This window comes from Phaseolus vulgaris, chromosome 8, assembly GCF_051622355.1.
Source record: "Phaseolus vulgaris cultivar YP4 chromosome 8, ASM5162235v1, whole genome shotgun sequence".
NCBI lineage: Eukaryota > Viridiplantae > Streptophyta > Magnoliopsida > Fabales > Fabaceae > Phaseolus > Phaseolus vulgaris.
Window position 1 is genome coordinate 51,935,897 of NC_143505.1, and position 69,979 is coordinate 52,005,875.

General features: G+C 35.4%; 6 protein-coding genes across 17 annotated transcripts; 2 read left to right on the top strand and 4 right to left on the bottom strand.

Moving 5' to 3' along the window:
* Positions 1-1,322: 1,322 nt before the first annotated feature.
* LOC137825335 (uncharacterized) lies at positions 1,323-6,752 on the bottom strand. The gene has a single exon (XM_068631007.2). It carries the CDS (start codon positions 6,750-6,752, stop codon positions 1,323-1,325), a length of 5,430 nt encoding a protein of 1,809 aa, XP_068487108.2.
* A 1,091-nt stretch (positions 6,753-7,843) lies between these two features.
* LOC137825666 (serine/threonine-protein kinase AtPK2/AtPK19-like) lies at positions 7,844-11,796 on the top strand. 8 transcript variants are annotated; one of them, XR_016514677.1, is made up of 7 exons: positions 7,844-8,027; positions 8,465-9,429; positions 9,531-9,613; positions 9,685-9,805; positions 9,963-10,123; positions 10,946-11,053; positions 11,280-11,796. XR_016514677.1 is itself a non-coding variant. In XM_090293684.1 (7 exons), the coding sequence occupies exons 2-7, from the start codon at positions 8,749-8,751 to the stop codon at positions 11,553-11,555; spliced, it is 1,443 nt and encodes a 480-aa protein (XP_090149810.1). In that variant the 5' UTR covers positions 7,844-8,027; positions 8,465-8,748; the 3' UTR covers positions 11,556-11,796. The 8 variants fall into 8 exon arrangements, 3 of the variants coding, with proteins under 3 accessions (XP_090149810.1, XP_090149812.1, XP_090149811.1); XR_016514680.1 differs by having other exon boundaries at positions 9,690-9,805; XM_090293684.1 differs by having other exon boundaries at positions 9,950-10,123.
* A 638-nt stretch (positions 11,797-12,434) lies between these two features.
* On the bottom strand, positions 12,435-14,520 carry LOC137825667 (low affinity inorganic phosphate transporter 8). Its single transcript, XM_068631392.2, has one exon. It carries the CDS (start codon positions 14,487-14,489, stop codon positions 12,816-12,818), a length of 1,674 nt encoding a protein of 557 aa, XP_068487493.2. The 5' UTR covers positions 14,490-14,520; the 3' UTR covers positions 12,435-12,815.
* Positions 14,521-18,123: 3,603 nt separating this feature from the next.
* Positions 18,124-22,301, bottom strand: LOC137826258 (putative inactive receptor kinase At5g58300). Of its 5 annotated transcripts, none has more exons than XM_068632155.1 (5): positions 21,946-22,301; positions 21,543-21,567; positions 21,277-21,467; positions 19,448-20,841; positions 18,124-18,957 (listed from the first exon to the last, which is right to left on the bottom strand). In XM_068632155.1, the coding sequence occupies exons 4-5, from the start codon at positions 20,757-20,759 to the stop codon at positions 18,335-18,337; spliced, it is 1,935 nt and encodes a 644-aa protein (XP_068488256.1). In that variant the 5' UTR covers positions 20,760-20,841; positions 21,277-21,467; positions 21,543-21,567; positions 21,946-22,301; the 3' UTR covers positions 18,124-18,334. The 5 variants fall into 5 exon arrangements, with proteins under 5 accessions (XP_068488256.1, XP_068488254.1, XP_068488258.1 ...); XM_068632153.2 differs by having other exon boundaries at positions 21,543-21,604; positions 21,946-22,077; XM_068632157.1 differs by lacking the exon at positions 21,277-21,467 and having other exon boundaries at positions 21,946-22,076.
* A 7,955-nt stretch (positions 22,302-30,256) lies between these two features.
* LOC137824144 (large ribosomal subunit protein uL16) lies at positions 30,257-31,949 on the bottom strand. The gene is made up of 4 exons (XM_068629611.2): positions 31,890-31,949; positions 30,834-31,335; positions 30,619-30,700; positions 30,257-30,491 (listed from the first exon to the last, which is right to left on the bottom strand). The coding sequence occupies exons 1-4, from the start codon at positions 31,897-31,899 to the stop codon at positions 30,420-30,422; spliced, it is 666 nt and encodes a 221-aa protein (XP_068485712.1). The 5' UTR covers positions 31,900-31,949; the 3' UTR covers positions 30,257-30,419.
* Positions 31,950-36,629: 4,680 nt separating this feature from the next.
* LOC137824240 (hydroxyacylglutathione hydrolase cytoplasmic) lies at positions 36,630-40,356 on the top strand. Its single transcript, XM_068629780.2, has 7 exons — positions 36,630-36,952; positions 37,025-37,147; positions 37,230-37,391; positions 38,301-38,379; positions 38,590-38,703; positions 39,628-39,804; positions 40,066-40,356. The coding sequence occupies exons 1-7, from the start codon at positions 36,906-36,908 to the stop codon at positions 40,138-40,140; spliced, it is 777 nt and encodes a 258-aa protein (XP_068485881.1). The 5' UTR covers positions 36,630-36,905; the 3' UTR covers positions 40,141-40,356.
* The last annotated feature ends 29,623 nt before the right edge of the window (positions 40,357-69,979 follow it).

Genomic DNA, 69,979 nt, shown 5'->3' on the forward strand with positions numbered 1-69,979 from the left:
GGTGCACAAAATCTATTCTATAATGCCGCTGGAAGCACAAAATTTCCATTCTATTGGACGGAGAATCCCATCTCTCTTGACCATCGGCTTTGGGAATCTTTGTCTCCCATCGACCAAGAAATTTTGATGGCCGTGAATCAACTACCGTGTAGGCTCCCTACGCGGGAACTGATAGCTCTTTATGGGTCGTCCAAGCAGTAGGCGGAACTAAAAGGTGAGCACCTTCTTCTTGCGGTCGTTCGGCTAATAGCGTATCTGTTTCTTACTTTCGTGTTTATGTTGCAGAGATTGTTGAGCATAGATCCGGGTTTGAAGAAGTATATGATTCGGAGAGCCGTAGTTATATAATCTCGACCGAATGAACGGTTAATTAATAAATTGATTGAATTTCTGACCAAGGTTGGTGAATAATTGTAATGATATAATTCTGATGCCGGACGAGGCATAAATAATTCGGATTACCTTAAAGTAATAAGATAATTCTGATGCCGGACGAGGCATAAATAATTCGCATTACCTTAAAGTAATAAGATAATTCTGATGCCGGACGAGGCATAAATAATTCTGATTACATTAAAGTAATAAGATAATTCTGATGCCGGAGGGGCATAAATAATTCTGAATAATTCTGATGCCGAACGAGGCATAAATAATTTCGATTTCTGACCAAGGTTGGTGAATAACGTTCAAGTTATAATTCGTTATATATTCTGGCCGAACGAACGGTTAACGAGGCATAAATAATTTCGATTTCTGACCAAGGTTGGTGAATAACGTTGAAGTTATAATTCGTTATATATTCGGATTTCTGGCCGAACGAACGGTTAACGAGGCATAAATAATTTCGATTTCTGACCAAGGTTGGTGAATAACGTTGAAGTTATAATTCGTTATATATTCGGATTTCTGGCCGAACGCACGGTTAATGAATTAATAGATAATTCGGACGCCGGACGAGGCATAAATAATTCGGATTACCTGAAAGTAATAAGATAATTCTGATGCCGGACGAGGCATAAATAATTCTGATTACATTAAAGTAATAAGATAATTATGATGCCGGACGAGGCATAAATAATTCTGAATAATTCTGATGCCGAACGAGGCATAAATAATTTCGATTTCTGACCAAGGTTGGTGAATAACGTTAAAGTTATAGTTCGGATAACTTTCGTTATGTATTCCGACCGAATGAACGGTGAATTAACTGAATTTCTGACCAAGATTGGTGATTTAAAGTGCCTCGTTAAAACCTTCTCGGTAGAAAACCCTCCTTAGGGATAAAACTACCGAGCGAGGAAAGAGTGCACTAAGTTTATTCATCAACTGTAATAGAATTTGAGATGCGTGGCATTCCACGTTCTCGGTGCAGATTTTCCTGACAAATATTCTAAGTAATAAGCTCCTCCTGTTGCTGTGTCGGAGATGCGGAACGGACCTTCCCAATTGCTTGAAAACTTTCCTCCGTCCTTCCGGGCGTCGCTGCGCATGCGCCAAACTAGATCTCCTTTCTGATAGCTTCGTGGCTTCACTTTGGAGTTGTACCTTCGTGCTGCTCGTATCTTGCATGCTTCTTCCCTTATCTTGCATTTGTCCCTTAATTCATTGATGAGGTCGAGGCCGACTAGTAGACTTTCCTTGTTTAAGTCTAGGTCTAACGTCTGTCGGCGTAGTGAAGGCTCGCCGATTTCGACCGGAATCATGGCTTCTGTGCCGTACGTCAGGCTATAAGGTGTTTCTTGAGTTGTTGACTGGGGAGTACAACGATAAGCCCACAGAACCTCTAACAATTCTTCAGTCCAATTTCCCTTGGACGGGCCAAGTCTCTTCTTTAACTCATTGAGAATAACTTTGTTGGCGGCTTCCGCCTGACCGTTGGTTTGAGGGTGTTCGACCGAACTCGTTATATGTTTGATGTGAAGTTTCTCATAGAATTCAGCTAGCCCACGGTCGGTGAACTGTCGACCGTTGTCTGTGATAACGATCTGAGGTAGGCCGAACCTGCAGACAATGTTTTTCCACACAAAGCTTTGTACGTTCCGGGCGGTGATGGCTGTTAGTGGTTCAGCCTCAATCCATTTGGTAAAGTAATCTATACCCACCAGTAGGAACTTGCATTGCCCTTTTCCGGGTGTGAAAGGTCCGATAATATCCATTCCCCATTTCACGAACGGCCAAGGGGATAGGATGTAGTGCAAATGCTCTGGTTTTTGGTGCAATAGGGTGCCGAACTCTTGACATTTCACGCACTTTTGAACGTATTCAGTGCAGTCTCCTTGTAAGGTCGGCCAGTAGTATCCTGCTCTCAGAATTTTGGCGGACATAGTCCGCGCTCCTGAATGGGTTCCGCATATCCCTTCGTGTAACTCGGTCATTACATAAGTGACTTGTTCTGGACCAAGGCATTTTAGGAGGGGACGGGAATACCCTCTCCTGTAAAGATCTTCGCCAATCAGTATGTATCGGGCGGCTTGTAACTTCATCGTTTTCTCCAAATGTGGATCGCATACACCATCGGTAAGATATTGTTTTATGGGAGTCATCCAGTTAGGTTGGGTGTCAGTCGCCATGCATTCTTCGGTACCAACACTTGGTTTAGCCAGGGTCACGTGTATGGCCGACCGGTGGGCGCCTTTCTTTTTTAGGGTAGCCAATCTCGATAGAGCGTCCGCCCTAGTATTATTTTCCCTCCGTACGTGTTGGAAGGAGATTTCTTTGAACCTGTTTAGAAGATTTTTTACGAAATGAAAATACTGTTGGAGTAATGTTTCTCTTACCTCATACTCCCCTGTAAGCTGTCCGACGACTAGACGGGAGTCGCTTTTACAAGTTATATTTGTTACCTCCAATTCAATCGCCAGATGCAAACCTGCGATTATAGCTTCGTATTCGGCTTGATTATTGGAAGTTTTAAATTCAAATTTCATGGCTTGTTCGACAACAATCTCCCCTGGTCCTTCAAGTACAACTCCTGCTCCGGACGAACGACTGTTAGATGACCCATCTACGTATAGTGTCCATCGGGGAGTCCGTTCGGTCAGATAGGGAGTGAGTTCTGCTGTGAAGTCGGCGAGGGCTTGGGACTTGATGGCTCCCCTGGGTTGGTATTCGATGTGGAATTCTGACAGTTCGACTGCCCAACCTATCATTCGTCCGGCGAGGTCAGGTTTGGTGAGAATCTTCATAATGGGATAGTTAGTCCTAACAATGACCTTGTGATTTTGGAAATACATCCGCATCCGTCGTGCGGTGATGACCAAAGCGAAGGCAACTTTTTCGACCATTTGGTACCGGGTTTCTGCGTCATGTAAGACTCGACTTACAAAATATACCGGTCGTTCTTCCGCTTTAATTTCTTGTACCAGAGCGGAACTCACCGCTTCATTGGAGACGGCGAGGTAGACCACAATGGGTTCCCGTGCGTTCGGTTTCTGGATGACCGGTGGAGATGCCAGAAATGCTTTTAACTGTTGGAAATTTTGTTCACATTCATCTGTCCATTCAAATTTACTTGTCTTCTTCAGAAGTTTTATGATGGGTCTCGTTCGTTCGGCAAGCTTGGGTACGAATCGAGACAACGAAGTGAGACGGCCGACTAGTCTCTGGATCTCTTTGAGTCCGTTGGGACTTCGCATTTCGGTGATTGCCTTGCATTTTTCTGGATTAGCCTCTATACCCCGATGTGTGAGCATGAAGCCTAAGAACTTCCCCCCTTCTACGCCGAACGCGCACTTCTCCGGGTTTAAACGCATGCGGTATTGACGCAAGGCTTGAAAAACCTCTTTTAAGTCAGAAACATGTTGTTCGCAAGAGTCTGATTTGACGACGATGTCGTCAACGTATACTTCTACATTCCGACCGATCATGTCGTGGAATACGTGATCCATGAGTCGTTGGTATGTGGCTCCTGCATTCTTGAGGCCGAACGGCATGACTTCATAGAAGAAATTATCAGAATCTGTTCTAAACGCGGTTTTTTCTCGATCACGGTGGTACATTTGTATTTGATTGTAACCTGAATAAGCATCAAGGAAACTTAGGATTTGATGACCGGCTGCACCGTCGACCAGCCGGTCGATAGTAGGTAGAGGATACGAGTCCTTTGGGCACGCTTTGTTAAGGTCTGTGTAGTCTACGCACATTCTCCATTTTCCATTCGTCTTTTTTACCATCACTACATTGGCTAGCCATGTCGTATAGTGGGCCTTTTGAATAAAACCAGCTTGAATTAGCTTGTCGGTTTCTTCTCGTGCGGCTTTCCGCCGTTCTTCACCTAGTTTCCTTTTCTTTTGAGCGATCGGCCTGGCCTCCGTATAAACAGACAATCGATGGGTAATCACATCTGATTTTACCCCTGGCATGTCTGCAGCCGTCCAGGCGAAAAGATCAGCGTTCTTTGTTAATGTTTTACCGATCGTCTCTCGGTCGTCTGGTTTGAGGGATGTTCCCATGTATGTTTTCCGGTCTTTGTCCCGAAGGAATATGGGTTGAAGATCTTCTCCTGCTTCCATTCGGGGATCATCCAGTCGAGGATCTAGATCGACTAAAGCGACCAAGTGTCTTCTAGATTCTCTTCCTCTGGAGCGTCTTTCTGTTGACCGACCTCTTCGCTCTGTGGTCCGTTCGGCTGATGTGGTATAAAGCCTTCGGGTCGGCTCCACCTTCAGGCTAGCTACATAACACTCTCGTGCTGTCTTCTGGTCTATATGTACGGTTGCTATGTCTCCATTGACCGAGGGGAACTTCATAGCTAAATGAGGAGTTGAGACAATGGCTTTCAATCTGTTGATAGATGGTCGACCGAGCAAAATATTGTACGATGTATTGGCATTAACGAGTAGATATCGTATGTTGATGGTCTTGCTGAGGTAATCATCCCCGAACGTGGTGTATAGATCGATAAATCCTTTCGTATCCACTCTTTCCCCTGAGAAACCAACTATCTGCTCGTTGTAGGGTTGTATCTCTGCCTCTGGAATCTTCATCTTCTTAAACGTTTCCCAATATAGGATGTCGACCGAGCTACCCTGATCTACCAAAACTTTTGCAATTGCGAATTTATCTATCTCCACAGTTATTACCATGGGGTCATCTTGAGATGGATCGATTGCTGTGAAGTCTTCGTCAGTGAAAGTGATTGGTGGTATATGCGGTCGGCGTTGTGTGGGAGTCGAATGAACGGATTGAATTGCTCTCAAATGTTTTTTCCTTGCCGAATTAGAGCATCCTCCACCCGCAAAGCCGCCTGCAATGTAATTAATTTCTTGAGGGGGCTGACCGAGCGACACCGGTCCAGCGATTGTATTGATGACTGTGCGAACTTTTTGTTTAGTTCGACTTCTACGTTCAGGGCTTTCGCTTTTAGGCCTCGTTCGTCTGATCGGACTTTCGCTTCTTTTTCTTCTGCTTGAACGATAGTGGTTGTCACGGGTCCGGTCGTCTCTTCGTCCCGAACGTTCGCGGGGATCATGATCACGCTGGGGTGACCTGGGTGCAGTGATGGTGGTTTTCACGAACTTGCGCAGATGACCGGCCTGGACGAGCTCTTCAATTTTATCTTTCAGTGCTTGGCATCCTTCGGTCGTGTGGCCATAGTTACGATGGTATTGGCAACGTTTACTGGTGTCGGCATTGGGAGGGGTTTGTGATGGCCTCAATGTCGGAATCAATTCAATCTGCAGTGCTTCGTCGAGAACCTTACCCCTTGGTACAATCAAGGGAGTGTAGTTGTGGAAACGGGGTCCCCTATTGGGGCGATGTCGTTCTCGGTCGGTCGGTATTGTGGGGGGACGAATTCCTTTGCTATTGTCCGTGTTCTCAGCATAAGTTTTTCGATGGTAGTCAATATGTTCTTCTATCTGCATGAACTTTGTTGCTCTTGTTCTTAATTCATCCATATTGCACGGAGGTCGTTTGATAAGGCTTTCAGTGAACCTTCCTGGTAGTATGGCCGAGACCAAATGATGCATGGCTATTTCTGGATTAAGATTACGAATGTTCATACACACTTTGCTAAATCTGTTCATGAACGTTCTCAATGATTCTCCCCTTTCTTGTTTGACATTCAGAAGAGACATGGAGGATGTCCGATGAGGTCTACTTGTGGCGTATTGCGTGGTGAACTTCAATTCCAAAGCGTCGAAGCTTGCAATGGAATTGGGTGGAAGGTCCGAAAACCATCCAAGGGGGCCTTCCCTGAGAGAGGTGGGGAAGACTTTACACCATACCGTTCGGTCGGTTGTGTAAAGGGTCATTTGAGTTCTAAATATATTCAGATGTTCGTCTGGGTCTGTGGAACCGTCATAAAGGTTTATCGTTAGGCCCCTCCACTTGTCAGGGAGAGGAGTGGCTATGATGTCATCAGTGAACGGATGGCCTTTCGGGTTTGCTACCTCGTTTGGGGTTACTGGCTTTGCACTCTGACGGGTGTGTTGAACGAGTGACGTGTGAGGTATAGCCTGGGCTATTGTTCTTGTTCCTGATTGGAACGGTGATGGAGAAGGTGCACGTGAATGCCCTTCGCGTTCAGATTGCTCAAGTCTATCCAACAATCTCTTGTTCTGTTCTTTCAATTGTGCTATCTCCTCTGCGTGTTGTTGACGCTCTTCTTCTCGTCTTTTCCTTTCTTCATCCTGGCGAAGTTGATCGATGACTCCTTTTTGGAGTAACTCCTGCATCTGAATCTGGAGGGTTTGGAGTATGGTCCTATGCTCTTCGGAGATATCATTGTTGTTGTTTGCCGTTGAGTCCATCTTCAAGCGTTGGGATCCTTGGGTCTGGGAATAATGATTACTCGGGCCCCACGGTGGGCGCCAATTGTACCTGTATGGATATTGGGGACTGAGTAATGTTGATTCACGTCGATACAAGGTGTCTTCTTCACTCTTGGTTGTCCTATTCTTCAAGTCTTCTTTCTCTTCGCGTGCTTCGGTCGGCCGGCGGGGGTACCTGCGATTGCACTCCGACGCTCAAGTCAGCGATGGTGCTCAAGTGTGAATTCTCTGATCGTATGGAAAACGTACCTTTTCCCCCTTTTCAGAAGTCCCTTTAGTAGGTTGACCTGGGCCTTGGCCATGTGGGCCAATCAGTTGATGGTTAGAGACATGCTTAGTGGTCTTTGGGTCGTGCCTGGTGGTTTCCTGAAAACCAGGGGAGTGGTCTAGAGAACGTGTTTTTACTTCGTCAATGGTTGTCATAACTGCTCTTTTCTACACGTGTAACCACGTTCTGGATTAAATTAGATTTAATCGACATAAACCATTCGGCCGTCCGGCTAGAGGTCATGGAAGGACGAAGAGTCGTATAAGACGCAGGGTTTTGTGATGATTTTACCATGAGTACCCTGGGGTCGTCCGGTGCCGACCGGTACACTTGCCCCCCAGGCTCGAGGTCATGGAAGGACGAAGAGTCGTATGAGACGCAGGGGTTTTTGTGATAATTTTACCATGAGTACCCTGGGGTCGTCCAGTGCCGACCGGTACAAATAATAATGAATTTAGAGATTAAATTGTGAAGTAAAATAACATGGAAGTTGATTTGCATACGCCACGAAATACAAAGAATTGCTTACAAGTACATCCACTCTGTAATGTATTACGTTGCTTTACTTCAGGTTCATTTAATCGAATCCCAAACCCAAAGCCATAGAAATTCCAATTTTAATTCCTTTTTCAAATTTTTATATAATTTTAGCATAAAAGTTGCAATAATAATATAACTAACATCTTTTGTGGAAATAATTCAAATTATCTTATCTGAATTTGGCAAGTGTATATTTAAAAAAAAATATGTTATAAAACATCATTTCAATCTTTTTTAAAAAAGTAAATCTTATTTTAAACGTGTGTTTTTTTTTAAATCCATGTTGTCCTCTTCAGAGTCAACTCGTGTTTTTCTGTCGAAGCCGCGAAAAAGAATAACCGCCTCCAAAACTAATTTAACATTTTACAAAGAAAAAAATTATGAACAGAAAAAAAAAACCTTTATAGTTTCGTTTGTTAACAGCCCTTCCCTGCATTCTCTTCAATGTGAGTTAACTTTCAAACTCTCTGTCCAGAAATTGTTCTATGTTAGTCTTTGGGTTGTTTTTACTCTGTTTTGTTTCTGTGAAAAAACAAATCTTTCATATATCTTGTGTTTTATATACGATGATTTGAAATTACCCTTTTCAATTTCTTCATTTGGAAGTTGATTACTAACGAAATAATAGTGTATTTTGGAGTTTATGTTATCTTTAGACTTTTTTGAATTGTGGTTTTCTAATTTGAAACTGCCAAGAGACGATATTCATTGGGTTCCTCCTCCTCCCACTCGCCCTACTGCAATTTCAAATCTTTCTCTTGTTTTTATGAGTTTAAATGTTTGTTTCAATCTTCATGCTGTTGTATATTTGTATGTTATTCCCTCCGTTCTACACTTTAATGCAGAAAACTTGAATTAACTGTTTTATTGTGCTGAATTACAGAATTGACTACCCGATCTTCATGAATTTGACAAGTGTCGCTAGATCCAACGTTTCCTGTAGAGCGGGAAGCAAAAGCAATTTCCTTTTCTGGATTTTGGTTTGCTTCTTGCTACCAAGTTTTCTGGGAGCTCCTGAAGTAGTATACGTTCATTCTCAATTGATAGAGCTAATTGTTGGGTTTCCATCTTCCTCCATTTGGGGAGTAATCTTTTGGCAAGGCACACCAATAGTTCTGAAGTTTCTTAGTCTCATTTTCTGCACTCTCCTTGTTTTATCAAAGAGTCATGGTTTCCTCTCAGTTCTCTGTCTTGAATGGAAATAGTTCACCAAAGTCTTTCCTGAACCAGTTGGTTCTATCAAATGGACCACCCGATCTTTTGCCTTCTTCGAATTGTGAGGATTTTGAATTTTCTGATGTGTTTGGTTCATCTCCTGTTGAAGCCTCAATAACAGTAAGCTCCGAGAAATATGGAGATCACGTAGCTACACGAGGTTCAGGTGGAAAGATTTACAATGATTTTGACTGCAATAACATCCGCTCTCAATCTTTATTGGCTCCCACAACTTGTATTGATCGGTCCTTGCAGCTTAGCAAGCTCACCTTACATGAGACAGAAGATGCATTGGATCTTGTGGAGGTCTTAATAGACACACAGAAAGGACTTAAGAAACATTCTATTAACAATACAGCAGTAGAGAAAAATGATTTACATTTCGATGATTACTGTCTGAATAATCAGACTATTGGAGTTGAGGATTTTGAACTTTTGAAGGTTGTTGGGCAAGGTGCTTTTGGCAAGGTGTACCAGGTGAGGAGGGCAGGTACTTCTGAAATATATGCTATGAAGGTCATGCGTAAGGATAAGATCATGGAGAGAAACCATGCTGAATATGTAAAATCTGAAAGGGATATACTAACAAAGGTGGACAACCCATTTGTTGTGCGGCTCAGATACGCTTTCCAAGTAATACTTTTGATCATATCATATGTTTCAGTGTCAGGCTAAGAAAATGAACAGTACTATCATATTTGCATAACGACAACCTTTATTTGTTGAACTTACAGACCAAATATAGGTTGTACCTTGTGCTTGATTTTGTCAATGGTGGCCATCTTTTCTTTCAGCTCTATCACCAAGGCCTATTCAGGTATTGTAAGCCGCATGCTATGACTATATATGAAACGCTTATACATATCTGTCTCACACAAATTTTGTCAGGGAAGATTTGGCACGCTTTTATGCCGCAGAGATTATCTGTGCTGTTTCTTATCTTCACGCAAATGATATAATGCACAGGGATCTTAAGCCTGAAAATATTCTTCTCGATGTAGATGGTCATGTAAGATAACATAAACTTACGTCTGTGATTCTGTCTCTCTGCATTAGGCATGCCACATGCCTGCGTATTTATTCTAAAGTGATTTGTGATTTGTTTCTAACTTCTATCATATTGTATTACGGCAATTTATGTGCTTGATATCAGGCTGTGTTAACAGATTTTGGCCTGGCTAAGCAATTCAATGAGACTGGAAGATCTAATTCTATGTGTGGAACTGTAGAATACATGGCCCCTGAAATTGTAATGGGAAAAGGTCATGATAAGGCTGCTGATTGGTGGAGTTTGGGAATTTTACTATATGAAATGCTTACAGGAAAGGTTAGAATCTTAGTATTTTTTTTGTCTTGTAGTATAATAAAGTAGTGGTCGCACTTATTTTTCCGACTTGACATATCTCTCAAGCATTTACTACTGAAGATGGAGCTCGAATTGCATTGAACTTGATAGATCAACTTGATTATCTGAAAGGCAATAGACTGTTTTCTACTTTCTTGAAAATAATTGAAAGCTATTCGTTATTCATTATGCTTGGGTTATAGCATTTTACTCAAGTTTTTACTGAAACTGCTTTGTTTCTAATGAATTGGCAGAATAAGTTTGTATGTCTGATCTGCACGAAATTTATTTTGTTTCAGAAGCAAGAAATATAAGTTAACACTACTATGTTAATCCAAGAATGATGGTTAATGATATCAATCTCCAACTGAATTCTCCTAAGATTATGGTGAATGATTTCTATTAGCCAGTTAATGGCCTGTAGCTCTCCAAAAATCACATCTTACATTTCCTTAAATTGTGGTGCTGTGTTTTACAACTTTGATCGTTTAACCACCAGTCTTTTACAAAGTCCAGCCTGAATAGTATTATATTTAAACATGGTTGTATTTTGAAAAGCCTGAATAGTATTATATTTAAACATGATTGTATTTTGAAAATCCTGTTTCTAAGCAATTGCCAATAATTATCATATTGATTGAGAAAGTTATGTAGATCATGTGATTAGGTGTTTGTTTGTGACATATTTTTGTAGACTTGGATGTATTTATGTAAGGCTGATACTTTAGTTTGCTGATTTTTTAGTGGTTACTGTAACTTTTACAATTTTCCTAGACTTTATTTTCCTGTTTACTCCCATTGCAGCCTCCTTTCTCCGGCGGAAATAGACATAAGATGCAGCAGAAGATAATTAAAGACAAAATCAAGCTCCCAGCATTTTTGTCAAATGAGGCACATTCACTGTTAAAAGGGGTACATATTTTCTCCTACATCTAATCATTAGTTTTTTCCCCCTTATAATAATATATTTTTGACAAACACTCACTCTTAAGGGAAAAGGCTTTTATTGTTGCTGTATGGTTCCGAAAAATCCATATGATAGTGAAATATTCTTATATAGAACCAATCTTTTTATACATTGGCTTCACAATTGCCATGTATTGGATTGCGGAAGCATAATGGAAGTTTTCTTCTTCAGCTGTTGCAGAAAGATGTCAGCAAACGCCTTGGCAGTGGATCAAGAAGCAGTGAGGAGATTAAAAGCCACAAGTGGTTTAAGTCTGTCAACTGGAAGAAACTGGAAGCCCGTGAAGTTAGGCCATGCTTTGTTCCAAATGTTTCTGGGAAGCACTGTGTTGCTAACTTCGAGGAGCGGTGGACTAATATGCCTTTGCTGGATTCTCCAGCTTCTAGTCCAAAAAAGGATGACAGTACCTTCAAGAACTTCTCATATACTGGTACTCCACTTGAGTAACGATAGAAAAGCCTGATTTCTACAATAAAAGTCCAATTAGAGCAGCCAATTCATGTAATTTGTGATGGATTAGAAAATTTTATACCTGTGATATCACTCCTTGTATAAACCTATATACTCTCATTAACTACACATGCGAGTAATACTAATATTGTGTCATGTATATCTGTGTGAAGCAATACCAGTGACATACTAATATTACAATATGACCATGATATCAGCAACATGCTTTTGTATCAAATTCAATGTTTGTGAACCTTCTAAGTGCCGCCTTTCACTCTTTTATGAATCTGTTACAAGTAGTTGGACCTTGATAGATGTTTCTTGAGTTGGGAATATAGGTTAAGAGTGAAGACACTTCGATACTTCATCTAAAAAATTTCCTGCGTTTGAAAACTAAACTATGAGGTTCATAAGTTATCATCACCAAATAGTTACTTGGTGTCAAAGCTTTTCCTTTTTTCGCATTGTCTTCACCGTGGATAATAAGATTTGGATCTAGAGTAAGAGAAAGTAACTATGAAGCAAGACACTGCCACACACCTATAATTTTTAAAATAACGAATATATATATGTACACTGAACTTTATTATGAATCATTTACTCTCTTTTTTTCCTAACAAAAGGGAATCTAATCCATTCATCTAAAATTGAAAAGTGAAAAGTGAATCTAATTCATTTAAAATATTTCACCCCCTTATTGATTACCATCGTTGAAAAAGATACCATGTAAGTTAAATTCATCCAAACACAAATTTAAATAGAAAAAGAGAAATACAAAATGTAAGTATGAAATGGGTGTGTCTTGTCCCTTGTTATATATCCCATGAATGTTGGAGACGTAAAAATACTGTTTTTTAAATATGACACCTTAACTGAGTGTCTAACACGTATCCGAGCTCATTAGGAAGTAAGGATATGAGACAAGCATAAATTCTTTGTTCTTCTGTGGAGATACATTAAAAGGCAAAGGATTTAATAGGCTAAAAACAGAAGCACTAGGATTAGAGATTACAGTATAAGTATTCATTTTGGTTCTTCTACTGGTGCTAACACACTCGCACACTTAACGAAGAAGCTCTTATTCTAGCAACCACACCACACAAACTACTATTCTTTAATCTCTTAGACAAGAATATAAAGGGGAAACTGAAAGAAAAGAAGAACACAAACGTGCAAGTATAACTTACTGAAACAAACATTATTGTTTTTGCACCTTCCTCTTATTATTGATTATTCTAGTTGGGGTATTAAGATTAACTAAACCATCATGTTTTCTGGACTTTTATCAACGTTAGAGTCTTTTGTTTCCTCTTCTGTATCAGTTGTTGTCTCGTTTGCATTGTCTTGAGCAATATTGCCTGGGAGCTCTTTATCTTCTCCAGAGATTTCTTCAAGTGACCGGCCTCGTGTTTCTGGCACTAAGAAAGTGCAGAAAAATCCTAGCAAATTGACAACTGAAAGTGGCATAAGTGCGATCTTGATTCCTTTTATTTTGTCTTCTGCATTATCGGTATAGCTTTGCACAACAAAAGCACCAATGATAGCTCCTGCTTTACCAGCTGCTGCTGAAATCCCATGGCATGTTGAACGGAACCTGGCAGGGAACAGCTCTGCTGGCACTATAAATGTTGTGCTATTAGGTCCAAAGTTTGCAAAGAAAAGGGTGAATTCAAAAAGAATGACAAACAGGGTGTGTTTTCCGCCACAATAATCATATTTGTCATCTGATTTGCATTCATCTCCCCTATATTCTCTATAATTGAGTCCTAAAAACAGCATGCAAACAGACATTACAAAAAATCCGCCAAGTTGGATTTTGTACCTTCCAATCTTGTCAATGAAGTACACTGTGCACCAGTATCCAGGGACAGAGGCAAACAGCGCCACTGCAAACATTGCTTTAGAGAGTAGAAACACCTCCTCTATGGCATTCATTTGGGAAGTCTTGGGTACAAATCCACTCGCAGGGTAAATATCTTTTTGTGTTAGCTGAAGACTGTAGAAGGTAATATCCAAGAAGAACCAGGTGGTGGTTGTTCCTAGAAGGTGAAGGCCATGCTTCTCAAGAAACTTTGAAGAGAAGAATCCATAAGAGAGGCTAGGTGTGGCAGCAACCCTGGTATATGATTCTTCTAAAGGTATATCATTTTCAAGAAATTTGGCCATATCTTCAACAGCCTTCCTGTGATCTCCTTCCACTAAGGCAGTGTACCTTGCAGTTTCTGGCATTTTCATTCTCCAGTAATAAGTGAAGGCAGCAGGAAATGCACCAAACATGAGCACTATTCTCCAAACGAAGTCTCCTTGTGGTTGAGTAGATTGCACTGGATCAACTGCAAAAACTTTGGCTGGATATGCTAATAGGAACAGTTTGGAGACCAACATGGCTACACCTCCAGCAAACAACATTCCCACCCCTTGCATAGCAAAAACAGCAGCAACAAAAGCTCCCCTAGTCTTTTGATTGGCATATTCAGACATTATAACAACCGAGAGGGGATAACCTCCTCCTATGCCAAATCCTAGCCAGAACCTGAAGAAGCAAAGACTAGCAACCACACTTTTGGCTGTGGAGCCAAAAGAAAGCCCTGATGCCAAGGAACACCACCCCGTGGTGGCAAGGGTTATGCCATAAACCCTTTTTCGGCCGAGTTTGTCACCCAGCCAGCCAAAGAAGAGCTGCCCTGAAAGGGTGCCACACAATGCAACTCCTGTTATTGCATTGCTTACATTCCTTGGAAGCTTCCCTGGACTGTGACTAATGGGGTCATAGTAGTACAAGCGACCTATGAGCTTGATAACTGCAATGATGCAAAAGAGACCATATGCATCAGTGAAGAACCCCATCCCGGCTATCACAATTGCCTTGTAGTGGTAGCTTTGTGTCTTGGCTTTGTCAAGTGCTGAGAGGACACCGTGGCTTGTGGCCATGGCTCTCTCGATAAAGGTTGGTATCTGATGGTAAAACGTGAGCAGAAGAAAAGAGTAGAAAAACATGACAGTTTTATAGCCATATTTTTGAAACAAATGCACTTGTCTTCTTGGATTTAGACAATTCAGACATTGCTTTCTTAAAGCTGTAAAAACATCATAGGTGTCATCGAGTCTCAAATACCGTCTGGTTCTAGGAACATGCATTGATATTTGAGAACGCACAATGTTTAGTGTTGAGGCTTGAGAAACTCTCCTAAGTGGTTTCCATCATAAGTTGGTTTCCAACATAATATAAAAAAGTATAACTTTGTTAGTATCTTGTGTCTTTCATCTTAGTGCCTTCTTTCACCGTTCTTTGTTTCTTGACAAGGGAATATTCTAATTCCTTTGATCCCTTTGGATATTCTATGATATGCATGGAGATTAGTTGATGAAATCCATGCACGTAATCTCCAAATATGTTTTTCTTTGTTGAGTTCACACATGATTGTTTACAGGGCCAAATCCGCGTATCCTTCAAGGCAAAACCTCTCTATTTTCTAATGGTTACAAATGTTGACACAAAAATGTAAAGCTTTGAACCATGCCTTGGAGATCTAAGGAGATTGATGTAACTTGAATTAAGAAGCATGAGAGAATAACAATACACTCTTCTAATCCATTTAGTAAAAAAATTTAGCATGGTGTCGGTTTTTATGTTTAGAAAATATTTTAGAAAGATAAGAAATGTGCTATGTGGAAGAGCTTCAATAGGATTTTATTCATAGACTCTACATAGAAACAACAAAAATGTAAAAAAAAAATATTAATAATATTTCAATATTAACTTCTTAAATTTAAACAAAGACCAATATTTCTATTCTTTATCTAAACAATATTTTAAAAACTAAAACATTACAAAAGAAACTCCTAAAAACTAATTTAAATTACAAGTATTTAAACATATTGTACTACCGGATGGCCGAAAGGCCGACTAGACGATAAAACCGACTAGACGACAAGATGCAAAGCTAAACACGTAATTAGCTATAAACAAGTCAACTTAGGTGATAAGCACGGTTAAGACACAATTGGGCCTTCGTTTGGATCCTAAAGCAGGCCCACAACAGCTATAGCCCATGTAGAGCAGTATAAATAGCAGAAGAGGCACGACACCCAAGGTAACTATTCACTCCCTACTCTTCTGGTACCTAGCTCTCAGACTGACTTGATCGTCGGAGTTTATTCGCAGGTACTCCCCCATCGTGTCCAGATCAAAGGAGATCCAGCCGAAAGAGGCCTAACCGAAAGACCGGAAAGACGAGAAGATTGCTACAAGAGAAAGTGTTCTGCAGGGTTTAGGTATTGTAGGAACATATATATTCTCAAATACATTTAAGGTGAAGATGTGTTAGGAAAATCACAATGTTGGACAGGTTTAGTCGTCTAGTTATCTTTTCTCCTTTTAAAACATTTGAGTGGACAAACAACAGGTTAAAATACACTTCAAGAAGCTTGGAATCTTCTTAGTTTTTTATTTCTATTTATTAAAGTAAGAAACACAAATTGTTTGTATTCATAAATTTTCTTTTATTTAATTACTTTTTGGAGTTCCGAGCACATTGGTCTTGAGGATATCATACTCCAAGTTTTGATGATTTCTTACCCATGTCTTGATGTGAGAGGAAAAAACAAATTGATTTCTTTAATGAGACATTATAGGCCTGTAACTTTCATCAATCTCTAAATAATACAAAACTAAATTTTTATTTCTGAGAAGGAATAATAAAATTTGAGTAAATCATCAAATTTTGGTATCAAAATCTAATGAAAAGTCTTTAATATTTCGAGGCATTTTTTCCGTTGGTAGATCAATGAATGAAACCATATATTGCAAAGTGTTACAACTAAATAATCAAAGTAAATTTGATTTTGTTAATATTTCAAGCTACTTGAATTTTATAATGGATATAAGTTGAAGATTTTGTAGTTAATCTTAGTTTTGGGTTGTAGTATAATGTTTTAAGGATTATAAGTAAGTTTTCATTGATCTTATTAAATCTTATAAATGACTTCTAAGAATGATATAACCTTCATTAAAATGTTTAGACATGTTTTAATAGGTTAAAAAGTATTTTAATCCATGAAATATTGCTGAACTTGTTTGTAAGATAGAATTTTAATTCATTAAAATTTTATTTTAGTAAACTAAAATTACTTCAATATGTCAGGAGTGAAACTCTCCTTGATAGGCTATTAAAACGCAATTTTGATTACTAAAATAAAAGAACAATTTTAAGCTATTTGAGATCACTAAAATATTGTTTTAATTGACTAAAAAATCGCACAAATTCACAAAAGTTTGTTTTAAAAATTAAAAGTAAGATGATTCCAAATCTTCATTTGTCTGTTATAATGTTTTACAAGTAATGATGGGAGATTTTGTAGAATTCAAAATTTTATAGTCTTATATAGTTTCTTTGTGTTGTACATAATTTTTCTTTTATGTTATTAATTTAAATTTTAACCCCTTCTTTTATATATTTATATAATTTATATTATTATAAGAAAATCACTAAATAAAAAATAATTTTAGAGAAAAAAGTAATAATTAGTCTTTGACTAAATTTAATATTATTTTAAAAATTAAAAATTATTAATATCTAAAATAGTTTTTATTATTAATAAATAGATCTTAAAATGAGTAGTTTAAACCTTAGTATAACTAATTAAATAAAATTATTTATTAATAATAAAAACTATTTTATATATCAATAATTTTTTTAGTTTTTAAAATTTATCTAATTTAATTAATTTAGTGATTAATTATATATTATTATTATTTTTTGAAATTTACACTTTAGTGATTAATTATATATATTATTATTATTTTTTGAAATTTACACTTCAATCAATATTATTGTAGGTGAGTCTTAACTTTGGTAAGACTGCAACACAAATAATAGAGCATACTGACACCAACAGTGTGAAAGAATTGTTTCCTTTAACATTTTATTTGTTATTAAAATTTTATCTAAGTGTGGTCCATTTCTTACCTTCCATGTTCTCACCACAACCACCTTTGCAGGTTACAATGACCATCATCCATTATTGTCAGCCAGAACTTTCTTCATCAGTAAATAAATTCAAGTTACACCTTATAAGCCTTGTACACTTTTGGTTTCTTAGGGTGATACACATATAAGAGATTTCATTTCCAATATACTGTGCCACAGTCATAAGCCATGAACATGGAATTTCTACAAGTTTCTAGTAACACACTTTCTATAAAAAGAATGTAAAATACTTTCTAAAACATTTTTTATTGATTAAAATTTATTACAAACTACAAAACCAGGAGAAAAAAATGTTTAATAAGTGAAACTTAAAAAAAATTGTGAACTTCAGTTAATAGTAAAAGTTCTGTTAAAGAGTGTGCTGCTTGATCAATTGAGTACCCATTCTATAAGCCTACCCTAGATCAATTTTACAAGAAATCTTATGAGCAAACATTCTGTCCTAATTCAACCGTAGGTGTAAACTGTGTGCATTTGACACATACCCTGATATGGGAATTCTTAGATTTTCAATCTTTCTTACTTGGAACAATGTGAGAATAAAAGATCATGCAAGATATACAAATGAGTGATACTGAACTGCAAGATTTGGAAATTTTTACTTCTTCAATGTCACTCACTCACTTGACACTACGTTTCTTAGTACATTTGTGGAATAAGAAACTACTTCGTCATCTGAACATACCACATGATACAATACAGTTATCTTAACTTGAATACTCTAGAGACACAACAAGGTTATTCCTTGTGTGATACAGAAAATAAGAAGTCCATGGCACAAAATAATCATGGAGTTTGTACATTAGATTCAGACTCAGATGATGTGTTACGGTTATTCAAATCAGGAAGCCTAATTTCCTCTATGTTCCTAACAGTTTCATCCATTGTTGGCCTATTATCTGCCACTTTTGCCACACATGCCAGTGCAATCTGAAGCATCTGCACCATTTCCTCTTCAAAATACTGCCCTCTAAGCAGTTCCTCATCAAAAACTTCAGCAGTCCATTCCTCTCGAACCACGGACCTCACCCATCTTGGTAGATCAACCATGTCCTCATAGCCAGAATATCCCATTGGAGCCTTGCCAGTGAGCATTTCAAGAAGGAGCACTCCAAAGCTGTAAACATCAGACTTCTGAGTGATCCTCCGGTACTCGGTTACTTCGGGAGCACGGTAGCCGTTGGTTTTTGACATGGTTGATTGGGTGGTCATCACAGGAGTGAGTCCTACATCAGTGATGCAGCCATCGTGTTCTTGGGTTATGAGCACATTCGAGGACTTGATGTTGCCATGAGTAAGTTTTGAATCCATGTGGTCGGTGTGAATGGAAGCAATTCCCTTTGCAGCTCCAAGTGCTATCTTCATTCTTGAATCCCAGTCTAATGGAGCTCTTCCCATGCCTCTGTTTCCTGTTGTTGTTTAGGAATGATAGGAGAATTAGGCAAATATGTAGCTTTGTCATAGTTCAGCTAGTGGCATGAATTGCTTATTGCTACATAAGTAAGATAATGCAGCTGTTGAATGGTGAACAAAAGGCAGCATATTTTGTCCATTATCTTGCCTAAACGACTGCTAAATAATCTTCAATAGTTGTTGATTAGTATGCTAATTTACCTTAGTTTAATTATTACTCGGACTCTCCCGTAGAAATAAAAAAACAGGTTACCTTTTCCATGACATCAATCGATCCAATTAAGTTCTCCTTTAATGACTAGCATAAATATTAACTTCAGCTTTTGCATTTTTACTCACACCTAGCAGCTAGATAAATATAATGATGCAGTTGAAGAATGGTGAATAAAGAAAAACTTATTTTGTCCATTATCATTAAAAGAGAGTGCATGGATTTGGGTCACAGAAAGAGACAATGTATTGATTATCAAGGTAAATAAAACGTACCATGCAACAAGGAAAACAAGCTGCCTCCAGGCATGTAGTCATATACTAGAAGTTTCTCATCTTTGGAAAAGTAAAAAGCTCTTAGGGGCATAACATTGGGATGCCGACCAATTCTTCCTACAACCTCCATCTGCTGCTCAAACTCCTTCTTTCCAACTAGAACTTCCCTCAACCTTTTAACTACCACTGCTGTTCCATCCTCCAAAGCAGCCCTATATGTTGTTCCATAGCTCCCCTTTCCAAGAACTTCAGCTGAAGCCTTTAACAAATCTTCAAGGTCAAAGCTGTAAGAGCAACCTTCAAAGAAAAACAACCTGTTTTTTTCAATGTCTTGCACCCCACTCCCAAAACTCTTTGAAACCTCACTCTTTCCAGAACACGGTGCCTTTCCTGTAAGTATGCCACTACTTTGACTCTTGTTCTTCTTTAAACAGCATACAAACATCACCAAAACCAGGAGAGACAAGAAGGCGCAGCCCCCAATTGCCAGAGCAAGTATAGAAGCTAGGCTAAAGTAACTCTTTGAAGTGGTAGCATTTCTATTTTGGGGAGCTGCTGCTGGAGAGAGTGGTTGATAAACAGGAGAAGGAGAAAGGGAGGAAGAAGAAGATGGAGTTGAGGCTGCAGAACACTTATTGAGAGGTGGTCCACACAAATGAGAGTTCCCAGCAAAAGAAGTGTACGGATAATTGTTGATGGAATTTGGAATTGAGCCATTCAAGTTGTTATAGCTCAAATTCAAATACTTGAGACTTGGAAAGTTGAAGTCAGGAATAGCCCCAGAGAGGGAGTTGTTTTGGAGATACAACCAGGTGAGTCTACTGAGATTCTGAAGGGTAGGTGGGATACTTCCCGAGAAATTGTTAGAGGAAATATCTAATGCTACGAGTTTAGGGGAGATAGAAGAAGGGATTAGACCTGAGAAGTAATTTTGCTGCAGGTTTACATATTGGAGTGAAGGAATAGAGAGGATGTCAGAAGGAAGGTTTCCTCTAAGGCCATTGGAGTGAAGGCTCAGAATTTTAAGAGAATTGAGCTTTCCTAGGCTGTTCTCTGGAATGGAACCCTTGAAACCTGCCCCTGGAAGACGGATGCTGATTACACTAGTTTCATTTTTGTTGCAAGTCACACCAGCCCAAGAAGTACAAATTGGAGTGGACTCACTCCAATTTAACCTTGGGGCATGTGGAACATTTGAAAAGAACTCAAGGAGAGCTTGTCTGTCGGAGTTCAAGTCAGCTACAATCAGGCCAAAGAGAGACATTATGAAGCTTAGCAGAACAAATGTAACAGCATGGAGTTGGAACTTCATTGGTTCTTCTTTGGTGTGAAGTGGAGGCAGGTGATGGTTCCAAGTTCTGACCTTAGCTGTTCTTCATCCTTGCTCGGTTCAGCTTTGGAAAATTATGGTAAAGTGTTAGCTGATCATATGGAGAAATATAAAAATGCTGAAAATCATAATGAACTACTTTTTTGTTCAGAGACATTGAGTTATTTCAGTAAGAAAGAGTTTTAGTCTAAAAACAATTATGTGCCACTTGGAAAGTGATGCAGAACTTAGACACGAAATGAAGGTTTACAGTGTGGATTTAGAAATTGATAAGTTTAGCAATTCCGTACTTAGAGAATTGAATTTTAAAGTAAGAATGTTTTCTGTTGGTAAAAACTTTCAAATAAATCGGTTCTTTCAAAACAACTAAGAAGATTCCTTTACCAAAAACAATATTTGCCAAAAAACAAGCAAGAAGGAAGAGGGAAAAAGGAGGATTGTAATTGAGAATCCAAGAAAAAAAAGAACTCAAAAAAGAAAAAGCTAAAGTTTGACTCACTTTTGTACTTCATAAAGAAACGACATTGTCGCTAAAAGTAGGCTGAAATCTCCTAATTTAAAGTGATGTCGTGAATCATGAGTGTTGATTTCTAGTTTTTGCCACCACACCCCTGGTCATTGCATACTCTAAAAGTTCACCTTCAAATACTGAAAACTACTTTTGTCTTTGGAGCTGGATTGAGACATTTACTGGGACGGGACAAAGAACATTCAAAAGGGATGCAGATGGGTAAAAAATTTCACACTCAAAGCAAGCATACATACCACCAATATCCTAACTTGCTGATGCCTCCAGTGAGAATTCATGCAAACATAACATCATTCACCTTAGAAACAATGCCAAAAATATTAAACAGACACAACAGTTAGCAGAAAAGGAATTGGAAGAATCAGCAGATCTTACTAGAATAATTCTAATTGGAAGCATGTATAAGGTTGGCAACATAAATGAATCACATCACTCCATTCAACTTAATTAAAGACCAGATTTTCAGAGACATGATCATTGCAAGCATGTTGCATAAAAAAAATGTCATGCAGATTTGTGAAGAAGATGCTAAAAGCATGGGATCCACAAATGGACCATCTTCATTAGAAATGCCTTATTTTCAATCCTTAATCAAGCAATTGTTCACATTTGGAGTTTAGAGGAACCAAGAGCAAATACCTGTGTATGAAATTCAGTGTGAGGATACCAAGAAATGCAGCATCAATGAGCAGGAGATATTAAATCCAGTTCAACAAAAGAGGAGAATTGCTATGCAATTCAAAACCTGTAGTGAAGATGAAATGAAGTATAGTATATGACATGAAAGCATGAAATAAATAGAGATTGAAAGTAACACAGCAAGATAATTTTCCTACTTAACTACAAATCTACTCTGGCAGCAATAATGAGGGAGCTAACCTACACCAAATTACAAGCTCTTCTCTCTCAACAATCACATTAATGTCCACCTTTTGCTGTTGAAATTAGCTAAACGTAGAAAGGAAAAAGAACATGGCTTGCATGACTCCAACTCTAACGTTTGAAATGAAGCAGCAACTCATAAATTAAGTTAGTTGGCATGTCTCTGGAAATGGACCCTGAAGACACTATTCACTAATTAAACAACTCACACAACTACTTTACGTGTAGTTTTTAGCATGCATATATGACCACTATTTCCAGTATCATGTTTATTTTTCAAAAAAAACTATCTCCATGCATGGCAATAAATTTTATTGAAATATCTCTATATATATAATATTGTTTCATGCTTACAATATTTAAAATAATTTAATACTTATATTATTATTATTATTCTTTAGCCCCATCCCATATGCAATCAATGCATGGTGGTTTATAATTTTAGTTCTTAAAACCAGAGGACCCAGTGAACCCATTCACCAAATTTATTTCTACAGCATTTATACGGTGGTTTAACTTATTTGATTTGAAAACAGAATTCAAATTTTGAAGATATTTATGTATATATATTTATATATAGTTTCTTTGATTTCAGATTTTTTTTCATAAAAACCAATTCTTTTGAAATAAGAAACATGAATTCTTGAATAGAGTTAGGGGGGCAATGCGGGATAGGCCATGCGGTCGACCCGCTACCAAAAAGTGCGGAACAGACTCACTAATATAGCCCGTTGACTTGTTTTGGTTTGTCCCGCATAATCTGCAGCTCGTGTGGGTTAACAGCGGAGCTGGACAGGTTGGCCCGCTGACCGGCATAAATAAAACAATTATTATTTAATTTTTTTATTGTAAAAAAAATCATACCTATTTATCCATTATTACAGGTGACCTTTATTTTATTTTTAAAAAATGAATTTAATGTACTAAAAAAATAAATGTTTTATTTTAATCATGTAAATGAGTTAGTATTAAGAGTGAAAATAGATTTAGTTTGAAGTAAAATCTTATATTTAAAATTTGTTAATAAAAAAATAATTTAAAGAAGATATTTCAATAGGATAGTTAAAAAATTAGTCATTTTCATTAAAATATTTTATAGTAAAACTTTGATAATATACTCTTATACATTTACATACATATATAGAAAAAAATATATGCAAAGCAATATTTTTAATCAAGCCTTCTAACAACCCTCCTACTTGAATTTATATTTTTATCTTAATTAAATGAATTGAAACACGGATAAAATTTTAATTTTTCAGTAGTAGGAATAAGTTTTTTTATAATTAATGAAATTTTAATTTTTGAAAAAAAATAAAAAATTCTTATGCGGGTTGACCTGTAGGCCCGCAGGTTACTTCTTATGCGAGGCAAGCCAGTAAAATGAACCCGCACTCCTAGCGCGGGGCGGGCCAAATGTGGGACAGGCCTATGTGAGGCAAGTCAGCCCGCATTGCCACCCCTAAGTAGAGTTAAACAAATTTTCATGTAAAATTTAGTCAAGATATAATTAAGTAATGATTTTTTTTTAATACAAATAAATATAAAATTCTTTAAAATGATGAGTTATTATAGAATCACAAAATATATTACAGAAATAAATAAAAAATTGTTTAAGAAACTCTCATAAGATTCAACACCAAAATCTCCGAATGAAATATTTAGCTTTTAAAAATATGTGTTACCTTAATTGCATTTCATGCACTTTTTATGTATTTGTGATCCTTCGGGTGTTTGTATGAAAATTACTTGTGTTCATCACTTTTGATTTGTTTCCTATTATAACAAATGGTATAAACCCTCTTAATTAAAAATATTTTTCCATAATTTTTTTCATTCATTTGTTTGGAAATTTGTAATGTTGGAAGCTGGATATCCCTACAACCCATCTTATGATTTTTTTTTAATATTTTACAAAAACATATTAATAATAAACATGTTTAATATATAAAAATATTCAATATTTACTACACAGATAAAATAGAATTTGAATGATTATAGAGTAGTATTCTAAAAAGATTTAGAAATAAATGAGTAGTGATTCAGTAATGTTTGGTAATGGCCATTGATGGGACAATGAATTAAGCATAAAAGCTATAACGTGGTTTGCTAGCTGTTGCAGAGAAGCACTTCCAGAGTTTTCTGTTAAATAATTAACAAAATTTTCTTAATTTTTAAAGGTATGTTGATGGAGATATTAAAACTATATAATTATGATATTCAAAAAATGAAAACTGCATTCAAACCTAAAAGTATCTTTCTAGTATTTTTTTTTTCCACAATAAATTTATAATATCTTTAAACTGGTATGCCAATAGGCCGAATGACTTTTAGGAAAATCTTTAAAACAATAATCAATTTTACGTCTTTTTTAAAATAATGATACATAATATAATAAATAAATATCAATTAGTAATTAAAAAGAAAATCTGAATATAAAAAATTAAAAATTAATCAATAGATCTATTTTTGAAGTAAAGATAAAATAATGGCTCATTATAATGATCAGTATAAATAATAATTCATTTAATTCATCAATTAGATAATTAATGAACATTTAAAAAATCAAAACTAACTTAAGCTTAAAACATTCCTGCAGGTACTTCAATCATATACATATACTAGTGAGAGGAGAACTATTTATTCTCTGTTGCCTAGAAGAGAAATCAGAATTAAAGAAGCAGCTAGAAGTGAAGTGGTGGAAGAATAGAGGAAGTTGAGTCAAAAACATTATCATAAGAACAATCTCATTCATACTTAAAAAAAATAGAAATTATGTTTATAATCTAATACTTCTATAAATATTCATATACTCTTTTTTTTTTTTTTATAACAAGGGATGTTCGTTTGCCAAATAGATCCGTTGCAAATTATTTTAAAAAAAATATTAAAAATCTATCGGAACGCATATTTAAGTTGTTTTCTTCAATCAACCTTTTGACACAAAGAACTTTAACCTAACTAAGAATCTTATAGGATATGCACTCTAACCATGAATTAGTGCAAAAGGTTGTGCTATTTACGGAGATCAACATTGTTAATTGTTAAGAACGTTGCGAAGAAAAAGAAGCGCAAACTAAAGCTGCATTAAATGCAACAATCATGTTAAGATTCGTTAGAAACAAAGTGGACATGCATAGAAGTTGAAGTGGCTCAACAGTTATAAATAATCTCTTAACAACAACCTTATTCCAAATTCTATTTAAAGTTTTCCATTTAGAAGAAGAAGAATAAGAATAAGAATAAGAACAACAACAAGAAGAGAAAAGAGACACCATGTCAAATTGCTACTCAGATATATAAGACTTCTCTAAGTCAAGAGAGGAGAAGTTTCACCATACAAAAATGTTGATCAGATGATAAAGCAAACATTATAGCTTCCTAAAAGGATCCTTAAGCACCAAGTAGAAACACTATTAAAGTATTAGGATCCATAATAATTTAATGGAAAACACTGAGAGTGAGTTTCCAACTACCTAAGAGAGTGAGCTTATCCGTTTTATACTTCGAAAGACGCTACCCCCCCTAAAAAAGCAAGATTAATTGTACTGGGAGAGAAAACATGAATTGTGTATTCATCTTTGAGATGTATCACTCTCCACTAGTCAGATAAGATTATCGTATGATCATCCAAAGCCTATCATTCTTGTATCTTATCCAGGAGTGGTTTAGTAAAGAATACTTAATTGGGTCATGAGTGGCTTGAAGAAAGAATACTCAAGGGGTTAGCCAAGAATACTACTAGCACACAAAATACTTAGTTAAGTCAGGAGTGACTTATGTCAAGAATACTCAATGGAGTACTCAAAAGTGGCTAGATGCTCAAAGAATACTCAAGTGTACTTCACAACAACAATTTGTTTTGTTGAACTTGGCTTGCTGGGAAAGAACTGGATGTACTAATGACAAACAAACTAATATAAATTGTTATGTATGTATTTGTTCCTTCTTATTTCCTTTATATTACATGTTATTATCATCTGCACTAATCCAAGAAGGAGAGTTAATATGTAAATACATCTTCAAAATGTTTTATCAAAATTCTATTAAATCTAAGTATTTTATTTGCATTTGTACTAATTGGTCAAACGCTAGAACTATTATCTAATCACTTGTTAAAGTAAAGATGAAAATGTGTCAGTCAAGTGATTTAGTTGAGTTACAAAATTTGCATATCTAATGTGACCAATTGGACTGGAAGAACTAAGGATAAATAATCTTTAAAATATGTTTGTCTGGTCATATTTGTTATAAGACATTGAGGAAACTCATTTTATGTATCATAAGATAAAGCATGTTGAAAAATGTTTATGAAAATGTGTCTCTTTAACTCCATTTTTTTCAACAAAGCATCTTAGGTTAACTTTGCATCAGGTGTGGTCTATCATAGATAAGAATACAATCTACTCATTAATCAAAGTCAATGAAAAAAATCACAGTCAAATGATTAAGAAAAGTTAACAAATTATGTATGATATCATACATCAAATGAAAGAATTTAGTTTGACTGTTTGAATATCTAAGTCGTCATCTGAATACCATTATTTAGACTATAATAGTGAAAAAATTTATGTTTAATTAAATTATAATTCAACCATTTCTTATTGTGATTTCCTTATTTTTCACATTTTTCATCCAGCTCATAAACACTTTTATCTTCAACATTATGCGTCTTCTAGAGGAGGGCATGTATTGAACAAGTCTCATTCAACTGGAGAGGCTTCTTGCATCTACTTAACGACCAAATTATTCTTACAATAATATAAATATAAATTTAAGGATATCACATAAAATTAATTATTACAATAACCTGTCCACATTTTATTTGCTATAGTATCCCTAATTTGTGACCCGAGCCTATAGCCATCCTCATGAGTTTGCGAGTGTGACACATCTATATCTCTTTGCATTAAGTCACGATTAACTTCTTCCAACAAAAAGTCATCATTATCTATCTCGTGAAGAAAGTTATGAAGAATACAACATGCTAAAATAATATAGGTCATCATGTCCACTGAGTAATGAGGCTCTGTTCTGCTGGCGATAATTGGAAATCGCTTTTTGAGGACACCAAATGTTCTTTCAATAACATTTCTTAGTGAGGAATGACGATGATTAAACAACTCACGAACATTTTGTGGATCTCTTTGAGAATACTCTTTTAGATGGTATCGAACTCCGCGATATGGAGTTATAACTTGGGCTTTGAGCATAAAACCGCGTCTCCAAGGTAGTATTTGCCTACAACCATTCATTAACACTTATTACTTATAAGTCATGTGATCAAATGAATATTTATTGCACTTGAAAACACACTCAACTAATCTTTTGGAATAACCAATGGATCCTCTTGTACAAACGCATCCTTCAATATCCTGGGATCAGAGATTGTTCCTTCCCACCCGAAAAAAACATATGTGAATTTCATGTCAAAATCACAAGCAACAAATACGTTTGCATTATTGGCGAGTCTTTTCTTCCACGAAGACGAGGAGCATCAGCTTGGGGAACTTTAACATGAACGTGAGTGTCGTATATGTCACCTAAACAATCCTAATACACAACAAATTCACATTTATAAATAACTTATTGCATATGACATGAATAAAATATTTAACTATTGTTTCTCATATTCATACCATAAAGTATGGAAAAAAATAGATTGTTGTTTAAGATATGAGGTTCAACTTCAGTCCCAATTGGTTGGATTAAGAACAATTCATGCAATATCAATATTGCCTTCAAAACATTATGAAAGTGACTAGATATTGTTTTCCCGGATCGATGAAAGAAGAACGAAACACTTCAATTCTTGACGTTATGACCAATGATGTATAAAAGTTTAGCCACTTGTTCTTCAACTATAGATAAAAATGCATCTTTAACCATCCCCGTTCCTCTTATTCGTTGACATAAATTAATAAATGCTTCCGGACCCATGCAAATAATGTCACGACATCTTTCACTATGAACCAAGTACGACATCAATTCTTGTCCACGACGCACTTTTTGTGGAACAAACTCCGGTATAGCATTATTTGTCTCGATTAACACACGCAACAAATTCAATCCATATTTAATCATGCAATGGATTGTCATTGATGCTACTTGTGTTTGCAAATTGATTTGCTCTTGTATTTGTGAAATTAGTTTGAAATCAACATCAACTACCACTATAAGAAAATCATGAAATAGAAACCAATTTTTAGAGACAAAAAATAATTAGTTGCTATAGTGACTAAATTAGAAACCATTTTAGAGACTAAAAAAGTTTTAGTTTCTAAATTAGTTTCTATTATTGTTAAATGGTTTCTAAATTGGTGTCTAATTAGCAACCAATGTTTTTGGTACCAAGGTGTGGGTGAGATTTTGTTCGTGGTGGTGTTATGTTGATGGTGGTGGTCGGTGGACGATTTCGTTGTGGTGGTCAGTGGACGATTTCTCTACTGGTGGTGCCGCTAGTGGTGCTAGGTGGACGATTGTGGTTCATAATGGTTGTTGGTGGTTCTGTTGTCGACACCGTGATTTTCTACATTTTAACGGATTTGGAATGTGAAGGATTAAATCTACTACTACTACTGCACACCTCTGACAACTACGCACCTCCAACCACCTCTAAGGTCTTCCTTCAACTCAAAACACATAACTCACCTCCTGTCCCCTCTCATATTTATTACTCTATTAACTCATCATCCATCATAGTTGAAGTAACCACCACAATTGAAGAACCTTTTACAAATATGTGTTTTGCAAATGGGATGCGAGCAAATCTCATGCAGAGCAACTATTTGCATTGCATGACCCTGTTATGGCACATAGGGATAATAGACGAAGGGTAATATGGTAAAAGTCAAAACTTTCTCACCAAATCTTCACAAGCCAACAAAGAGTCATTCTTCACTTTCTTTATCTTTTCACTCTCTAATAACCACAATCTCCTATATGCAAACATAAAGTGTTTTTTATTTTCAATCTAGGTGAATAGTAATCATCTGTATCCAAACAATGCCTAAATGAACCTACGGTGTGGATAAAAAGATACTTCTAAAACATTTTTCCATACTACAATTCCAAATTTAGATTTCCAGAACACATTTAAATTCTAAAAATTATTTTTCACAATGTATTTCAATTTCAGATTTTCTTTTCATTTTTAGATTTAAATTTTAAAAACACATTTTTTAATTCCAGATATTGTTTCTAAAATATATATTCAGATTTTGGATTTTGAATTATTTTTCTAGAATGTATCTTAGTAAAACAAACTCACTCCTCTTTCCTCTCTAAGGCTCACTGTACCAATGATTTTTTACCTTCACCCAATCAACTTTCGAATTTCCAAAATTACTATTGATTTCAAAATTGTTGAGGTTCAGTAGTAAATAAGGGTATTCATTTCAAAATTGTTGAGGTTCAGTAGTAAATAATACTGAGGTTATTCTTTTCTTTGGATGGTAAACAAAAACCAAAACATCACAATTGGATGTGGATACATGCTTGAAGAAACTATTGCTACATGACACTAATTCCAATTGCAAAGCATTCATTGTAACTTCAAGGATCAGAATGTAAATTCCAAGACTCACAATTAGTGTTTTGAACAAAATTACCTGTTTATTGCATAAAATTAATAACCTCCCATAACCATATTATAAGTTTCTTTCCATACTTTTCCTGGATCCCTCTTTCCTTTATCAAAGATCCTCATTGACTGATCTATACATAAGGAAAATTGCATGGCTTCACAATGAACGACACGATCCAGTCTAATCAAGAGAGAGACTACTTAGCAAAAGAGCCTGATAGAATTCGCTACTCTGGAATATTACTTAGCCATGCAACAACACGACGAAGTAGATACCAATCAGTACACAGCTCAAACACCACCTTGCTCCTAAGACAAGGGTGTCGTCTAATTTATGGCAAGCTGGCACATCAATAGAACATATCATTCACGTTCAAGTGATACACCGGCAGTGCTATCAATCTCGCTAATAAAAAAATACCAGGTGTATCGTCTATGAAGCTGACGGAAAATCAAATACCAACAAAAAAAGGAGGCATAAAATATCATAACAAAATTTTGCATTAATAAAATAACCAGTACAAAAAGTTCTACAAAAACAAAATTAACTCAACTAGTTTAATGGAATGTACTGATAAAATAACAGACTAAATCTTTCAAAACCACTAAAATTCAATCTCTAACACTTGATATAACAGACACAGACTTAAGCAGTAGCACTCTCAAGGAAAGCTCTTCCAGGCTGCCGGTTGGCCAATGGTCCATGGTTCCCAAGAAGCTACAAGAACAATACAGAAATTGATGAGCTTAAATAATTACAATTAACACAACTAAAGTACCTATTGAATAAACTTAGATGGCAGAATATATATAACAAGATTGAATTGCGCTATCTTTCACATTACCTTTGCATTTACACCATCAGCAAGAATTCTGTTGTCTGACTTGAACTTCAGATAATCAGAACGGCTAAACTTGGTGAAGCCCCTGCGCAAGCATTTCAAACAATAATAACCAAAATTAAACACACATGAAAAAAAGGCTGTTAATAAAATAGAGAAAATCCACAACTGATATGCGGAAAATTAATTACTCATCTGCCAAAAGAGCAAATACATACCATTTCCTACTAACAATAATCTTTTGACGACCAGGGAATTTGAACTTGGCACGGCGAAGAGCCTCCTGTGCATGATGGCTGTTGCTGTCCTTGCATCGGACAGAAAGGAGGACCTGCCCGATAGCCACTCTAGCACAAGTACCCTGTGGCTTTCCAAAAGCACCTCTCATTCCAGTTTGGAGCCTATCAGCTCCAGCACATGAAAGCATCTTGTTGATCCTAAGAACGTGGAATGGGTGAACCCTAACTCTCAAGTGGAAAGCATCCTTTCCAGCAAACTTTGCCATGTACTTGTTGCAAGCAATGCGGGCAGCTTCCAATGCCTCACTCGACACATTTTCCTTCTCCCAACTAACTAGATGGACACAGAAAGGAAACTCATCCACACCTTTCTTCTTCATGCCAACATCGTAAATTCTGATCTTGGGATCAGGAACACCACGACAGAAACGGGACTTGGGGTATGGCTTATTTTTAATTTGCCTATAACACCTTGCAGGCCCTAAATCAAACACCATTCGTAATTACAATCACACACAAAATATGGGCCAGTTCATTCCAAAACGTTATATATTGTAATTGTAATTCCAAATAGTAAAGCATTACTGGTAATAAGTATTAATGCAACAAAATTTATAACTAAAAATATAACATTAAATCTGAACCAGCTCGTTAAAAAGCATATGAGATTGAAATTTTGAAAAGAATAACATACATTCATAATGAATATTAATACTAAAAAAAATCAAAACTTAGAATATATAATTGGCACAGCACAAAAACACTCTTACAATGAACAAAGTAAAATCAATAAAAACAGTCATCTAACTTTTCATCAACAGTGATCACAGCAACAGGAAAATAAATCATATCTAACAACTCATTTTCCGAAATCGAGATAAATTTAAATAAAAGAGGAAACAGTTCACGAGAACCAGAGGAATATAGATTCAACAAAAAAAAAAAAAAAACTCCATAAAACAATACAACATAGAAGAATCGAAATTGAAAAAAAAAAAAAAAAATAGCGAAGAGGACAAGGAGGATGGAGCTTACTTCTCCCCATGGCTACGTCTCTATCTGCTCCAAACGCGTTAAGGTTGACGCTCTCTACGCAAACCCAAACCCTAGAAAAAGTTGTTTATATAGAGGCAGTTGCGTAGGGCTTTTTGCCTGTTTACGAGACGGGCTTTGTTTTGGGCCCAAATTGTTCTAGCGAGGGCTGCTTCTTCCTGCACCTCCATACCTTCTTGTACCACCCCCATAAATTTTTCTCATTCCAAAAATATCCTTTTTAATATTTCGGATTACATAGTCTGGAAGTCTTTTTTTAGATTCAAAATTAGCTTCCGGATTATGTAATCTGGAAGTCTTTTGTGATTAGCTTCTGGATTACATAATCCGGAAGTCTTTTCTATACATAAGATTAGCTTTCGGATTATGTAATCCAGAAGTCTTTTTTTCATATGTGTTATTAGCTTCCGGATTACGTAATCTGAAAGTCTTTTCTAAATATGAAATTGACTTTCGAATTATGTAATCCGGAATTTATCCAGATTACATAATCCATAGGCTAATTATTTCAAATCCAAGGAGTGGAAAAAAAGAATAAAATGGTATTTTCATATTTAGTATGGGGTAGCACAAGAAGGTATGGAGGTGTAGGAAGAAAGAGTCTCTAGCGAGTTGTAAAGTGATAAATTGTTGTTTTTTTTTTATCGCAAAACATTTTATTATTTTGTTATGAAATAAAACATTTTATTTTATTTACTAAATTTAAAAGATGAAGCATTCCAGATTTACGAACTCTAAAACTAAAAAGGTGAGTATTAAATAGGTTTAAAAAATTGGTTTTAGATTGATTTAAGACTCAAATACAATTTTCATTAATCAAAGTGTTTTTTTTTCTTTTAGAAAAGTGAATGTATTTTATTTATTTATTAAGCTTGTGGGTTTGGAATAAGAAGTGGGAATAGAGTAAAAAAGAAGAAAGAAATAACGAAAAATACAATTAAAAGTGTAATTATTTGAGTTAAAAGAAATAGAATAAAAAAATTGTGAATAATTTGATTCATGTGATAAGATAAAAAAAAATGAATTGATATATTTAAAAAAAATATCAAAGTGTCATTGTATCAATGAAGAAATTTGATTCAATGTTAAAAAATATTTTAATACATATCATTTTCATTGAGTAAAATTCTCTCTCTATTAGTTTTCAATGATGGAAAGTTAAAGAGTGAAGAAAGGTGAAGAAAGTTGAAAAAACTGAGATATAAAATTACGAAAATCGAAATAAAATTTATTGTCAGACTTTATTCTTTTAATGGCAAAGAAACTTGATTTTGTGTCCAGAAACTTGATTTTTAATGCGATTAACCATAACTAACCATCACAATGAATAAATATAATAATATTTATTCTTTTATTTTAAAATAATAAATGATTAAATTCATAATAAAATACATTTAATATTTTATTAATATATATTTAATGTTAAATAAATAAATCAATTAAAATAAAAAGTAAATTAAATTAAATTTTGATCATTTATTTAGTATACTTTATATTTGAAATATTATTTTATTTATTTATTAAGGTTTTATAATAATTTTATTTTAATTTATTTTTTTTAATCTAAATTTTCAAAATTTATAATTCAATTACATCTATCACATCATTCACAAAATTTTATAAATTTTCTCTTCACTTCCACTCTCTTTATCTTAATTCAAACAACCTCACTTTTCTTCAAATCTATCTTTTTCCACTCCTTCAAATCCATCATTTAATCCAAACAAAGCATACAAGTTAGATATTTAGGTGTAAAATAATTGTTTGTTATTTGATACCATTAATGTATGCAGTTTCGTAAATAATTTAATGCAAAAAATATATATAAATTGAAGTTGAAATAAATAAAAAAAAAATGAACAAAAATTATTATAAAATGTAGTTGATCTTCCACGTAGCCAAATTGGTCGAATAACTCCAACATCGACATCACCAATTGGAGGGTCTTCATCGTTGAAATGTTGATGATCCTAATTGATTCTATCACGTAGTTAGACACAATTAACATTAATGATATTTAAATTTTTTTAAATGATATTTCATTAAACCAATTTGACTACGCTAAGGTGAGATATGTTTTGACAATAAAGTTTATGTCATGATGCTGCAAAATGTGTGTAATAAGAATGTCCTTTGGAAGAGACATCTCTTTAAGTTTTATTTTGATCATCGTTTTGTTGATCTCGCTATATAATCTCTTTAAGTTTTATTTTGATCATTGTTTTGTTGATCTCGCTATATAAGTGACCATTATCAAGCACTTTCAGGATTAAGTGAAAGAATTCAATGTCCTTAAATTGGATGTTGTTCCTTCTCACCCAAATTGACATTGGTGAATTTCACGTTAAAATCACATTTGACAAAAGAATTTTGCATAGAATTTTTTTTTATCACAAAAACCATATGCATATGATTCTGGACCTTTGACTTAGACATGAGTTTCAATAGTTAAACTTAAACAATTCTAAAATGTCACATAAATAAAGTCCATTAACCTGGCATGGTCTTGGGGGTTTCATCTACTCCTCTTCCCAGGGTTTTTCCGACACCACATGAAATTTTTTGAGAAGTTATCCTTAGCTCCAAACGAGAGTTGTATCGGTCAACTTCTTCAAATGAATTAGTTGATGTCTTTGTGGAGCTAATTGCTCAAACCATCTCATTATGTAAGAGGTTGAGTGAGTAGGTTGGAAAGGTGGCTCCAATGTTGAGGTTGAAAAATTGAAGAAAGAGTTCATTGACTTAGGACACTCCCTTCAGACTGCCATGAATGCCAACGCTTCATTAGGTAGCCAAGTAAAGGCCTTAAACGAGGCTCACTCTCAATGTGAGGATGAGTAACGTCAACAAGAAATAGAAGGGATGTGACAAAGCCTAACCAACATGTGGATGAATTGCACAATTCGAAGGTGCCTCTTCCGAGTTGAAGATGATGCCTTGCCCCCGACGAACCCCCTGACAATGGTAACCCCTCGTAGATGTGTTTCTTTGCACCTCCCTTTTTTGCCCTCGTGATGTACCAATGGATCCCTTTTGAAACCTCTCGGTTGCCTGGTCTCCCTAGGGCCTCAGTCGACGTTCCTTTGCACAAACCAATGGAGATGCATGACTTGGATTAGCTCTTCTATTTTATCTGTCAAGGCAACACAATCCTTGGTGTTATGACCATAGTTATAATTGTAATGACAATGCTTATTTTGATTGTCGTTGGTTGGTGTAAGAACCTTTTCGACGTTGGCAGTAACTCAACTTTCACGGCCTCTTCTAGTAGGCAGCCTTTGTTGGTGTTTAGTGGTGTGTAGTGTACGAATCTTGAGCCTCATGATGGTTCCAAGAGTCTTATGGGTTGTTCGGTCAGACGAGGAAGTCCTTTTATCTTGATGTTTCTTCTTAGATGTAGCCTCAACCCTCATTTGCTTTTGAAAGTCTTTCAATTACTCTAATAACATGAACTTGATGGTATGTTGTTGTAATTCATCAAGATTTTTTGGCGAGTTCTTGCACAAACTATTTGAGAAAGGCACTAATCTCAAGGCATTGACCATGTGATGCATTGTTACATTTGGAGTAAGGTTTTGTATGTTGAGGGAACCTTTTCGAAGAGCTTTACAAAGGCTCGTAAAGATTCACTAAAACTATCGATGTAAGATGATGGAGACAACTTGTCACGAACTAGGACCGGACTTTGCTACAAATGTGTCAAAACAACATATCGATAAGGGTGGTAGTCGAGTAAACTAACTCAAAGCAACTTCTTTAAGTAATATGGGAAAGACAAGACTTAAAATCGTGTCATCTGAAGTGTACAAGATGACTTGTCTAATGTAGACATCTATGTGCTCGTCAGAGTCGGTGGTTCCATCATATTTTTCAAGAATCTAGGCTCTTCCAATTGGTAGGGAGGGATGTTTTCGTGATTCCTTTAGTGAAGGGATGTCGCCTTAATGACGCTTTAAAGTGTGTGGGAGGAGAATGATTATCGTTCTTCTGTTGCCCTGAAGATATTAACTTCTTAGATTTTCGAGGGAGCTAGTTGGCTTGATCCGACCAGTTCCCCATGCTCAATTGAGGAGTCAATTGGGAATATTTCCTTGGTCCTAAGCTTCTTCTTCATGTGAGTGTTTTCATATTTTAGGACATCTATTTCTTCATAACTCTTTCTCTTTACAGTTTCTAGTTCTTTTTGGAGCTCTATCAACATTGTCATAATAGTATCTGAGTGATTGTCTTTTGTTCTTTCCATAGGGGTCTTCTAGCACTCGTCATCCCTCGTGTAGCAACCATGTGGTTTTCTTGAAATTTTACTTGGTCCCACGATGAGCGGCAAAAATGTTCTTACAATGTCAAAATTAGTCCAAGTAAGCCACAATTCTTTTTACATACTACTTCCTTTAGGTCTCGATGAGTAAAGAGAAAAAATATCTGCAAAAATACTCAACACTCAAACAAGTATAAGATATTTTACGAGTTATAAATACTATTGAACCTAACTTTTGACTCTCCCATGACAACCTATTTATATTATTTTGGAACAGATTTTGCTTAGACACAATCTTCTTGTTAATCCATGCTTACAATTTGCTTAACAAGCTAATCTTTAATGAAGGTTGTAAGTTATCATTTTATGGGTATGTTGCTTAGATAATTCATGGGAATAGTTTCATGAAACTAAGAAACTAAACGGTACTTCTCAAGTTAAACTGTTCAAAGTATGTAGAGGTTGATCCCAATAGAACCTGGATACCAAATGTTGCAAAAAATATTCTGAAACATCTTTCATTAATATAATGTTTGTGATATTAAACATAAATCCCTTTAAAGATAAATAAATACTGTTTTAGCAAAAGAAATGAAATTGAATGATTCATTTTATGATATGATAAAGTATATCTAAACATTATAAAAATGAAAATTTCAGTCCATTTATAAATCCGTCACCGCTAGATACCCGAGAACAAAATTGGATTTCTGAACTGTGTTTGAATCGTAAAGGGAAAGATGAAAATCCAACACATACCATGTCTCGAAGACAATTATTCTTATCTGTATGAATCTAATCCAACATTCATCCATTCATTTGTCTCTTAGATTTTGCTGAACGAATCTGGGTGGCGCAGGATCGTGGATGAGAGCACCAAGGAAGCGGCGGCGGTGGACCCCGTCGAGCCGGAGAAGATTCTTGAGGCTGCCAACTCGCATGGCCTCACCCTCAAACTCGTCCTCACCACCCACCATCACTGGTATGGTGTACTATGATGTTTTTGTGTTTTTCTGACATGTTCCCTATGATGTTTTGTTTTACCGTTTATTATTGTGTGACAGGGATCATGCTGGTGGAAACGAGAAGATAAAGCAACTGGTGCCTGGAATCAAGGTCTATGGTGGTTCCATCGATAACGTGAAGGGCTGCACTGACAAGGTTGAAAACGGTGATAAGGTCTCTCTTGGAGCTGACGTCACTATATTGGCCCTTCATACACCTTGGTATGCTATGCTATGTTATTGCTAACTCAACTTTTCAAGTGTTTCCATTAGTTCACTACACTGTAGAGTATGGATTGGAACAGTAACTGTTGGGTCATGTTTGGATGAATTTATCAGAAAAGAAAATAGAAAGATAAAATGATTTAAGCTTCTCTAACAAATTAAAATTACTAAAATGATTTCAGCTTCTCTAACAAATTAAAATTAGTTTATGTATTATCTATCTTTTGAAAGTGTCCTCTTATTTCATTTAACCAGATACCAAATTTTAACCTTTTCAAGTGAAATTAAATTAGTCTGGTTGAACACAACTTAGAAGTGCTTTGGAGAACTTTCCTACAGGAAATATGAAGTTTATTTTTGAAGAAGTTCTCAAAAAAACTTCTAGCGTTTTGTATCCAAAAGGTTCTAACTTGAACTGAAACAGGTTTGAACAGGTCATAAACTTGTTTAGCAGTTGTTAGTACCAAGTATAATGTTTGAATACCAAAAATTCTTAGGTGGTCTGGGTGAATATTGTCCTATAGTCTTTGACACCCACAGCTACAACTTTTTTGTAATGTATTTCTCTTGCCAGAAAAGTCTGCATAGAAGAATCAATTTTGTAGTGCTTGCTGAACTTTTTCCAATTGTTCTCATCCCCTGTAAGAGGGTTTTAATCCTGCTTATCTGACGATTAAAAAAAATGATGTGCCAACTTGTGTGAAAATATACCAAGAAGGCATTGCCATGCTTCATTGGCCTTCTTATTTTATTGTTAATTTTTTATTGCTGCATTATCAGTTGTTGATATTTGGCATTCTTTTAGTATTTCTTGATGTTTGCTGTAGTGATTCAACCTCGACTCTCGCTTTTTCTAGACATATTTACCTCCCTTGTTAACATAGGCAATATTTGTAACTTGTTCAGTCACACACAAGGCCACATAAGTTACTATGTTACTGGCAAAGAGGATGAGCATCCGGCTGTTTTTACTGGAGATACACTGGTAAGTTGACTGATCCATCTTTATCATATCAGAAAAAAAGTAGTTATTTTGGAAAACATGTAGTAAACTTATTCTTAAAGTTGTCGCAAGTGCTTGAAGTCAAGGTATGTGATTTGTATTTGGCTCTCCCTTTAAAACTTTCATGTATATGAATTTGGAGAGGCTCTTCTTTCAAATCTCTACATTTGCTGTCTTATTGCTGGTTTACAGTTTATTGCTAGTTGTGGGAAATTTTTTGAGGGAACTGCTGAACAGATGTATCAGTCTCTCAATGTAACACTAGCTTCATTACCAAAGACAACTCGAGTATACTGTGGCCATGAGGTAAATCCCACCCTCCACACTGAAACAAATTATTATGGGGAATTTTGCTTATCCATATAGGCAGTGTCAATAATGATTGATCTTCTTATAATTTAAATGATGAATGGGATTGATCCAAAGGACTTCTTAAATAGTTAGTTCATGCATGATTACCTGGTAAATACTTTTAATTGGATTGATGGAGAAAGGGGGTTGGGGAATGATGTAAATATTTAAAAGTTGAAAATAATCCAAACTAATCTTCTTGGTCCAGTTCACACAGGTTAATATTATGTAAAAACTGTGTAGTATGGGAAATGCACACCAATTACTAGTCAACCTGATATGAATATACTGGAATAAAAAGTTGAAAACGAACTGATACTCAATTCTTGTAACAATTTTTTTTGCTGAAGTTAGGGCATTAGGCATTCATGAATACTGTTTCCTAACCTTTTGTTATGCTAGAGTCTGTGTTTGTCCATTAAGTGCCTAGATTGACAAATTATATTTTGGGTTAGGAGGTAGCGTTCTGCCACAGTAACCCTTGAGCAAGTAAATCAATAAATCCTTCATTCATTAGAACACAATTCTATGTTTCTTCTAAAAAATAAAATATAACTGGTTTTTAAATATACGAGATTCAGCTACTCAGATGTAAAGTTATGATTTGTGAAGAAGTGAATTGCTTTTGATAATCTGTAATGACTGTTCATAAGAACTCGTTTGTTTGGAATTGGTCGTGCACTTCTGTTTATCTTGCAAGACTTATGTCTTACATAAGTAAAAAATGCAACTTCGAGGCATAAGGTGAGGAGGGAGAAATTTTAGATTGTTTTATTTTTGGCCTAGAAAAGCCTAAATTCTCAGTGGCTTATTTCTTATATGCTTTTTTCACTTATATATATTAATCACTTATAAGAGTGTGAAGTTGTTTTTCTCCAGTACTCAGTGAAGAACTTGCAATTTGCTCTGACACTCGAGCCAGACAATTCGAGGACACAACAGAAATTAACCTGGGCTCAGAATCAGAGACAAGCTGGTCAAGCAACAGTTCCCTCAACCATTGAGGATGAGTTGGAGACCAATCCCTTTATGAGGGTTGATCTACCTGAGATCCAGGTTTGTCACCTCTCCACCCCCTCTTCAAAGTGTGAAACAAATATATTATTGCCTGTTGATTAGAGGGTAGAATGAAATGTATAATCAGAAAGTTTTTCAGGAGTTTATTGGTGCTTTCTACAATCCATCTGAAATTCTAACATATTTAGTTAGAATAGAAGCTGTTATTTGTGCAGTTTTTATGTTTTTTTCTTGGATAAAAAATACAGTGACTTACAAAGGTTGAAGCTGAAGCTTTTCTTAAACTGTGAAAATTTGCAGGAGAAGGTGGGCTGCAAGTCACCTGTTGAAGCATTAGGAGAGATAAGGAAGAAGAAAGACAACTGGAGAGGCTAATGAAACTAGCATTCTCATTTGTTCACTTTCCTTTTCTGTTTTATCATATGAATAAGGCCTTTATGTAGATACTGTAACAGTATGATTTGCCTGAAACTGAAATGGCAGTCAGAGGCTTGTCAAGTTATGGGCATGGATTGTGATTAGCACTGTCGCCTATATGCATATTTTGTTGGTTAATCGAAATACTAAAATGGTCTTTTTTAATTCATGTCATTTACGTGTGAACTTTAAATGAACTTTTTTTTGCAATAGAGGCTTGATATTTTATTTAATTTTAAATTAAAAATTAGTCGAATCACCTCTTAGATTACATGATACAGTTGGTTTGTAAAGATTGTTCTAAAAATAGCCAATTTTTTTATGATGATCTCGAGGGAAATGTACCGGAAAGAGATGCAAGAACAAAGGAACAAAAATACAAAAATGAAAGAGTACAAAATTGCTAGGAGTTTGCGAGTGTTGGAGTCGAGGTAAAAAGTTTGCTAGAAGAGCAACATTCATGATTTCTTATATGGTGTTTCCTAGTTTGCTCACAATTCCTGATAGATTAATTGTCCCATTTACATAATTGTATGGGCTTCTTCTTCGTTCTATAGGTCCACTCAATGGGAGGTCTACGACCAACAATACTTCTCCCTATCATCACTTGTCTACGACCAACAATACTTCTCCCTATCATCACTTGTAATTCTTCATTTGTCTTTATAAGATGGAGAATTTGGAGTTCTATGATCCCTTTGTATCGAGAAAGTCTCCTAAGTTGAAGTTTGACATTGGTAAACATGTGTTTGATAGACCTTTTGAATATGTTAATGTAGACATGTGGGGTTCAGTGAGATATCTATTCATGGTAGAGGGTTTTATTTCATCATTATCATATACGATTATTCAAAGTGGGTATGAATCTATATTTTGAAAAATAAAAGTGAAACTTTTCAAAGGTTTAATGAGTGACACATCATGGTGAGTAATCAACTTGAAGGTGTTGCAAACAATTGTCTGGAGTTTTTTTGGGAGTTTAATGGATTTTGCAAAACTGAAGGTATAAAGAGGCGTAAGACGGTTATAAGTACACCACAACAAAATGATCTGATTGAGAAGATGAACATAACCATTTTAGAGAGGGTGAGATGTATACTACTAGGGATTGGATTGCTTAAAACCTTCTTGGGGAAAGCTGCAAACATAGTCGTTTACCTGATAAATAGGAGTCCATCGTCTGCTATGAACTGAAATAATCCTATGGAAGTATGGTGTGGAATACCTGCATATTATAAGAATTTGAGGGTGTTTGGTGTCTTGGCTAGAAGCACGGGTTGAGAGATTTATCTTCATAGTATATGTAGAAGGTGTGAGGGAGTAAAAGTTATGAAGGTTAAAGCCTGGAGAGGCTAGGTGTTGAATGGCTATGATATGCAAAAAGTTGGAGAAAGGGGAATGAGAAAATCCATGTTAAGGTGAAGCTTTTTATTGATGGATTAGACCATTTGGAGTCATCAGATGATATTCACCAACCTTCTAACTCTTACACTACAAGGCTTAGACGTGCAAATGATAGGGAAAAGTTTGAATATGTTGACCTTATTAGTTATGCTTTGACAATAGTTGAGGAGATAGCCAATTAAGAGGAAATGATTCCAGGAGGCTATGGAAGGTTCAATGTCAACAGTGGCAAGTTACCATCAAGGAGAAGAATGAGTCTTTGTGGAAGAACCACACGTGGACGCTTGTTAATCTACCAAGAAATGAAAAAAATGGTAGGATGCAAGTGAGTGTTTAAGAAGAATGAGAATACCATATGAGGAAGGTTAGAGATTCAAGGCTAGACTGGTGGCAAAAGGTTTTACACAGGTGAATGGAATTGACTATAATGGGATATTATAACCTATGGTAAAATATTGTTCTATAAGGATTTTAATGTCTATTATTAACCAATAGAATTTGGTTTTAGACATGAAGACAACGTTTTTGCATGACATTTTGGAGGAAACCATCAATATGCAGCAACCTAAGGGGTTTGTTGAAGAGGAGGGGAAGGTCTGCCTCTTGAAAAAATCATTATATGATTTGGTGTAGCAGATCGGATCTGGCTCAAGATATAAGTATTATTAGCAGGTACATGACAAATCATGGACGAGCTCATTGAGAGACTTTGAAGTGGATGTTGAGATATTTAAACAGAACAATATCGTTTGATCTAGTGTATAAAAGGTCTATCCTTGATAAAGTTATTATAGAAGGGTATGTGGATGTTGATTATGCACGAAACGTTGATACTAGAAAGTCACTTTCTCTACATATGTCTTTACCTTGTATGGTTTTATGATTTGCTAGAGATCTAGTGTGCAATTAGTCTTGATGAGCTTAGTTAGACGGTTTGACCGTTTGTTATGAAGGAGAAGACTACCATCTACTAGAGATCGTCTACTAGTGTTAAGACAAGTTAGACCATCTAGTATGTGCTTGTTGTGACTATCTTAACAATTTTTTTGTTTTTTAGATGATATTTTTTGTCACTACTTATCACAGGGTTTATATATAGAGGTCATGAAGAGTTAAACAAAACACACTGTATTGTGAGTAGACTTTATGTATAAACCATTTGATATTAAAAGTATTTTTAATTTTTTCTGTGTGTTTCTTACTTTAATATTGTTGACGAACTCAACATGTGTTATTTAGTACAAAAACACTTTGGTCATTTTTTAAATTATCAAGTTAACATTTTTTTTATTATAGCATATCAATCAAATCACTCACAAATTTTCCATTCATTTTTTTTTATATATTTGCAACAACTATATTAAAATGTTAAGGAAAAGGAAGGAATATGAGCTAATATTGTTGAGGTAACTTATCTGCTTCGTAGATGCAACCCTAAATAGTGTTGGTTGGGCTGAAAGTGCCTTTATTACAATGAAAAAATTGAGAAATAAAAGGTTTTGTGGGTTGCATTGGCTTTATTGTTAGATTAAATCCTTTGTCCAATGAATTATGTTGTGTTGTCTTGTGTGCATGTTGTTTTCCTGTTATACAAAAACTTGGCCTATCTATAGAAGAAGTGTAGGACAGAGAGTTCTTAACAAGAAGGGAATTAAAAGGCTTGAGGCTGTAGGTGGGAAAATCACATGGGAGACAATGGTTGCTAGCTAAGGTGTCACATATGGGTTGGGAGCATGGGTGGTGGTATTAATGTGGTAGGTAAGGAAATAATAACAAGAATTAAGTGGGATTAGGTGAGTTGTGTTAGGGTACGAGGGGTTGAGTGTTTTTGGGAGGTGGAGAGCCTTCAAAAGTTTGAAGAAGTGATGCGTGAAAGTAGGATCGACACAAACGATGACAAATATCCAGAGCTTGTAGACTATAATGCCTATGTTGAGATCCTTGCCTAGAGGGTCTATCAAGTCCCTAAATGGTTTAATGAAATCTATACGACATATGAGTCATGTCTTTATCTTTTGATGAGAACAAAAATTACTTGAATGACTTACTTGTATATTGAAAGATCTAACAAATGTTTCTACAACTATAGTATTTGTTAGATGGTTATCTTCTGGTGATGGGTTAAAAGGTCATGGTCTAATGGTCTATTAAACGGTTTATTGACCAGGATATCATATGTGGAGTTTATCTTCACTAACTAGATGGTTCGCTTGTATCATGTCTGATCTAACAACATTTTGAAGTTGCATTATAAAATAGACTTTTCAAGCATCTACAATTTTGTTCACATTTGACAGTCTGACGAACATCCATCACTCTTAAACAATTGCTTAATGGGACTGAAGATAACTCAAGGTTGGGTGAACCAGGATAAACTCTTGTGTTGATCTCTTGATTAATCTTGCTTTTACTTATGTTTTAATATGTACTAATAGACGATCTGTTAAACGGTTCTAGAAGAACATTTCTTTTAGACTATCTATTAGACAACTTGCTAGACGGCCTACTCAACAATCTACTTTTTCATCTAATCTACCTTTTCATCTGTTGTAAAAAATTCTAAGATTCCATTCAATCCCTTTTCTAGAGCCAATTGTACCAACAATACATCATGTGATATAGTAGAGTCCTAAATAGTGTGGGGTGAGTTTGAGGAAAAGGTATTGGGCCACTAATTGTTGGTGAAATGGTTGGAGTTGCACCTAGAAAAATCACTGACATTGAAGTTTCAATTGGTGCGATGGTGGTTGGCTTGGTTGAGCATCTGTTGGTGAAGGATGTCGAGAACAATGTTGTGTTGTAAGATGAACTAAGGTACAATGGTGCCTACATATGGAGTGTACAATGTGCAACATATCAAGGATTATCAGATGGGACAACCGAAAACGCATGAAAAGAGAGAAGTACCAATGGCTGAGTGTAAGAGATGTCGAGGTGAATGTATTAATACTACGAGTTAGGGTGATTGTTGAGAAAACATTCAATTATGTCTTTAATCCTCTATTTAATACTTTAGTTTGACAATGTATTTCAAGGTGGACCATGAAATGAACTTAAGTGTCGCACATTGGGCCTTGTAAGGTGTGTTAGAAGGTGCTTATGCAAATGGGGTTGATAGATGGACGTGACATATTTCAAATGGAGAAGTGGAGCATGCTAAACTCTCACTACAATTATGCTAAGACTAATGAATATTAGGGTAACGTCAAAATTCTCTACCTTTCCTTACTGCTGAATTCAGTCCTAAATAGGGGATGTATGGGCCAAGTGAGCCTTACATTGTTTCAAAAGACTTTTAATAACACCTTGCTTATTACACAATGTAATCCTCCATCCATTTGGGTTGAGTAATCTGACGTTTAGCCTATTGTTGTTGGGTTAAGTTGTAACAATACCATCCATCGATTCAAACATTTTTTTCCTCAAAGTGAGTGGTTGGATTGTTTTGGCCGATAGGTTGTTATTGGGCTGAGACTAAGGGTGTACTTGGGTTGATTTGGGTTCAAAGGGAGTGGGTTGATTGTTTTGGCCTGAAAGGTTGTTAATGGGCTAGGACTGAATAAATATTTGGGACAAATTGGGATGGCTTGTTTGTGGGGTATTTTGGAACATTGGGGAAGTGGTTTGTTCGAGGTCTTGGATTTGGGATTCTTTAGTATGAGAGTTGTGTGGCAATTGGGGAGTGGTTAGGATGGGTGGTGGCCACAGAAAGTTAGGTGAGTGAATTAATTGTGGATTTGAAAGTCCTTCAGAGTTAGGTGAGTGAATTGGTTGTGGATTTGAAAGTCTTTGAGAGTTAGGTGAGTGAATTAATTGCGGATTAGAAATTCTTTGAGAGTTAGGTGAGTGAATTGTGGATTTGAAAGTCTTTAAGAGTTAGGTGAGTGAATTAATTGCGGATTTGAAAGTCTTTGAGAGTTAGAATTCGTGTGAGAGGGTGAGTTAAGTTCAGTGGCAACATGTGGTCCTTTGAATCTGCAAAGGATGGAGACATGGAAGACTGGGTGTATGCGTGAGGTGGATGGTAAACAGAACTCGTAGGCAACAACATCGATGCAGCGGGAGAACTTGGTAAGGACCCAAGTATCGAGGGTCGAGTTTCGTACATGGATGACGCTCCACCAATTGTTGGCGGTATGGTTGAAGACGTACCCATACCTAATCATCTGGGTTAAAAGAATGTTCTGAACGATGGCGATTGGTCTTGTCACACATTCGTTGACGTGTCCGACGAAGGGTTTGTTTGAGGGCGTGGAGAACCAGCGTGTGTCAGTGCAATAATTTTGCAATGGTGGTGCTTGAGCGTGGAATGTGTAAAAAATCTAAGGTGGTGGGAGGTTGTCTTCCCTACAGAGTATGGAACGACGAGGTGCCAATGGGGAATGATATGTCGTATTATGCCAAAGCTCCACTAGAAGGAGATATTAGTACCAAGTGTGGGGGTGATCTCCAGCAAAGCACCGCATGTAGGCTTTCAATTTCCGATTAAGGACTTCTATTTGACCACGGATGGTAAAAGGAAATGAATTTTATTGTTGTACCTTGTGCTTTGAATAGGTGTTTCCAGAATGTGTTGACAAATAGAGGATCTCGGTTTGAGACAAAGGTTTTTGGCAGTCCATGAAGACAACAATATCTACTGAGAATCACTTGGCGAGTTGTTGGACATTGAAATGTGTGGGTAGGGCCACAAAGTGAGCATACTTTGTGAGACGATTGCAAATGATCCATATGACAAAGTGACAAGCTGAGGCTGGTAAATGCGGTATAAAATCCATAGATAAATCTTTCCATACTTTTTCTGGTAATGGGAGTGGTTGGAGTAATCCCTGGGGTTTTGTTGGTAGATACTTGTTGCGTAGACATGTGGGGCATTGTTGAACCTAGTTCTTGACATCTCTGGTCCACCCTGACCAATAAAATGCAAGAACAATGCGAACAAGAGTGGTTTTGATTGTGTAGTGACTAACTGTGGGGGATTCATGCAGTTCTTGGAGGATGTGGTTTCTGAAATTGTTGGCAACCGGAAGAAACACTTGGTGGCGAAAGAATACTACTAGGAAGATACTTGCATGACGGACCAAGAAGGGACTGGGTTGTTGTTGTTCTTTAGTGCAAATGTCGACTAATTGTGTGTCTTCTATGGTGGAATAAAATTTCCGTAACTCTTCAAACAACAGTGGGATTGGCGATGATAATGCGAGCAATATTAAAGGCGTACTTGTGTCTTGGCGTGAGAGAGCATCTACAACCACATTTTGTTTATTAGGTTGGTATAGTATTTGGAAATAATATCCCTATAACTTTGATGTCCATTTTGTTGTTCCGGAGTTTGGATTCTTTGGGACTAAAGTGTATCTAAACTTTTTTTGCTTGTGATTATTTTGAAGTGTTGGCCTAACAAGTATTGACATCATTTCTTAATTGCTTTTGTGATTGCATACATCTCTCGAACATATACTGATGATGTTTGGAGCCATGGACACATCTTCTTGCTGAAAAAAGATTGTGGGTGACTCTTTTGGTTGAGCACGACCCCCACGGCTACTACGGGCGCATCTATCTCCACAACAAATGGCAGGGTGAAGTCTGGTAGGTGTAGTGTAGGAACTTGAGATATCTGTAACTTTAATTATGCAAAGGCCTCTTGAGCCGAGACATTCCATGTAAATTTTTGGTTATGTAATAAGTCGGTGCGAAGAACAGCGAGAGTGGCGTAGTGATAAACAAACTTTCTATAAACCTAGTGAGACCGAGGAAACCACGCAATTCCGTGGGTGATGTGGTTGTGTCCAATTGTGTACGACAATAAATTTTTCTGGATTAAGGACTACTCCTTCAGTCGAAATGATATGACCTAAATAACTTACTTGAGAAGTGACAAAACTGCACTTAGATAACTAGCAAAAAAATTCTTAGTATGTAGAACTTCTAAGATAATATGTAAGTGTACAATATGATTATGCAAATTGGGACTATAAATCATAATATCATAAAAAAAACTAGGACAAACCATTGTAAATAAGGTCTGAAAAGGTCATTCATGGTTGCCTGAAAAGTGGAAGGTGCATTAGTCGAGCCAAAAGGCCTGACTAAAAATTCATAATGTCCATCAATGGTTCTAAATGTTGTTTTGTGAGTGTCATCAGGGATGAGTTGAATTTGGTGATACCCTGAGTATAAATCAATCTTAGTGAAAATTATAAGTGAGCCTAGTTCATCGAGCAATTCATCGATGGTAGGAGTTGGGAAGAGATCACGAATTGTGGTTGCATTTAAGGCTTTGTAGTCAACACAAAAGCGTCAAGTACCCTCTCTTTTTTTTATAAGAATCACTGGGAAGAAAAAGGGCTTGTGTTGGGTTTAATGGTACCCTCTTGAAGCATCTCGAAGATAGTTGAGTTATAATTTCCTTGTGGGAGTGGGGATAATGATAAGGTTTAACATTAATGGGTGGGGTATAAGGGAGAAGGGGTATGTGGCGGTCATGTGGTCTAGGTGGCGATAAACCTCGGGGTTTTTGAAAGATTGTTTGGTTTTGTAGGAGAATGGATTGAATGGGAAAAGGGAGGAAATATAATGGAGATGATGGGTTTTGTAGGTCAGATTCCAAAGACGTTGGTGGAATTGGGGTGTTGTCAATTGAAAGCAGGTGAAGAGACACAATGAAGTTGGTGGATAGGTATTGGCAGAATTGGTGGTAGGTGGTTGAAATTGGGGTAGATGTAGTGGTAGCTTGTAGGGTGATTTATTGGTTTTGGTAGGTGAAAGCAATGTTGGGTATAGAGAAATTTGCCTCAATAGGCCTGAGATTGCACAACCATTCAATACCCAAAACTACATATGTTCCTTCAATAGATAAGAGGTAAAAATGAGTGGTGAATGTAAAAGTCTGTAGGGAGATGTCCACCAAGGGAGATATACCTTGGCACTGTATGAAGGCGCCATTTCCTACCATCACTAATAAGGGTGGGCTTGGCGTAATAAGTAGGTGGAGGTGGTGAGCAATGCGAGGTTGGAGAATATTGAGGGAGTTGCCTGAGTCTGTGAGAATAGGGACAAGTAGGTTGTGGATTAGGCCAGTGAATTTTAGAGTTTTGGGAGATGTGTTGCCTGTGAGAGCTTGGGGTGATAAATGAAAATGGATGGTCTTAGGGCATTCAGTGTTTGTAGGTGAATTGTCAATGGGTTCCAAGGTTGGGCCTAAGTTGTCCAAGAGAAGTAGAAAACGAGAAGTGGTGCATCTATGTTTTGGGGTAAATTTTTCATCACAATTGTAACATAAACCTAGTGTGTAACGTTCTTGCAATTTGTTTGGTGTGAGGCATTTAATGGGCAAAGGATGATTTATGTGGGGGTTGATGGTGGATTTGTTGCTAGACAATATGAGAGAGTTAGTTGTAAGATGGGTTGTTAGGGGGGGTAAAAACACGGTGGGTCTAGGTTTAGAGTCAGGATGTTTGTCCTCTATTAATTTGGCTAGACCAATGACTTGGGAAATCGAATATGGGCTGAGGACTGAGAGTTCTCTGCAAATTTTAGGTTGGAGCCCTGAAATAAAGCAATTAAGTATAATATCAGGGGTTAGTCCAACTATATAATTACATACTTTCTCAAAATGAGATTGATAATCTATTACCGTGGTGGTTTGCTGGAGTTTGGATAATTCTGCATAGTGGTTAGTGTTGGTGGACGATCCAAAATGTAGTTCCAAGGCGCAAGTAATGGATGTCCAATCTGTGATAAGGTTGTTTTGATGCAACCATTTAAACTAGTTGATAGCCTCTCCCTTCATGTGGAAAGCTACCATAGAAACCCTTTGTTCAAGTGGAATATGATAAAAAAGCAAAATATTGCTCTGCTTGGAAGAGCCAATTTAGAGGTTCAGAGCCTTCAAAGAAGGCCAGCTGCAACTTGGGTGGCCGGATAGAGGCAAGGGGGTTGTTAGGGATAGCTTGTTGGTTGCCATTGTAATGGCTGCCACCAGGGGGTGAACCATGTGTTCTTCGTGGTTATGGAGGGAATTTGATCCATGAGAAAAGTGAGGGTGGATTGAATAGAATCATTATGTGCTTGCATGGCTGCCTGGCGGGTGTGATTGTCCTTTATTTGTACCTGAATGGAAGACAGACGTTCTTAAATGGAATGTAGAATTTCTTCTAGATCTTTTGTTTGGGGGTTGGGAGACATTGTGATGTGACTTGATTTTAGATTTGTCCATTTTAATGGTGACACTTTGTTTATTATTTGAATTTTAGCAATTATAGAGTGAAACCTAGGGAAGATCCCCACTGGAAACGAACTTAACCAAGTGGTTAAGTAAGTGTGAAGGTTCACTTCCAAAGACAAAAGGAAAACACAAGATATGGTGAAGATGATGATGCTTTGCGAAAATGAAAGAACATAAAAGGAAGCAAATATAATGAAGGAGACCAAATTGAAAATGGAAGCAAGACAAGAACATAAACACAAGGATAAATGGCGTAAAGAAAAATGGAAGAGGAGATGAAGGATAGGAAAGCTTATGGTGAAGGGAATGAAGGGACACACCACTTGGAGGTGTGGGATCTCCAAGATAAGTGACAAGGGCCACCACTTGAAGAGCTCTCACTCTCACAAGATAAGACCAAAATAGAGAGAACACAAGTCTCACTCACAATTTGTGCAAAGTTTTCTTTCTATTTCAAATTTCAATGTCCAAATACATGGAATAAGGCACCCTATTTATAGGAATGGGTGCCTTGGAAAACAAGATGAGCAAGGGTAAGATGGTAAAAGTGTGAGGGGCGGCCTTTAGGGTTTGACTAAGTCAAGCCCGCACCTTAGGCTTGTTCTTCTAGAAGCTAAGTCAACTTTCCTTCCTTAAATGGCTAGGCACAAGCTAAAATGATAAGCACACCCCCTATAACCCCCTATAATGCTAAAATAAACTTATTCTACTGAAATTAAAAAAAAAAAGACACTGGCTGATGCTCAGCTCCCATGGCCTGGGCTCTACTCCTTGTGATCCTCTGGGAAAGACTAGGCGCTGAAGCATTGGCTAGAGGTTGATCCTGGCCTAGCCCTGTATCTTGAGTCATGCTCCGAGTCATCCTCCTGGAAGGTTGGGCTTGGTTAGTGGGTGCACTCTCTCTCATCTCCTCATCACATTGGTAAGGTCAATGAAAGCACCAATTGCTAGACTCTCACTACAGTTATGCTAAGACTAAATGAATACTAGGATAACGTCAAAATTCTCTGTCTTTCATTACTGCTGAATTCAGTCTTAATTAGGAGTTGTATGGGCCAACTGGGCCTTACATTGTTTCACAAAATTTCTAATAACACTTTGCTTATTACACAATGTAATCCTCCATTTATTTGGGTTGAGTAATCTGACATTTAAGCTTATTGATGTTGGGCCTGTGCACGAGGATTTCCAGAGGTGTTATTGGCTTTGTTTTTTTGGCTTGTTGGACTTAATTCGTGTTATACTCTTGTTTTCAATGAGATTATTTCAGTTTTTCCATGCTATTGCAATTTTGTTTGCTACTATCTTATTATAATTGAATATTATTGTTGGTGACTTGTTTATGTGGTTGTAGCTTTTTCGGAGGTTTGATTAGTTATTTAGTATTTTTATGTCTTTTATACAAGTTCAGAAATTCCAAATATCTCCTATAAAATTTATTTTACTTTTGCTGGTTAAAAGAATCTTGATTTAGAATAATGTTTTTCTTTTTTAATATTTTTCATGAACTTTGGTTAATTGGCCATTATATAGCTTAAGTATTATCATCTTGATTTTATTAGACTGAAAGAGAAAGAGAAAGGATGGTTAACCTATTTTAGAGTATAGAAATCTCATCAACATGTTCAAAATTTGAACTATTCAAAGCTTAATTGTTTTCAAGTTAATAATACTAATGATGATGTGAGTGATACAAATGTCCATTGACACACTTATTGTTCTAGTTGTGCAGACATCGATTCTTACTATCTTGTTATATATGGAAATTATACTTATGGATAGTCTAGGTTTCTCCTTCCTCGTTTCCTTACAAATAAATAGATAATAATAGAAACATTTACAAAGTAGAGTGATTACTAGTAACAGATAAAACCTGCAACTTAAATTGTTATTTAGTTAGGATCTTATTTCTCTATTTTTGTTTTCACATCACTTCATTAATCATTAGAGTTATAGAATAAAGAGTGTGCTTTGTCACCCTTGAATAATTTCTGTTTAACTAGTTCTCATGTACTATTCTTAGATGTCATAACTTCCTTTTATAATGCAACAGACCAGCTAACTAAAGATGCACCATCAATAACAACATTTGAATCATCAACACATGAATAGGTGAGAAAGCATTTGATCATATGTCTATGTCAAACATTAATTCTGGTCCAATTCGAATGTCTTATATAAGTAAATAAAAGTGACTGAGAAAGTGTCAGATGCATATTTTATTATTAAGATTCCTGCAAATTTAAGTGTTAAAGCTCATATCTGCAGCAGCCATGTGGCATAGCAACAATCACTACCAGCTCATCTGAAAACTCAAACTTTGCTAACTATTTCTAACCATCAGCCATTTGCAACTCTGAATATCTTACATAAAACAATAGGTGTTTGTATACTCAAAACTGCAATATCTTATAGATCAAATATAGTTTATTCTAAGACATCTATATATATCTTTGAACCATTGCTACAAAAGTTTTGAATGGTTGCTACATTACATATATCAATACCTTACATAATGTTACTACATTATGAGTAATAAATAGGTATCATTCCCATGTAAATCAACTTTATAAAAGAAATAAAAGGGAAAAGGGATAGGAATTATACTATAATTTTGTGGTCCATATGGATGGTTTGACTGTTCTCCACTATGGCAATGTGGAAGATCATATACTGCCAAGCTCTGCCTATCTTTTCCTTTCACTTTCAGCTCTTACAATCATTCTAACTTTTGACCACTACCAACCAAAAAGTACCAATTTTCATATTTTTGTACATTTAGCTGCTCCTAACTTTTCACCATCACCCTTTTTATGAAACTAGAATCCTCTCTCTTTCTCTCACTTGTTCATTTCTTCCACCTCCATCAATTTATAATGGTACATTATTAACACTGTGATAATGTCTGCTCTTTTATCATAATTTTTAACTGTTCATTCTTACATATTGTTATTGTTTGAACTTTCAAAAGATTTGAGAATCACAATTTGTTAACTATGGCTGAATAAGAAAAAGAAAAGAATTAACACTTTTGGAACACATTTGTTATTTTTTTAATCAAGGAAAGATATAAAACATTTATGTCTAGCAGGGAAGAAACATAATAAACTAAACCTGCATACTTGACATAGCAGAATAGTTAATTCTGTTTTGGTTAATACTCATCATTTTGAGAGTGTATGTTTATAACTCTGCAACTTGGAAACAAATTTCATGTAAGGACAAGATCCAATGCCTTGGTTAAAGTTGATTGTAGCTTGCTGTTGGTAGTAAGTGGAAAAGTTTCGTATGGAATTTCTCTCTAACAATATGACAAAAAATTTGTGTGTTTAGTGTGTTCATGAAAGATGAATTGGCCAATATGACACACATATTGACTCTTACAATAAGGTTGAAGATTGGAAATGAAATTTCAAATCTTGCAATAAAAATGTTAGCCATTTTGATTTTACAAACAGTACTTATCAGAGCTCTATATTCTACTTCTAAAGATGATCGAGACTAAATACCTTGTTTCTTCTATTTCCATAGAGAGTTATCAAGGAAATGCAATATCCAGTGATAGACTTGAAAGAATCAGAACAGGTTTCCCATCTGAATTACTAAAAGCTTTAAATTGAAGAGTGGAGTTGCAGAAAGAAAAATACCTTTTATAGGTGGGTTTTGATGTATTTTGGAAGCAAGTAACCACATCCAAAAGCATGTTTTCTCTTACAAACATATATTGTTTTAAATATAACTGAGAAAGTATTTTAAATAACTTAAATCCTTGATTTTGTATCAATTGTGTAGAACAAATTTAATTGCTAACATTAAATCATTAGTAACATTTACACAGAATTTTATTAAGCTTAAAACAATGCATGTTTTATAAACAATGAATAATCAGATGTAAATTGATAATATTCCTTAAAAATTCGTAGTTAGAATGAAATATTGAGCAGCCTACATGCTTGATTTGGGTTAGAGGAAGTGATTCCATGTATTTGCATATAAACTTCTTCAACCAAAATGTCATGGAAGAAGACATCATGATCATGTAGTTGATAAAAATACCAATTTTGTGAGGAGACAATAGCAAGAAGAAGCCCTATATATTCCTTTCATGTTATGCAGACAACTAGTGGTGCACCTTCTAATAATTGTCTCCATTAAGAGGAGAAACAAGAATATCTATTGAGTTTTCATCAAGACAAAGTTATAATAAGAATTATTTGAATTATAGGATGAATCAATAGATAGATAGTGTAGTAGTAGTGAAGGTGGTGAATTATTAACATTTGGTTCAAAGAATATTAAGTCTGCCATAATTCAAGCACCAATCTTATATTTTCATGATTTCAGCAGGAAAAGGATAGCCAAGTGGTGAGTGTGGTTGCTGTCACATCTCATCATAATAGTGTTTCAACCTCTCATCATTGTTGTACTGAATTTAGTTCTGGCTTCTTTCCTAGTTCTAACACAAACAAGTTTCACTTCACAAACTGTCCTGCTAGTCACCACCCACTTTCAACAATGGAAATACTCAGCAGCTCTCAGAAAACAACTTCCTGAACAACATCACATCCAAGTTAATAGAGACTGGAAAAATCAATGCTAAACTAAGACATGTGCTCTGTTGAAGATTCAATTTAGACAATTGAAACTAGGATTAAATTCATGAGAGCAAAAATGTAGTTAAATGTATAAAAAGTGACAGTCAATAAGATGTTGCAGAAGGATTTAAAATACTATATATTTGGACATTATTTGTAGTCACAGAAATTGAACACAATACTAAAATTTACAAATTTCCAACACAAAACTCAACTATGTGAACTGAGGTCAGGAATTTGAACACTGTAAACATTGATTCAAGACTAATTGTATATATCATAATAAAAACAAAGTGGTATTTAAAGTGGAAGGTTGTGCAAGCCTGTCTTGGAGCCCATATGCACATGGATCATGTGTGATACCCCTAAGGTACTCTGCAGAGCTGAATCAATGCAAATTCCAGCTAAGAAGACACCTAGTGGAGCAGTTCTGGAAAGATTCATGAAAAGTATGCATCTTGGTTCAGAAAAAGAGCATTCATATATGGATGTTATGACTATCAGAAGTTCTATGTTTTCTCAAAAGGTAAGATGCTGTCTTAATTGTTTCAAAACTTTCTTCAATTCTTAATTCCAACCACTTTTATCATTATTTTAATCACGACTTTGCTTTTCATAAAAGACTATTATATATATTGCTTTTCATAAAAGGTGCATAGTGATTGTCATTCAACAATAAATATTTAAAATTTTAATAATTTTATTCAAGAATTATTGTCTTTATTTATATGTATAGAAGTCAAATCCAACTAACCAGTATATATGTATAATAAAAAACTACATGATTAAAGTAAATTCATTGGTGTTATAAAGAAAGATATATAAGTTTTGAAAGGTTTTTAATACTAATTATATTAGTTGAAATTGTTCCACAAAAACTAGTTCCTATATTACTGTAAGCATTCTTCTTGTTCAGGTTAAACATGAGGAGGACTACATGTTTGTGCTGATTTTCCTAACTGAATTATATGTACCCTTAAAAATATCTCTCTAAGATAGATTGAAGGGTCTGGGAATTATTTCTAATAATACATGATAATTAGGTTTTTATTGTCTCTTATAGTTTAAATGAAAAAACACCTATAAACTTTAAAACAACAAAAATGTGTGTTTCTAATTAAAAGTATTACTGGAACTGTGAGTAGATATAATTTTAATTAATTGAAGATAAGATCATGATATTTTAGTAGTTTAGTCATAATTACCAGTGGAAAAGAGATAGTCTGTTTTTATTTTTATTTTTAAATTAAATTACTTATGGTGATTAAATTAAAAAAAGTAATGAGTGGTTTGTAATATATTGTGTTGTTAAAAAATGTGGGTGGTTTACGCTATTTAAGTACGTGTGGATAGTTACTTCTAACATTTGGATATTTATTTGTATTCCTTTTTTTATTTTTAAAATATTACTAAAAATAAAATAGGAATATGAGATGGGTACACCAAAAAAGGAATAATCTTTTTTATATATTGTTATAAATTACAATTTTTTCCTTATTTTGTCTATGTTAAGAAATAAGGAATATGATTTGACAAAACTAGTTAATAAGTTAGTTAAGTTAGATGATTGATAAGCTAGTTGATAGTTGATAAATTCTTAACTTATAAATTTTGAGAGTTGAGAGTTGATAAGATATTATTATTTGATTAGAAGTTTGCCATACTAGTTAATAAACTAATTAATATGTAAAAGGACATAAAATGATATAAATATTTTACTAGTTGAATGTGACCGAACACTTAAATGTGTTATCTTGATTGATCAGGTTAATTTGGGAGAAATATTTAGTTCGGTCTAGGATAAATGGTAAGTCCAATGATATATCAAGAGGTCGGTCCAAATAGTTGGCAGCTAATATTAAAAAGATAATTAAAGTAAAAATAATAGAATGAATAATTGAATTAGCTAGGCACAAATATTATTATGAGATTTAATGAGAATAAATAGTTAGAGATAATGCTTTACCCGCACCCCTAAAATAAAATAAAGGGGATATATTAACATAATATCTTTATGTTGTTAAAGTGCTGAAAGGAGGTCTAAGAATATTATAAAAGGGGCTCAAGAACTTGAGAAAGGTAAGTTGAAATCCTGAGAGACTACACTCATACAATTATTTTGCATTCAGATTCTGATAGTTATATGCTCTCACCAACTTGATCGTTAGAGTGTAATCGATAGGTGGAGTTCCTCTCACTATGAATTATTAGCATCTCAAAGCAGCAACAACAAAAAAGAAAAGTCAACCCAAAGTCCACCAATAAGGTCCGATCCAGGTCAGCCGGCGAGAACATTTGACATCCACCGTGGGACCTAGTAAAAGCTGAAACTGATCCCACCTACATTTATAGTTGAGCAATCCGACGTGATGAGGAATACAAGGTAAGGAACACAAGGATTTGAAGGAGGCGAGACCCCAACCTTGCAACAAATCATGGAGGCAGGTAAAACTGATCCCGATAATTACCGTGACATAAATGATCATTATCATTTAAATTTGTTGAGATTCCTGAAAATAACAAATGTAATTGTTATTATTTAAATTTATTATCGTATTATTATGAAAATCACATAAATGATTTATCATTTAAGACTGTGGTGATAGCATTGTGAAGATAACAAATATAATTGCATTTGAATATGTTATCATGTTGTTATGAAAATCATAGATATATGTAAATATGTTATCATGTTATTTTGAATATAACATAAATGATTAATTATTATCTTTAAGTCTGTTGTGATATTATTCTGAAGATAAAAGATATAATTGTTATATTTAAATATGTTATCATATTATAATGAAATCGCAGATATATGTAAATTTGTTATCATGTTATTCTAAAGATAACATAAATGTTTAAGTATTATCTTCAAGTCTGTTGTGATATTATTTTCAAGATAAAACATATAATTGTTATTTAAATATGTTATCATATTATTATGAAAATCGCAGATATATGTAAATTTGTTATCATGTTATTTTGAAGATAACATAAATGATTAATTATTATGTTTAACTATGTTATGATATTATTTTGAAGATGAAAGATATAATTGTAATTATTTAAATTTGTTATCATATTATTATGAAAATAACACATATATGTAAATCTCTTATCATGTTATTCTGAAGATAACTAAATGATTAATTATTATCTTTAAGTGTTTGTGATATTATTATGAAGATAAAAGATATAATTGTTATTATTTAAATTTGTTATCATATTATTATGAAAATCGCATATATATGTTATTATGTTATTTTGAAGATAACATAAATAATTAATTATTATCTTTAAGTTTAAGTCGGTTCAGATATTATTCTGAAGATGAAAGATATAATTGTTATTATGTTATTCTGAAGATAACATAAATAATTAATTATTATCTTTAAGTTTAAGTAGGTTGTGATATTATTCTGAAGATGAAAGATATAATTGTTATTATTTAAATTTGTTATCACATTATTATGAAAATAATATATATGTGTAAATCTGTTATTAGTCTGAAAATGACAGCTATATTTAATCTATTATCATGTTATTGTGAAGACAACACAAATGTTTATTATTATTTAAATTTGTTGTGATATTATTGTCATCATCATTATCATAATATCTCACATAAGAGAAATTATTCTTGTTACTGGATATAAAGCGTAGTAGTGTAAAAGTACATGTCTAGGAAAGTTCTGGCAAGGAAAAACTTGGTATTTAAGCACGTCCATTGGTGACCCACCTCTCTTTTTCCTGAGAACTTACCTGGTGTACTAGTTCACAGTCTACAATCGTTGTTCCAATAGAAACTGAGATGCCGCTTCATCATCATCATCATTATCATGAACTCTCACATGAGACAAATTATTCTTGTATTGGATATAGAGCATAGTAGTGTAAAAGTACATGTCCAGAAAAGTCCTGGCAAGGAAAGACTTGGTATTTAAACGTGTCCATTGATGACCCACCTCTCTTTCCTAGGAGCTTACCTGGTGTACTAGTTCACATTCTACAATCATTGTTCCAGTAAACATTATTATTCATAGCAGATATTTCAATTTTAACTCTATTGCAAAAGAAAAAAAAAAGGAGATATATGCAACAAAGATCAAACACTTTGACAAATTTGTCATAACTCATGCGTCGAGAATGACGAATGATTATGTTGTTGTCCTATTGAAGCTCATAAGTAAAAGGTAGAACACACTTTTATACTTAAAGATCATAGAAGTGTTGAACTAAGCTTATCGGCTGGAAACTCTAGGCAGTGAAACCATCCCACGAACATGAAATGCGGCAAGAATCAAGTTTTATTTCAGTTAAGAAATTTATTTGTAATGTGTTTTCAGACATTTTAACGTTTTTTTGTTTCCTTTGGTGACACTCTTTTTCCCTTAAAAATGGTTTTTTAATGAGGTCACCAAGTAATAAATTTGTTTATGGGAAATTTACGAAGGTAAGGTTGTCCGATCTAGCATATGGTAAAACGACCTAATTCGGGATAAACGAAGTTACTCGAGTATAGGCGCCCTGTGAGATGAATTGATTTGAACAAGTTGTCTGATCTAGCACATGGTAAGACGACCTAACTCGGAGTGAACAAAATTATCCGAATATTGGCGTCCGGTGAGATGAATTGTATGATTTAGCACATGGTAAGATGACCTAACTCGGAGTGAACACAATTATCCGAGTATAGATTATCCGATTTAGCACATGGTAAGACGACCTAACTCGAAGTGAACAAAATTATCTGAGTATAGGCGCTCTGTGAGATGAATTATCTTATTTAGCACATGGTAAGACGACCTAACTCGGAGTGAACGAAATTATCCGAGTATAGGCACCATGTGAGATGAATTATCTGATTTAGCACATGCTAAGACGACCAAACTCAGAACAAACAGAGTTAACGCCTTATGAGATGAATTGACTTGGAACAGGTGTGGTCATTCGAACTAGCACATAGTAAGACGACCTAGCTCGGAAAAGATGCAACTATCCGAGTAGGCACCCAATGAGGTTAGTTAACCTGAAGCAAATGTAGTAATCACATTGTAAGATAACCTAACTCGGAGAAAAATGTAGTCAAAGTTCATCGTCCGACCAAGTCCGATCTTAGATCATCCCAGTAAAATTTATGACATCGTACCCTTTGCCAGACTCATGAAATAAATGGTGTTGGAAATGTCAAGACAAACGAGGGTACTAGTTAAGTTAAAATGGTAGACTAATCATCCAATGAGAAGGGTGTCGATCATCAAAAGGTTAGTCTTTGTGTTAAGAGTTAGGTTCATTGTTTTATGCATTTCGTCTCACCCAAGTTAGCAAGATCATGTTATGTTAATCCTGTTATGTTCAGGGTGTAAGGTCAGCTCGATTGGCAAAACATTTTTGCATGTTCAAACATTAAAATCTCATGTGGGCTAACCACATCATACTATGTTAGTCACGCTATGTCTAAAATGTAAAGTCAATTTGCATGGCAAAGCATTTGTGCATACATTCATACAATATAGGTACCCGAGATGGCACATGGTAAGACGACCTAACTCAGAACAAACGTAGTTACCTGATTATAGGCGCCTGTGAGATGAATTAACAAATGTAGTTACCCGAGCAGGCACGTGGTAAGATGACCTAACTCGGAACAAACATAGTTATCCATGTTGAAACAAGTGGTGTTCATGTTTTGAAGAATCCAAATCCTTTGAAGGATGTTGAAGCCTCTGCTATGCTTGATGTTTCTGTGCTGGTTTAAGCTTTTGTTCTGGGGTAGTTTATATGTTGTAATCCACCCTGTGATTAAATCTAAAGCATTAGCATTCTCAATCTTTGTGAAAGTAAAATGTTTTCAAACTAAGTTAAAACAACCGATTGTTTATACTTAGGTGTTTTGAGAAAAAGATTGAAAACTGTTTTGAATGGTTGAACTGTTAAGTACCAAAACAACCGATTGATTCGAGGAAACAACCGATTGTTTGTTTTGGGACCATAACAGAAAAACTGTTTTCTTGTTGACTGAGCTTTAAATGATTTAACTGCTTACGCTCCAGTCATTAAATGCTTTGACCAATCTTTTAGTGCAATTTAAGATTTTGTTAAGATTTGATAACAAACTACATCTTTGAATAAATTCAGAAAAACAGATTTGACAATTAAGAATCTTTGACAAAGTTTTTCAAAAGAGTTTTTCAAAGTACTGAGATTGCTAAGAGTTTGTGATTGATCTAAGTGTTGGAATATGATTCTGCTTGTATTGATTTCAGATTATCTTCTGTAACAAGTGTAATCCTTGTACTCTGTTGAACAATTCGTTTTCTGTGTTTGCTGAGATTGGCTATGTGTTCTTGAGGTGTTCAAGATCAGCAATCTTAGTGTTGGCCAAGGAGAGTGTGTTTCTTGAGGTGTTCAAGGTCATTCTCTTGGTTGTTGTGTAAGTGATCAAGTGGTGATTGCTTAGTGGATATCCTCAGGGTTTCTGAGAAGACTGGATGTAGCTCTGGTTTGGAGTGAACCAATATAAACAACTGTGTACAATCTCTCTATCTCTAACTCTTTAAATTCAGTTTTTGTTGTTTGCTGGTATAAACAACCGATTGTTTCTACGAAACAACTGATTGTTTTTCTGGTACTATAGCTTCTTTTGCTTGCTGTTTTGGCTAATTGAATTGCTAAATCAATTGGTTCCTGAGATAAATTCATTCTAGTTTTGAAAAGTTTGCGAAAACCCTCTTTAAACAATTCACCTCCCCTCTAGTTTAAAGCCATCTTTTCTAACAACCCAAGTATAGGTGCCCTGTGAGATGAATTAACTCAAAACAGATGTAGTTACTCGAGTAGGCACATAGTAAGACGAACTCACTCGGAGCAGACATGGTTACCCGAGTAGGCGCCCTGTGAGATTAACTCGGAACAGATGAGTACCCGAGAAGGCACATGGTAAGACGACCTAACTCGGAACAAACATAGTTACCCGAGTAGGAGCCCTATGAGATTAACTCGAAACAAATGAGTACCTGAGAAGGCACATGGTAAGATGACCTCACTCGAAGCAGATATGGTTACCCAAGTAGGTGCCCTGTGAGATTAACTTGGAACATATGAGTATTTGAGAAAGCACATGGTAAGATGACCTGACTCGAAACAGATATCGTTACCCGAATAGGCTCCTTGTGAGATGAACTCTGAATAGAGGTAGTTACCAGAGAAGGCACATGGTAAGACGACCTAACTCAGAACAGACATTGTTACCCGAGTATGCACCTTACGAGACGATTTGACTTAGAGAAGACGTAGTTTTCCGAGTAGGCATGGTAAGACGACCTAACTCGGAACAAATATTGTTACCTGAGTGGGCGCCCTACGTTTGGTAAGATTGCTTGGCGAGGTGTGTACCGTGATTTCAAGTTAACTAGTAATACAGGTAAAGTTCGAGCAGTAAATGGTTCGGATAACCTAGAAGGGTGCCATCCATCAAGATTTAACTTGTTTGTTATGAGTTATTGTCATCGCTTTCATATCATTCAGGTTAGCAAAGTCGTATTATGTTATGAAGCGTTTGGTATGCAAAGTAAATTTATTTAGTAAGGTACTTTTGGCCTGCATTTATATGTTATAGGCAAAGCTATCAACGCCATAAAATGGCACAATTAAAGGAAAGTCACGAGCTTAAGATACATAAAATGATCAGCATACTTAAATTTTGTCTGAGTTCAAACATTAAAATACACACTTAGAAGGATATACAAAACGGTTAATAAGTTCCAATATTAAAAACATGCATAAAAATAAAATATGGTTCATAATCTTAGAGTTTAAGAGTCCTCCACAAGCTTTCCATCAATTATACTTTTGCATGGGTCCAACTCGGAGAAGAACACCGTTGGATGGACAATAGTTGCCTGCTCCAAGGTAGTTTCAAACCCAACAATGAATGATTGGGCTGCATCATCCTTCAGGAAATCTACCATCTTGGAGAACTCGCCCTCTTTACGAGTTACCTCCTCTCCCATCTCTTTCTTCCAACATTTAATCTTGCTAGATAGGTCAATATTCTCTTTGGTCAGGATTAAAGAAGCTCATAGTTGACAACCAGATTGTTTGAATTCAAAAAAGTAAAAGATTACTTCCACAGTAGGCGAAATGCCGAGCTAGGAACATAAAATAATGGAGCCTCAAATTAATGCCCAGCTATTCGAATGTAGCTGGGCAGGAGCCACGTTGAGCTCGGTCAGCAGCTTTTTCTAAAAAATCGAGAGGGGAAGACGCAACAAATTTGTGGTAAAAAAGGTAGCATAGGAAAAAAAAATGGCCCATTTGGATTCGATGACTCATCACTACATATCAGCTCACCCTCTCTACATACCACAACTTTCACTAAACTCATATTTTTTGCTTAGACCACATCCTGATTCCCTCAACTCTCTAACTTTTACACGAGTAGTATAAACAGAGGTTTTCTTAAGCATTATTTTTGGCCCAAGGGTAAGCAGAGCTATAATCCATCTCTGAAAGCAATTAAGGCATGAACAAGCAATGAAAATACGAAGCACGGATAAGCCTCTTCGCCTCGCCATGCTCGGCTCGAGGCTGGGGGGGTTGTGTACTGGTCGAATGTGCTCGGGGCCCGACCCGAGCACTTAGATCATCTTGGTTGGTCAAGTTAATACAGGGGAAATACTTAGCTTGGTCTGAGATAAATGGTAAGCCCAATGATACATCAAGAGGTCGTCCCAAACAGTTGGCAGCCCATATTAAAAAGATAATTAAGTTTAAAAAAAGAAGGAATAATTGAATTAGCTAGGCACGAATATTATTATGAGATTTGATAAAATTAAAAAGTTAGAGATAATGTTCTACCCGCACCCCTAAAATAAATGGGATATATTAACAAAATATCTTTATGTTGTTAAACTCATGAAGGGAGGTCTATGACTATTATAAAAGGGGCTCGAGATCCTGAGAAAGGTAAGTTGAAATCTTGATAGACTACACTCATACAATTATTTTGTATTCAGATTCTGATAGTTATATGTTCTCACTGACTTGATCATCTGAGTGTAATCAATAGGTGGAGCTCCTTTCACTGTGAATTATTAGCATCTCAAAGCAGCAACAACAAAAAAGAAAAATCAGCCAAGAGTCCACCAACAAAGTCCAATCCAGGTCAGCCGGCGAGAATAAATACATAAGTTAATTAAGTTGTGTTTTAAGCAAAAATATATTATAACTTATTTATAATTACAAATTTTTAAATAATTAAATTCTTATTAAAAAATATTTATTTTTTAGAAGTAAATATATTTTTTTATTTGGACAAATCATTATGTTTAAAGTAGTTAGTATTAATTAAATTTAATTTTTATTTACTTTTTTAAGAATTTAAATATTTTTATTTCTTAATTTAAATTATTTTTACATCGATTTTTTTTACAATTTTTATTATATGTAATTTTTTTACAATTTTTATTGTATGTATTTTTTACATAATATCATATCATGTAATGAAATATTTGTTATTCAATTTGTAATGTTATTTTTTAAAAAATTAACTGCATAATAAATAAATAAAAACCCAAAATAAATATTTAAAAAGTGCAAGAATTAATTGTCTGTATAAAATTAAAATAGTTGAAAATAAATTAAGAATAATAAGGAAATATATTAAAAATTTGGAAGAAAACAAATAAGTTGGGAGCTATAAACTAGCTAAAGTAGCATGTATACTTATAGGTTAGAGACTATTAAAATAAATTACTTTAAATACTCTACTAAATACCTTTTGTTATTCAAATTAACTTATAAACTAATCAAATAAACTAATAGCTAGCTTATTAATCTTCTCAAACACAATCAAGTTCTCTTTTTTGAATAAAAAAAATGTGATATCTTTATTGAGTTATTATTGTAAATTTAACAACAAAAATAAATTTTATTTATTTTGAAAGTATAAAAAAATTATATACTAACACTTAATTATAAATAACCATGTTGTTAACCTTTTTAAGTTATATAAATATAATTATTGATAGTGTAAAAACTTTCTATAATACATGCATATACTAGGCTCATAATAATCAAATAAATACGAGATCTGATAAGTCTTGAATTAAAATTATCGATGCAAATGAGTCTTAAATGTTTAGGATTTTGGGTTGACATCTAGTTAGAGAGACTATTATATAACACTTGAATGTAAATTAAAACATGATTAAACATGATTATGAACGCATACAATAATGTTTACATACAGATCTTATCATATCATGATTCTCACACATCAATACAATCAAGAAGGAATAAACACTTACCTTGATTCATGAGTGATCCTCCTTGAGCAGTTACTTTATCACCTTTGTCCCAATCTATCTCTTAACAATCTCGTTCTTGTCACACACTTTCGTGATGGTTAACAGTGAGACAACTATTATTTGCAGAGACAGAACCCTATAGCCTTTAGTTCTCAATCTCCATCAGATGTCGGTTTTCATTAGGTATCTCATCAGATATATATTTCTCATGTTAACTAATGGAACCTTTAATTATATTATTATTATTAAATCATATTCGTGCCCAAAGTCCAAACTCTAAGTCATGTGAGTCACTTTATAGAAATTAATTTACATAATTTCTTACATTGAATAGATGAATTATGTAATAAGGATTTTTTCTTTAACTTTTCTTTCATTTTTGTCCTAAATTACTATAAACACTATTGATATTTATTTTAATAATTTCACAATCTATGAAATATTTCATGTTCTTTGTTGATGGAGTTTTCACATTTGTACAAACATGTGAGTTATATAATTCAATAAGATTAATACAATTATCAATTATCAATGTTAAGGGAGTTTCCACACTTATATACAATTCAATAAGATGAATAAATAAAGTACATTTGTACAATCATGTGGGTTGTATAATTCAATAAGAGGGATACAATTATCTATGTTATTGGAGTTTTCACAATTTTACAAACTTATGGGTTGTATAATTTAATAAGATGAATCAAATTATTTTATATGAAAGAGTCTTCCGATAACTTTGTCTTATTTATTACATATTTTAACGTTATTGGAGATCCATCGACTAGAAATATAGTTATAATATATATATATATATATATATATATGAATGTAAATTTCATTTTAATAAAATTGTTTAGTGAGACTAAGTTAAACTTAAAGTTCATTCTTATAATATCAAATCTTATTAAGAACCTAGCTTGGCGAGATTTATTAGATTTATCGTACCACTTGTTCTCAAGCTCTCTCTATTTCCATACTCGATTCAAAATAAAAATAACGTGATCAAAATCTCATATTGACTATATATAAAAAACAAAACTTAAAAAGGGGAAAGTTTAAATTATATAAATAGTTTAGGTAATGATTAATTCATTGTTTTCTAAGTTAATTATTTATATGATTAATTTTATATACTTGGGTTGGGAAAACAAGTAATTTTCTCACTAAAACATAACACTAACAGAGCTACCCGAAAAATAATATTAAATACTATAACAAAATAGAAAGCAACATAATACTAATAAATAGAGCGGAATAATAAAAGAGATAAAGAGGAAAAAACACACCAGAAAATTGTTAACGGAGTTCGACCAATTTAGCCTAATCTCCGAGCACAGCTGAAACAACCCGCTTTTATTATTATGGGAGAAGATATTACAAATTGGGATATAACCTTCAAACCTTCTTCCCAAACAATGAACCCACCGATGTGGGACTCGGGATTAAGCCAAAATCAACAATTCTCCACCTTGGTTTAATTTCAAGTCTCACCTAATACAAATCTTCTCAAAACATAACAAAAACAAACTTTGCAGTGCTTCAAATTTGCGCCTCCAGACGCTAACTTCAAATGTGCAAGATATTAACAAAGTCTAAACAATGTTCAAAATTGGCCCTTGTAACCACCTTGGTGAGCATATCTGCAGGATTCTCCGTAGTGTGAATCTTCTGGAGAACAATCTCCTCTTCTTCGAAAATCTCACGCACAAAGTGATAGCGAACATCAATGTGCTTCGTCGGTGCACGAAAGACTTGATTATTTGCTAAATGAATAACACTCTGACTGTCAAAATATAACTCAAGTTTTTTCTGACCAACTCCCAAGTCTTTGACAACTCATGAAGCCAAATTGCTTCTTTCACAACCTCTATAATCGCCATATACTCTGCCTCTGTTTTAGACAAAGCCACCGTAGACTGCAAGGTAGACTTCCAACTAACTAGCGCTTTTGCTAAAGTGAACAAATAGCCAGTTGTAGACCGTCGCTTATCCAAATCACCTGCATAATCAGAATCACAATATCCAACTATGCATTGACCAAATGATTCATCTTGCTCAAATTCCAATCCAACATCTAAGGTATTTTGGAGGTACCGTAAAATCCATCTCACAGTTTGCCAATGACCCTTGCCCGGATCATGCATGTACCTGCTAACAACACTCACAGCCTGTGAAATATTTGGTCTCGTACACACCATTGCATGCATCAAGCTTCCAATTGAATTTGCATATGGGACTTTCGCCATGTATTCTCGTTCTTCATCAGTCGTCGGAGATAAATGGCTACTCAATTTTAAATGAGGAGCAAGTGGGGTACTTACAGTTTTTGTATCTTCGTGTATACCAAAATGTTGTAGTACCTTCTGCAAATACTGCTTCTATGACAACCAAATTTTTCCCCTCTCACTGTCCCTGTTTATCTCCATGCCGAGAATCTTCTTGGCTTTCCCCAAATCCTTCATCTCGAACTCTTTACTCAACTGAGCCTTTAACCTGTCAATCTCAACTTGGCTCTTTGTTGCAATCAGCATATTATCAACATATAAGAGTAAGTAAATGTAGAAACCATCTTGAATTTTGTGCAAATACACACAGTGATCATATTTGCTTCTCTTGTACTTCTGATCCTTCATGAACTTATCAAATCGTTTGTACCACTGTCTTGGAGATTGTTTCAGTCCGTACAACGATTTGCTAAGTTTACAAACTCAATCTTCTTTACCAGCAACCTTGTATCCTTCTGGTTGAGTCATATATATTTCCTCCTTCAAATCACCGTGTAGGAACACGGTCTTTACATCAAGTTGAGCTAGCTCCAAATTCAACTGTGCTACCTGTTGGGTCTATTAGTGTCTAAGTTCAAGAGGGGAGGGGTGAATTGAGCTTATAAAATTTTCGCAAGAACACACAATTTTTCAGTATTCCAGAGGCAAAAAGAACAGATTGTTTTTACATGAAACAGATTGATTTTTCAGAGCAGTATTGGCACAATTTGAATATTGTTCACTGTAAAATTGTGATCAACAGAGAATCAGAACAGAACCAGATCAGCTTAATATTGTGAGGATAAAGGATATAGCTATGCTTAGAGATCAACCAAAATTACACAACACAAGATTTCAAGAAAAATGATCCTTTCACAGGTTTTAATGAATGGTCAGTTTTTTCACAATTCACTTAAGCCATTATATGCAGCAACCTTGTTTATGATCAGAAAACTTTAACAAGACAGGAAAAACAGTTTTCACTTAACCCAGAATTAACAGATTCAATTTAAAAAGAACAGATTTAGTTCTTGACAGAATTAAGCAAAAACAGAAAAGAGTGCAGGGATGAGAATGCAAGATACACACGTTTTTATACTGGTTCACTCATACAGAGCTACATCCAGTCTCACCTTACCCCAAGGTGGAATTCACTAAAAAACAGTGCCAATCACTTACAAAACCAGCAGTTCTTGAACACTACAAGAACACCACACACAATGCTGAAAAACCCTATTTCAGCACACCTTGCACTCCAAGAAACCCTATCAAGGAGTGACTAACACATACACCTTTACAAAACAGAATAAAGGAAAGATTACACCTGAAAAGAAGATGCAAGAACTCAAAACCAGTAGTTCAATTTGCTGCAGAAACTGCACCAGCACCTTCACCAAGATTCAAGGTTTCCTAGAACAAGCACACTTGAAAATCTCTTTGGAAACCTTTCAAAAACTTTTTTTAATCCTTCTTCTCACATGGAAATTGTTTGATCTCTGTTAAAAGCGTAATTCCTCAGCACTTTTTCATGTGAGAGAGACTTTTCTTTATATAGAAAACAGTTTCTAACTTCTTTTCAAAAAACAGTTGAAAAGCAGTTAAGAAAACAACAGATTCAGTTTTGAACATAACAGATTTATTTTGTAAAAACTGCCAACTCAGCTTAACAGAAATAACTGTCTGAGTGGTACCTTTGGAGCCCTAACTAACTTGTGAAAAACCTTTCAACTCACCAAGGAATAAACCTGTTCTTTCACAGTAAAACAGATTAAAGAATAACACACAGGCCAGCTCAGCTTAACTGAAATAACGAACTGAGCTTTCCATTGGTGCCTTAACAGAAATTTAGAAAAGCCTTTTTAACAGAGAAGAAATAAACAGATTCTTTCTCCATAAAACAGATTTATTTGTGTACTGTTTTAAAACTGTTAAAAACATTTCAAAAGACTTTTCAAAAACCATTTAACCACACCATGTGCTTGATCTAGACTTGGTTAGGCATCTAGGATAGGTTACACAGCAAAAGGCAATCATACACACTTACAAGCCTAATTACATATGAATCTAACACCTATTACAATCTTCAAAGCACCCAAGCCATTTTCTTCATCAAACACACATCAAGCCTTGGTAGGGAAGAAGCTTCCTCCAGCTTCAACACTACCAAGGCCAACAAAATTTGAATGGAGGAATGTTAAACAATTGGAGAAAATACCTCATTATAATCAATTCCCTCCCTCTGAGCAAAGCCTTTAGCAACCAACCTTGCCTTGTAGCGAACATCTTCTTTATTAGGAAATCCTTCTTTCTTTGCAAATACCCATTTGCACCCAATATCCTTCTTACCTTTTGGTAATTGTGTCAGCTTCCACGTCTTGTTCTTCTTCAAAGACTGCATCTCCTCTTCCATCGCACCTGCCCAATTACCACTCTCTGAGCTCAGAATGGCTTCTGGGTAAGTGGATGGAATGTCATCAACAACTGGAAGTGCATAGACAACCATATCCATGAAACGAGCAGGCTTCTGAATATCTTGTCTCTGTCTTCTAACTGCAATTGGCGTTGATTACTGTTGAGATTCTTGGGTAGGAACCTCTTCCTCATCTGACTCTTCTTCTGCCATAGGAGAGTCACTTGTGGTATTTTGTGTTGGGATCACCACTGTCTGCTCAAACTCCACCTGCTTTCGGGCACACTCCACCTGTTACGGAGTACTATCAGCTCCTTCTGGATTTACCTTCTTTAACATGGTAGATTCATCAAAGGTAACATCCCTACTGATAATCGTCTTCTTTGCCTCTAGACACCACAAACGGTATCCCTTCACTCCAGGACTAAAGCCCATGAAAAAAAGCCTTCTTTGCCCGTGGATCCAACTTTGATTCAATCACATGATAATATGCAATATAACCGAAAATATGCAAAGAATCATAATCAGTTGCAGGTTTTCCAGACCATACCTCTAACGGGGTTTTGCCATCTATAGCAGAA

What these genes read in the sequence shown, in the direction of transcription:
- LOC137825335 (XM_068631007.2), bottom strand. Translation starts at nt 6,752, where the DNA reads ATGGACTCAACGGCAAACAACAACAATGATATCTCCGAAGAGCATAGG.
- LOC137825666 (XM_090293684.1), top strand. Translation starts at nt 8,749, where the DNA reads ATGGTTTCCTCTCAGTTCTCTGTCTTGAATGGAAATAGTTCACCAAAG. An exon ending in TATCACCAAGGCCTATTCAG is followed by an intron (nt 9,614 to 9,684) that starts GTATTGTAAGCC and finishes AAATTTTGTCAG; the next exon opens with GGAAGATTTGGCACGCTTTT. An exon ending in CACATTCACTGTTAAAAGGG is followed by an intron (nt 11,054 to 11,279) that starts GTACATATTTTC and finishes TTTCTTCTTCAG; the next exon opens with CTGTTGCAGAAAGATGTCAG.
- LOC137825667 (XM_068631392.2), bottom strand. Translation starts at nt 14,489, where the DNA reads ATGGCCACAAGCCACGGTGTCCTCTCAGCACTTGACAAAGCCAAGACA.
- LOC137826258 (XM_068632155.1), bottom strand. Translation starts at nt 20,759, where the DNA reads ATGAAGTTCCAACTCCATGCTGTTACATTTGTTCTGCTAAGCTTCATA. An exon ending in CTTGTTTTCCTTGTTGCATG is followed by an intron (nt 18,958 to 19,447) that starts GTACGTTTTATT and finishes AAACAACAACAG; the next exon opens with GAAACAGAGGCATGGGAAGA.
- LOC137824144 (XM_068629611.2), bottom strand. An exon ending in ATTATTGTTAGTAGGAAATG is followed by an intron (nt 30,701 to 30,833) that starts GTATGTATTTGC and finishes ATGCTTGCGCAG; the next exon opens with GGGCTTCACCAAGTTTAGCC. An exon ending in CTGATGGTGTAAATGCAAAG is followed by an intron (nt 30,492 to 30,618) that starts GTAATGTGAAAG and finishes TTGTTCTTGTAG; the next exon opens with CTTCTTGGGAACCATGGACC.
- LOC137824240 (XM_068629780.2), top strand. Translation starts at nt 36,906, where the DNA reads ATGAAAATCCAACACATACCATGTCTCGAAGACAATTATTCTTATCT. An exon ending in GAAGACAATTATTCTTATCT is followed by an intron (nt 36,953 to 37,024) that starts GTATGAATCTAA and finishes TGGGTGGCGCAG; the next exon opens with GATCGTGGATGAGAGCACCA. An exon ending in TTTTTACTGGAGATACACTG is followed by an intron (nt 38,380 to 38,589) that starts GTAAGTTGACTG and finishes GCTGGTTTACAG; the next exon opens with TTTATTGCTAGTTGTGGGAA.